Source organism: Neolamprologus brichardi, chromosome 18, assembly GCF_056152115.1.
Source record: "Neolamprologus brichardi isolate AB-2024 chromosome 18, ASM5615211v1, whole genome shotgun sequence".
NCBI lineage: Eukaryota > Metazoa > Chordata > Actinopteri > Cichliformes > Cichlidae > Neolamprologus > Neolamprologus brichardi.
In genome coordinates, this window is record NC_142121.1 from 6,993,196 (window position 1) to 7,064,939 (window position 71,744).

A 71,744-nucleotide genomic window follows, 5' to 3' on the forward strand; every position below is an offset into this window, starting at 1 on the left:
GCTTTATGTCTCTAGCTGACCTTTCCTCAGTGTGTTTCAAGGCATGAAATGATGTTACAGGATTGCATGCAACTTCCGCTTCTTGTGCAACAAAATCAGCAAATTGTTTGAAGCTTGGATATTCTTCTTTTTGCCGTAACTGCACTGTGACACGACGATTCCAACGAGAAGTCACCCAGTCAGGAAGTTTTTGGAGCAATTTTTGATTCTCTTCACAGTCATTTAACACCTGCAGTTCTTTGATGTATGGCATAGCATTGCTGCAGGCTGTCAGAAAATCACTGAATTGTCTCAGTTTAAGCGACTCTCTTGAACCAATCTTTGGCCAGTTGTTCAGTTTTTCCCTAAATGCACGCTGAATTGCAAAGGGGTGGCCATACCGAGCATTCAAAGCTTCCCAAGCTTGGTCATATGCTTCGTCATCTTTTCTGTAAAAGCTTCCCTCCAATACAGACCGTGCTTCTCCACTGATGTATTTGCGTAGGTAGAACAACCTGTCAGCTGGATTTGTGCATCGCCGTTCTATCAAAGCTTTGAAACTAGTGCTCCACTCTAAGAACTTAAGTGGGTCCCCTGAGAAGACTGGGGGCTCAGGTGCAGGAAGTCGGGTGAGGACCATTGTGTCATGCAAGGCTTGGATTAACAATGACTCATTGTTATTATTGTTTGGTTGTTCATTGTTATCATTCTTGTAGGTTTGCTCTGGTATGATTTCTTCAGGAGCTAATGGAGGACAACTGACTACCACACTGTGTGCGCCTTTCTCTTCTCCACAGGCTTCACTTGAATCTGCTTGAGAATAAGCCTTTAGCTTTGCAGTTATTACCTGAAGATCTCGCTGATTTTCTAGTCTTTTAAGCTCTTGCCTTTGTGTAGCAATAGCCTCCTCCATCTCTATCTCGGCCTGCTTCGCGGCAAGCTGTGCAGCACACTCTGCCTTTTTTACATTGATGCTTTGCTGCTCCGATAAACAGCTTGAGCGGCAGCTACGTACAGAAGGTCGGGAGATTGTAGTCCCAAATATTGACTGAGCATATTCTCTGTCTAGCACCATGTGAAGTCTCGCATTTTCTGCCTTAGCATCAAACTCTTCTTGCCCCACTTCACTCATACGTACTTTAAGTATTCTCATCAAATCTGCTGTTACTGCTGTGCAGGAATCAATTTTTCTTCTAGTCTCAGTAGAAGGGGCTGACTGCGATCTCATATCTTCATATGTATTTTTCACTTGTGACTCCAGCCCTTTGACAGTATCCATCATGTCAGCTAATTCTTGGTCAGAGCACTCATCTTTAAGTTTGGAACGTGTAGCTTTAACTTGTTCTTTCCAGCTTTCATATAGTTTGATAAATTTACTCTCCTTCTGAGAGATCTCTTGTTGCTTAAGTTCTAGCATTTTGGGCGTTAACTTTCACTCCCTTGAGGATTTCCTAGGCTCTAGTCTTGAAGTGTTAGAGGCAGGCTTCTTCAACATTATCTGCTTGATTTCTATTTTAGCATGAATATCACCTATGAGTAACTCCAATTTCTCCCTTTCAACATCATCAGTCTGTAATTTCAATTGTTCATTCAATCTACTTAGCTCTTCCTTAAGGGAATCAATTTGTTCTCTGCATTCTTCAATATGTGAATTTTCTGTGTTTACTGACATTGTACATGTTTCAGCAAACCTGCTGCATAAACAAGTTGTTGCTATATGTACATGCGATCCTGGCAAATATATAATTCTCAATACAATCTGATTCTTGCAACAATTTGCTTAACTACACCCCTTGTTATTCTTCTTTTAAGTTGAACTCTTAAACATTATTAGAACACTTTAAACAACACCACTTGTAAAATAAAAGGGAACACTTTGGCTATAATGACAGGTTGGTTACCTTTAACTCAGTACGTTTCTCATACAAAATTAATTATTATTTTAATAGACTGACTGACTGAAGAGCCGTTATCTTTTCCTTGAAGACCGCCAGGGATTTTACAGTCCTTGCTGTGTGCAGCGGCAGAGATTTGCAGAGCTGTAGTTTATGGTGGTCAATGTCGCCCTCTATTGGTGAAATTGTGGTCGTTGCCGTCCAAAGCGCCAATAATGGTGTTTCCTCTTTTTAAGTTTCCAAGCCTCTTTTCCGCTGTGTTCTCGAACCACACACTCTGCGCTGTCAAGAACGTTTCTTCTTCTCTTATTCTGGAACATGCATTGCTTCTAACGTCGAACTTCCAGCCACGTTGGCGGTACGTTTTCACTGTAACTACAGGGGTCCAACAAAGAATGGCCACGAATCATACTGATGTCTTCGGAAATTTATTTCTCTCTCTCTCTCTCTCTTATTGTCTTCAGACACCGTGAAAACTGAAGAAACACAAAGTTTACAACATAAATGTTTGAGCTTATCAGTCTCTCATATCAGTGTCCATAAACAGTCTTGTGCAAGCAGAACAGAAAAAATGCACAATAATGGATATAACAAAAATGTCCTCTCATTACCAGTGTAGAACACGTATGCAACATTATACAAACAATATACATTAAACCATACCGTGTGCACCTCTTGGACCACATGCAGAATGACATTAACGCTGAGGCTGTAGATGCATATGTAGCCATGTATCCATGCTAGCTCCACGATACCATGGTTGCGCTCTCAACCAAACTCTGGTCATTAAGCATGAATCTATCACAGAAACATGAAATAACCAACTTTATTTTAACTGTCTCAGGGACAGTTACAATAGGATTAACACTTTGAGCCTAGATACAGTTAACACTGAATTTAAAACTAAATATATTACATGTTAAGTGTTAAATACGTACACACACACACACACACACACACACATATATATATATATATATATATATATATATATATATATATATGTATATATATATATATACATACATATATATGTGTGTATATATATATATGTATGTATGTATATATACATACATACATATATATGTATGTATATATGTATGTGATGATATCTCCCCCCTGAGATATCATCACATACATATATACATACATATATATGGGATATCATCACCCCCACCCGAGATTGGGTACATGGCCAAGCTTGAAACCTGGATCCCCCGAAGCCGGTTACCAAGATTACGTGAAGTACCCTCAGAAGGTCTGCTAGAGGATGTTAATGCAGCACTACAGACGATACCTACAGCCACGATTACCGACACTAACAATCTGATCTACAATACGGCAGCAGTGATCAGTGAGATGCTTGGCTACAAGTTGAACAGCCACAAGGGGCAGAGAGGGGAGAAGGAGGCTAGAGGGCAAGATCAAAGTAGCACGGAGGGAGGTTAGCCAACTAACGGAGTTGCAGAAAGGTGCGACAAAGAAGGTGCATAAGATACCATACCATACCTGAGGCCTTGGAAACTGCCAAGCAAAGACTCACAGCCTTGGCCAGCCGCTTGAGGAGGTACACCAGAGAGATAGAAGGCAGGAGAATAAACAAGCTGTTCTCCACAGAACCAGCAAAGGTGTACTCTCAGTGGCAAGGGAACAATAATAAGATGTAATAATAATGCTGTTCTCACCAGCCTTGCTGCTCGGACGGAGCAATACTGGAAGAGCATATGGGAGAAGGACGCAACCCATAACGGCAATGCTCAGTGGCTAGTGGATCTGAGGGCAGACCATAGCGACCTCCCTGAACAGGGTCCAGTAACCATCACAGTGGCAGATATCCGAGAAAGGGTCTCCAGTATGAAGAGTTGGACAGCACCAGGGCCCGACATGGTTCACGCCTACTGGCTAAAGAAGCTGACTGCACTCCATGAGCGTCTGGCAGCACAAATGAACCAGCTGCTAGTTAACGAGGGACACCCGGAATGGCTAACCGAAGGTCGGACGGTCCTGATCCCCAAGGACCCCAAGAAGGGACCAGTCCCCTCCAACTACCGACCAATAACCTGTCTCAGTACTACATGGAAGCTCCTGTCAGGCATCATATCGGCTAAGATGAACAGGCACATGGGTCAATACATGAGCGGGACACAGAAAGGAATTGGCAAGAATACCAGAGGCGCAAAACACCAGCTACTGGTAGACAGAACAGTCAGCCGAGACTGCAAGACCAGACTAACCAACCTGTGCACTGCCTGGATTGATTACAAGAAGGCCTATGACTCAATGCCCCACAGCTGGATACTGGAATGCCTAGAATTGTACAAGATCAATGGGACCCTAAGAGCCTTCATCAGGAACTCAATGGGGATGTGGTGTACAACACTAGAGGCCAACTCCAAGCCCATAGCACAAGTCACCATCAAGTGCGGGATCTACCAAGGAGATGCTCTGTCCCCACTGCTGTTCTGCATAGGCTTGAACCCCCTCAGTGAGATCATTAACAACACTGGCTACGGATACCGACTACGGAACGGAGCAGTTGTCAGCCACCTCCTGTACATGGATGACATCAAGCTGTATGCCAAGAGTGAACGAGACATCGATTCACTGATCCACACTACCAGGCTATACAGCAATGACATTGGAATGTCGTTCGGGCTGGAGAAGTGTAGTCGGATGGTAACAAAGAGAGGGAAGGTAGTCAGAACTGAGGGGATTGAACTACCAGAAGGCAACATTGCAGACATAGAGGACAGTTACAAGTACCTGGGGATCCCGCAGGCGAATGGGAACCATGAAGAGGCCGCTAGGAAAGCTGCAACCACCAAGTACCTGCAGAGGGTCAGGCAAGTCCTGAGGAGTCAGTTGAACGGTAACAACAAGATCCGGGCCATCAACACGTACGCCCTGCCCGTGATCAGGTACCCTGCTGGGGTAATAGGCTGGCCAAAGGAGGAGATAGAAGCCACTGACATAAAGACAAGAAAGCTCCTTACCATGCATGGAGGGTTTCACCCCAAGTCCAGCACCCTGAGGCTGTACGCTAAGCGGAAGGAAGGGGGTCGGGGACTGGTGAGTGTCAGCACCACAGTCCAGGATGAGACAACAAACATCCAAGGATACATCACGAAGATGGCCCCAACTGACAGCGTGCTCAGTGAATACCTCAGGCAGCAGAAACCCAAGAAAGAGGAGGGAGACGAGAAACCATCATGGAAGGACAGGCCCCTGCACGGTATGTACCACCGGCAGATAGAGGAGGTGGCTGATATCCAGAAATCCTACCAGTGGCTGGACAAAGCTGGACTGAAAGATAGCACAGAGGCACTAATCATGGCAGCAGAAGAACAAGCTCTAAGTACAAGATCCATAGAGGCTGGGGTCTATCACACCAGGCAAGACCCCAGGTGCAGGCTGTGTAAAGATGCCACAGAGACAATCCAGCACATAACAGCAGGGTGCAAGATGCTAGCAGGCAAGGCATACATGGAACGCCATAACCAAGTGGCCGGCATAGTGTACAGGAACATCTGTGCCGAGTATAACCTGGAAGTCCCGAGGTCAAAATGGGAAATGCCCCCAAGGGTGGTGGAGAATGACCGAGCTAAGATCCTGTGGGACTTCCAGATACAGACGGACAAAATGGTGGTGGCTAACCAACCGGACATAGTGGTAGTAGACAAACAGAAGAAGACGGCCGTAGTGATCGATGTAGCGGTTCCGAATGACAGCAATATCAGGAAGAAGGAACATGAGAAGCTGGAGAAATACCAAGGGCTCAGAGAAGAGCTCGAGAGGATGTGGAGGGTGAAGGTATCGGTGGTCCCCGTGGTAATCGGAGCACTAGGTGCGGTGACTCCCAAGCTAGGCGAGTGGCTCCAGCAGATCCCGGGAATAACATCGGAGATCTCTGTCCAGAAGAGCGCAGTCCTGGGAACAGCTAAGATACTGCGCAGGACCCTCAAGCTCCCAGGCCTCTGGTAGAGGACCCGAGCTTGAAGGATATATAACATACATATATATATATATATATATATATATATATATATATATATATATATATATATATATAAGACATGCTTTTTGCTATCATCACGTTTTGTTTTTTGTTTTTAAAGTATTTTCTAAGGACGGCACAAAAAAAAAAAAACACGTCTTTCCTATTGGTGGAAAAATGTACCATGTCAACCAATAAAAAAAAAGTTGCATTTGTGTTTTTTAGGGAGAGGGGAAAGTTTTGGGAGTGAGGTCAGAGAGACAGAGCGAGCGAGTGAGAGAAAGAGAGAGAGTTTTGAGATGTGGGAGATTTGTGACGTTCAGCGTGGAGTGTATAGTTAGTGTGTTGTGTTGTCTTATGTAGTTAGTCTGTTGTGTAGTCATTGTTTTGTTTTTTGTGTCAGTGAGGGCACTAATGAAAGTCACAAAGGCAGACTGCAATGTAAACGCTGTCTCCTTGGTGGAAGACAGAAGGCGTGATAAACCTCCTGGTTTCAGGCCTTCATTTTTAGAATAATAGTTGTATATGTTTAAAAAATTTGTACATAAATTTGCAAAATGTACCATTTATATTTTACGGAGCCCCGCAAAACAAACTCGGGGTCTCGCAAAAGTTTTGTGAGATCTTGCAAAAGTTTTAGCCGCATTCGGAGGCCGCCAGCTCGAAGCCGACCGGGAGGTCAAGGCACGATGTGCCGGAAGAGCGATGTTCCCCCCCGGCTATAGTAGGTCTCGACCTCCCGTGAGCTTCGAGATGGTGGGTGTCAGACGTCTCCGAAAACGTCGGAGCACTTTTGTAAATATGTGATGTCTTGTAAACCGAGCAGATATTTGACGTTTACACAGCTACATTCACACCTCAAAATATCTTAAAAGCTAATTTTGTGACCCAGAAAGAGTAATATTACAACTAAGTAGCTGCCACCATTGTTGGAATATAACTTTTGCGAGATACCGAGTTACCTTTGCGAGATCTCGCAAAAGATTTTCATTTCAAGTTATAAAATAATTTAATAAAAATGTCTAGGGATTTTACAGTAAATTACTACTAGGATTTTATATTTTTCTGTGATTTCAGATCAGTTAATCAATATGTCAATGAAAAAACAACCAAATTCAGACACATGAGGTTGTGCTGAAAAGAATGATACCAAACAAGGCCAGGAAAAAAAATTAAAGGAAACAATTTAAAGGTGAAATACAAATGTAAAATGAAAAGGAGTCCAAAGTGTCCAGTTATATTTTGGACCTCAGAGGGTAAACCCAACAAATTATGAAAAATTAGGTTTCAGTTTTCGTTCATGACAGTGCAGATTTCTGACATTTTGTGTAAATTTAAGTCACAATTTGATTATTTTTCTAACAAAAAACAGTGTGAAACTTAAGTTAGACTTGTGTTTGTCAATGAACCGCCCCATGTTGTGTAGCTTTCTGGATTGTATACTTATTGGGCTACATATTTATTTACTATACAGGCTATACAGCACATAAAATCAAAATTCACATGTTTTGTGTAACTGAAAATAATTAAGTTATAGACTATGTTTATATGAAACGTGTGTATACTTGATGCATTTGAATCATTTTAACCATATGTAACCGCCTGCATAGGTGTTTGAAAAAAAAGGCTTTGATTTTGCCACCCCATTTGATTTTCATGCCACCCTTATGCCATCCTAGGGAAATTTCTCTAGATCCGCCCCTGGCACCACTCCTCCATGTCTCAACTGGACACCCACTCAGCTATCCACTCCCTCCTCCCGAGCGTCTCTCCTCCACCTGTACGTAAGACCCATCAGTATTAGTTTTCCACCCATAATCGTCTTCCCCGCTCTACCTCACCTCTCCCTCTGTTACAGTGCCTTCGCCCTGTGACTCATCCTCCGAGTCTGTCTCCTTCTTGATTACCTGTTTGCGACAGACCAAGGGTATGGAGAGCCAGGAGTGACAAAATGACTTAATTAAAGACACCATTAAACAATTAATTAAGATTTCATTAACTATTTACAATTGTAATGAATTAATTAAATAAATATTGTAATAATTATTTAAATGCCCATTCATGTAATTTAAAACATTTAATAAATTATTTATTTATATATTTCTAATTTTGTTTAATTGATGCCACATGTAATTATTTAATTAGATATTTACACTGAAAGTACTGAGATCGTGTTTCCGGGTGAGCGTGCGCTGGCGTGTCTTTCTGCCGCTGCTCTCTGTGTATGTGTTCGTTTGCTTAGCTCTGTTTTAATTTTTAGCCTAGAAAACCTGGATTTTATCGTTTTTCCTGTGATCGACTCTCCTGGGGACCTGACTCACCAGGCTAACGCGAGCCCTCGCTGCCCTTCTCCGTGTACTACTGTCTGGCCGGTCACCGCATTCAAGTGTCTGCCTTCTCAAGTTGCTGACGTTATGCACAGTGCCAGGTGGGTAATCACAGCTACTTTTCTGGCACTGGGCTGTAAATCGTGGCCCTGTGGCATGCTGGGTAACGTGGTTTAAAGGCCGCATTTTAAGGCCGATTACGTCACAGCGACGCAACGAAGGCTGTCCCAATTCGAAGGCTGCTCGAAATGCGGCCCTCAAACGCGTCCTTCATTTCCCTGAATTTTAAGGATGTGGCGGTGTAGACTTCGTGGCCCAACATATCCCAGAATGCACAGCGCGGCGGTGGGTGTGGATAATTTTGCCAAAAAAAACAGCAGAAGCGGAGCGGCGAAGAGTAAACTTTTAAAAGCAAGTACTGAATATTATGTCACTTATTTATGTGTGAATGTTTAATAATGAAGAACATTAAAACATTACTGTTGGCCACATGTCGGTAAAGTTATGTGACATTAGTGACGTTTGTACTAACTTGGTTTTAAAGCCTTTACTGTAAAATATACGCCGTTCAATAGTCGGTTTGCAGTCCTGAATATGACGGCACAAGCAGGATTCACTGCACTGTTAATGTTAGCTATGTTATATTGCTGCCTCTGTTCGGTGGTGTCGAGCCAAACGGACTGTAACGTGTGTTTGTACGAGCTGACGGTTCACTCGTTAAGCTGAAAGAAAGATGCTTTAATCACAGGAGTCACACATGTGTCCACTGTACCATCTGTTTAGCACTCGTAATAACAAAAACACTAAATCCTCAGATCAGTTCGATCTAGACCAGCTGTAACAGGAAAATGCTGCTTACACTTTGATGCATCACTTTCAGTTTGTCATATAAGACAATATATCAGATTGAGGCATTATTTTCCTGCAGTGAGTAAATCTACTTTGTACTTTACTCTTTTCTTTTAGGTAAAGGGTCTAAACAGTACTTGTACACTGCGGACATCCCATAAGAACGTCTCCTGAACTCTGAAAAATAACAAAACAAAAATTAAAAGGAGGTCATGGGTGCTGCTGCTGCTGCTGCTGCTGCTGATGATGATGATGATGATGATGAGGAGGATTAGCATGCATTTAAAAAGTGACTGATATCCTAGAATACAAAAGAACAGTGTCTCTACAAACTTATGAAAACATGACAGTCTTGCATTAGTTTGTATTCTTATGATTTCAAAAAACGAGGGAAAAATCTCCTTGAAATCCACAATTCCTTTTTGTTATTTCTTAGTGTGTGACGTATTTTATTGCCTTTATGATTGGTGCAAACAGTTTCCTGATTCATAATGGAAATAGATTTTAGACACAGGAGGAACACGCAGTGATCAGCAGGAGCAGCTTGGAGTCCAGTCTTCTTCACACTGAGGAGGGACATATATGCAGGAACAGTTGTCATAACTGTTACAACCACCAGATGGCGAAAGAGTCCCACTGCAACTTTAAGCCATGAAGGATGTGTCTTGATGTTTGCTTGTGATAAATCTGCTTTATGTGAGTCTTTTTCAGAAAGTAACAGTAATATGTCTGATTATATGTCTTTAATCAGTAAAGTCTCGCTTTGCTAGAAATAAATCAATAATCAAATTGTAAACATGCAGCTGTATGTTAGAAGTCAAAGGGTCCTTAAGTCTTCTGTAAATTGACGGGGATCAAATGAAGGACACAAGTATCTGTTCTTACTCTAATAAATGCTGCTTTAATATCCAACAGACTATTTTCCTTCCTCATCAGCAGTAAACAGCTCGACTGCGTCTGTGCATTTGTGTCCTCCATACTTGTTTACACAGACATCTCAGGCTTGATGCCACGATGCAGTGTAGAAACCTGACAACCCTCTGACTCATGTTCAAATGTTCAAGGACATTTCTCAGGATCATGTATGACCCCTTTTTGACATTTGGACTTTCATTAATAATATTTGTGTTTCTGAGTCATTTTTGTGGAGACTTCTGTCCAACGTAGTGTCCAAATGAAGCCTGAAGCTTTTCTTCACCCTCTTGTCAGATGGTCAGCAACAAAACTCTGTTCCAACCAATGTCTGATAAGAGATGAGACACAGCAGCTGAGCAAATGATCATTTCATGCTGAAGACATCCTCAGACAGAATTAAATACATACATAAACACAGCCTGGTGCCAATAACACAGCTAATGACACTGCTGTATCACTGGCTTTACTGATTAAAGACCATATCTGAAGGAAATCTTTGAACACAACAGAAAGTGACCTTTTAAACCTGCGACACTGATGCTGCATTCAAGGACCATTAAAAACATTTTAAAGGACTTAAGAACATGAAGAAAATGTGACTTGTTTCTCTGTAATGAAGCTGTTTTAGTGAAGAAAGTTGAAAGGTCACAGAGCGACTGCTGAATCTTCTGCTCTAAACATGAACTCTGAACTTTGTGATGCTTCAGGAGGAAAACTGCTTCAGTTATTCTCTCAGATTAGTTTCATATTTTCTGCATCAGATTTGAGTGAGATCCTGGAATGAAGACAGAAGAAAAGACTTTGTTCAAAGTTTGATTTATAGTCAAACCTTCCAGTTTATTCACACAATAAAACATCAACACAAGATATGAATTCATTCATTAAAATCACAGTTTTTCCTCATTTGTTTGATGATTTTGACAAAAACAAACACAAACACACACACATGGTCTGCCATACTCATAAAGAGAAATGTGGACATTTTTCAATACAAATATTCCAGAAACATTTAGAGGATAGAGAAGTTTACATTTTCATGTGGAGAAATATTTTAGTAAATCAAAATGATGATGAGCAGTGATAGCCTCCATAAACAGTCACAGGAAAGATCTCCTTTAAAAACTCAGAAACATCAAGAGAACAACTAGAAGATGTGGAGGTACCACCCATAATGTTTGACTGACAGCTGATCTCTGTGCAGAAATGATGGAGAGAAAATAAAATGAAACTAAAATACAGATTTAAACCCACAATATGAAAGACTTCAGTCTATTTCACTTTAACAAACTCAGCTTTGGCTTCATAGTAAACATAAAGTCCAGCATAGAGCGGCTGAGTGAATGTGGTCTGGACTCTGTGGAGGAGAGTCATGGTTTCAGAGACGCTGTAGAAGGACAAAATACCTGCTCTGTGATCCAGGTACACTCCTACTCTGGAGGAACGAGGACCTGAGACATGAGTTTGGATGTTGTTGTACCAAAATGTATAACTGTTGTTGAAACAATTTAATGACCAAGATTTGTCATTACGTCCAAATCCACATTCTTTAGCCCCTCCTTTTCTGCTGATATTCTTGTATGCGACTGCTACATAACCTCCTTCCCCTCTCCACTCCACCTCCCAGTAACAACGTCCAGTCAGACTCTCTTTACTCAGGACCTGATGCCACCAAGTGAATCTGTCTGGATGATCAGAATAAGACTGTTGTTGATTCACTGCTGTTACTTTTCTGTTCCCCTCTGATAATAACAGCCATGTGTTTGCTGTGTTTGGATCCAGTGTGATTTCACATGAATATTTTAAGAATCCAGCTCTGGTCTTTGGCTCTGGTGGATCTGACAGTAAAACATCCACTTCAGTGACTGTCAGTGAGATGTTTGTCCATCCCTCTCTCAGAATGTCCTGTAGTTTATCTCTGACCTCTGACACAGCTGCTGTCACATCCTCAAAGTAGCTCAGAGGACGGATATTGATGCTGGATGAGTCTGTAGACTCACTGAGTGCTGACAGTGAGGGGTAGTTGTGTAGAAACTGGATGTGATCCTCTGTGTGTGAGAGCTGCTTCAGCTCAGCATCTTTCCTCTTCAGCTCAGTGATCTCCTGCTCCAGCTTCTCCTGAAGCTCTTTGACTCGACTCACTTCAGTTTCCTGCTGGGATCTGATCTGCTGCTTCACATCAGAGCTTCTTTTCTGGATGAGATGGATCAGCTCAGTGAAGATCTTCTCACTGTGCTCCACTGTTTGATCAGCAGACTGATTGATGGCCTCCACCTGCTGTTGAAGCAGCTTCACATCTTTCTCTCTGTCCTGGATTCTCTGCTGGATGTTTTGTCGACTCACCTCCAGCTCTCTCTGCCTCTCAGTCCTTTCTGCTGCAGCTGAGACTGTGTCGTGGCCTTTATGTTCATCCACAGGGCAGAGATAACAGATACTCTGCTGATCAGTACGGCAGAACATCTTCATCACCTCATCATGACGAGAGCAGATGTTCTCCTGGAGCTTCTTGGAGGGCTCCACCAGCTTGTGTTTCTTTAATGGAGCCACATCATAATGAGACTGAAGGTGTTTCTCACAATAAGACAAACTAAAACAAACTAAAACAAACAAACAAGTCAAACAGACTAAACAGGACTTGAAGGCTTTCATTTTTCTTCCAGTGCAGACATCACAGGCCACATCTTCAGGTCCAGCATAGCAGTGATCAGCAGGAGCAGCTTGGAGTCCAGTCTTCTTCAGCTCCTCCACTAAATCTGCTAACATGGTGTTTTTCTCCAGGACAGGCCTCGCTGTGAAAGTCTGTCTGCACTGAGGGCAGCTGTAGATTTTCTTCTTTTCCTCTTCATCCCAGAAGCTTTTAATACAGTTCATGCAGTAGCTGTGTCCACAGGGAATAGCCACCGGATCCTTCAGTAGATCCAAACAGACTGAACAGCAGATTTTTGTTTGATCCATTTGATTCATGTGCTGTGCCGTTTCACCGTCTCTCAGTGACTGTCAGACAGTTTCACTTCCTCTGAACAGAAACAACCTCTGTGCTCTGAAGGGAAACAGATCTCTGCTCTTTTTCACCTCCTACAGGAAATGAGGCTCACCAGCAACTGCATTTACACCATGTTGTTTAGACCCATCCTGATACAGACACATCTGTGAAGGGAGGCACTAAAGAAATATTCTTACAGAGCAAACAAGAGCCAATCACATGATGCAGGGTGTGGTATGTTTGGTTACAACATGCAGTAACAAGTCTGACCCAGTTAAAGTTTAATAGTTTATCTTTACTTGGTGCTTTGAAATGTGACAGTCAACACTCAGCGAGTTCATTTTATATTTCAAAAAGTTCAGCAAAGTTTAGGATGCTGTGATGAATAAAAATAAATCACACTTTATATTTTGACATTTTCTAATCTTAGTTCATTCTCACACTTACAGAATGATGCATGGGAACAACTGACTCCACTAAATCAAACCTATGTTCAAATGAAATTACTGTACAAGACAGGCAGCAAGCTTGATTTCTTGAGTATTTTTTTAAATAGTAAAATATATGTAAAACTATTTAAAAAACAAATACAGATAGTGTTCTAATTCTACATTCTTTAGTAATTTTTCCTTCAATAATACATTAATATGTGCTTTAAATGCAGACACTCAAATATAATTCAACATTCACACTGAAGATACACAGTTAGTGTTGCCAACCGTCCCTTAAAAAACGGAATCGTCCCGTATTGAGCTAATAAGGGACGCACTTTGTCCCGTAATACAGTGAGAATCAAAAGTAGTCTATAAGTTTTAATGTAATTAACGCTTTGTTTGAAAACATAATTCCTAGCCCCGCTCCTGTTTTGTGACCAATGAGCTGACAGCACACTTCTGACAATTCGAGTATGACATTCAGATTACCGCTCATCTCATTGGTTGAGGAAAGGTCGCTTGCGGAGAAAATACCGGAAGACAACAGATAACCACAACAAAAAGCATGGCCAACAGGGAAACAAACGCCGACACTGCGGTGCAAGTCTCAGACGACAGTACACCTGAAGCTGGGCAAACACTGTGCGATTGGCTCGCAGGGGTTATAAGTTCGTAGGTCACGATGCAGGTCTCACACTATACCGCCCGATGCTCTGATGCGACCTGAGTCACACTGTGCGTCCATAAAATGAAGGTTATAACAGAAAATCTGTCGCTCGCTCTCCCTCTCTGTCTTTCACTCACACAGACACACACCACCATCAACTTTGCTAAATTGCTAATGAAAAACATGATCAGGCAGCTGTGATTGAGCAGCAATGTAAATCCAACTATTTTCACGGTTGTTGTGGTCGTGATAATTTGGTGATGCCACATCGAAAAGGCTCGGATGAGCTTTCCAAAGTTCTACAAGTTGTGCCTCCGTCGCTTGTGTCCAGCTCACACGCTGCACAGCCGTGCTGCTCCGTCTTTTTCACCGACGTTTACGTGTTTGCGTGTGAGCGGCTGCGGTGACACCCTCACGAGCGATTGATGATCGGGAGCTGGTCGTGAGGTGTTAATCGCTTCTCGTTACCCCACGTATACTACACGATGCACGATGAAGGCCAAAATCGGGCCGATCACCAAATTGGTCGCACGACTCAAAAATCGGCTCAAAATGGGCCCAAAATCGCACAGTGTGAGCCCAGCATTAGACCAGCAATGTTTGTTCCTCTCAGAGAAAGAAAAAAGGCTGCAAAAGAACAGGGAAGAATGGGAAAAGGAAAACACCTGGCTGGAAAAGTGCACAATAACACCTATAAAGCGCACTGCACTGTGTGCCGACGCACTTTTTCCATAGGCATGCTTCTAATGGTGGGCACATGAAGAACACGAGGGGCGTGAAAGCTCGGGGAACCCTTAACCAATTTTTGTCCACCAGGCCACGGCAGAAGCAGATATGTATGTAAACACTGGTTTGTTTGTTTTTAAACCCTCTGGTTAAGGTTAAAATGGGCATGTGCAGTGAATATCAGCGCTATGTGGCCAGAAGTGTGATAATATAATTTATTTTGTGTGATAAACAACTGCAAGGATAGATGATTACAACAAATAGATGAGTAATACATAAAAGTAATACATAGATGAATAATGATGATGAGTTATGATGCGTAATCATGGGAACAAGTGGGTTTACAAACGGGAGCAAAAGCTGAAATTGTCACGGTCCTGAGTCTGTGACTCAGTGTTTTTCTGTTTGTATTAGTTATCTTTGATTTCATGATGTGTTTTGATTCTCTTGGGTTTGATTTCTGTCGCTAGTATTCCTAACTCCCTAGGTCCTTGGTATTTCTTGTGTTCTCCTTCTTAGGTCGTGGTTCTGTGTTACTTCTGTTAGTATACAGTCATTTCTGTCAGTGTCTCTTGTTCTGTCACTGTATCCCCTAGTTTAGTCCATGTCTGTTCAGTTTCCCATTTTACTTTGAAAGTCTGTGTACTATGTCAATGTGTTGAGTTTTGCCTCCCCTTGTCTTGTCATGTCTGATGAGTCCCAGCTGTGCTCTCCTCCTGTTTCACATTCCCTAATCACCTCAGTATGTATTTAAGCCCTGTGTTTTCCCCTGCCATTTGTTGCGTCCTCCACGTTTGTTGTGTGTGTGTGTTTGTTGTCGTCTACCTTCAGCATCTCCAGTCTGGTTAGTTTAGGTTGTTGTTTATGTATTGCCAAGGGTGACTCACCAGCAAATAAAGCTGTCGTTTAAGTTAATGTTTTGTCTCCGAGTCCTGCATGTGGGTCCAGCCACTGACAGCCACACAACTCATCGTGACAGAAATAATGCCTCTACTGAAGCCAATTGCACTAAATGCACTAAATGTGCACTGTTACAAGAATATTTTTCTTTCTATTGTTTTCTATTAATTTACATAATTTTAAGTTAAGCAGGACAGAGTTCTTTTAAAGAAAGATTTACTTTTATTCTCAAAAGTTAAGCATGACAGGCTTCCGTTTAAGAAAGACGTGTTTTATTGTGTTAATGTTGTCATTTTGAGCTAAAAATAAATGGCTAAATGATTTTTGTTTCCCATGTGTTGATATCACAAAGAATACGCATCTACTTAAATCAAATTCAAGTCAAATGGTTAAAGAAATAATTTCACACACAAAAAAAGAGCTAAAAAATTCACCACACTGGGAAGGGTGAAGACCCGGCCCTGGCCACGAGGTGTCCCTTATTTATTTCTCAGGGAGTTGGCGACCCTATATACGTATCTGGTGCTCCTCGCTGGCTCTGAGCTGTTCCCGCCCGGCCGCTCCCTGCCTCCCTGTCCACGGCAGCGCGGAGTGAATCTGCAAAACCTGCGTTATGTTGCGCGAGCTTCTAAGTCTGGTGACTATTCAACTCCGGCCAAATTTGGCCTGGTAAACGCCGGTATCGAATAAGACTTTTATCCTTAAGGAATATTTTTTGTCACAGTACTTGGACTTTCTCTGCCTGACTGAGACGTGGACTGTATCCCAATTCAGGTTCTGCAGCCTTAACGGTCCACAAGGGCCGCGTACTCAAAGACCGCTAAGGCCGGAAGTGCGAGGCTTGTGAAATGGGATAGTCTAGCCTCCGTCGCGCTGCCCAGGTTGCCTAGCAACCATGATACTAACAGCTGGAAACGTTTCATACAGCTTTGTTTGACAGAAATGAAGGAGAAAATCCTTTGTTCATTTGTTTCTACATGAGCTTTGATCATTCTCTGTAAGATTAAGCTCAGCTATTGAACGGCGTATATTTTAAAGTAAAGGCTTTAAAACCAAGTTAGTACAAACGTCACTAATGTCATCAACTTTATTTATTTATAAAGCACTTTAAAAAACATCCACAGCTGACACAAAGTGCTGTACATTGGAACTGTAAAATAAAATTACATGAGATATAAGTAAAAACCAAATAAAAGAAGAGTGAAATCATTAAATAACTACTTCAATTAAAAGAGAAACTAAGTCTCACTGAGATTAAAAGCCAAGGAATAAAAGTGATTTAAAAGTGGACAGTGAAGGGGCCTCTCTAACGTGCATGGGCAAATTATTCCATAATTTTGGAGCCACAATAGAGAAGGCCCTGTCCCCTCTGAGCTTCCTCCTGGATCTCGGTACCTCCAGGAGCAGCTGGTTAGCTGACCTGAGAGACCGACAGGGTATGTGGGGATGAAGAAGCTCAGAGAGGTAAGGCGGGGCAAGACTGTGAAGGCATTTAAAAACAAACATAAGAATTTTAAAATTAACTCTAAAAGACACAGGCAGCCAGTGCAGAGAGGCTAGCACGGGGGTTATATGCTCTCTTTTTCGAGTTCCTGTTAGGAGTCGTGCAGCCGCATTTTGAACCAGCTGCAGACGTGAGAGCAATGACTGACTGACCCCCATATAAAGTGAGTTACAGTAGTCCAGGCGGGAAGAAACAAAAGCATGGATCACTGTTTCAAGGTGCTGCCTCGAAAGAAAAGATTTTACTCTTGCCAGTCGCCTTAAATGATAAAAACTGGACTTCACCACTGCTCTGATTTGGTTGTCCAATTTAAAATCACTGTCCAACTTAAAACCAAGGTCAGTAACAACAGGTTTAAAATAGACTTCCAGGGATCCTAAAACAACAGAGGAGGACTCACAGGGACCACTGGGTTCAAACACCGACACTTCTGTTTTCTTTTCATTAAAATTTAAAAAGTTTAGAGCCAACCAAGCTTTAATTTCATCTAGACATGTCAAGAGAGGTTTTATGGAGATGCCATCCTTGTGCTTTAGTGGGAAATAAATTTGGCAGTCATCGGCATAACAATGAAATGAGATCCCATGCCTTCTAAGGATAGAACCCAGAGGCAATAGATACAGTAAAAAGAGCAGTGGCCCTAAAATTGAGCCCTGTGGGATGCCGCATGACAGAGGAGCAGAAGACGATTTGTAACCGAGAAGGCTGACAGAGAAAGTTCTAAACCAATTAAATACAGTGCCACCAATACCCACTACATCATGTAATTGAGAAATTAGAATATTGTGGTCTACGGTGTCAAAGGCAGCAGTTAGGTCAAGCAAGACAAGAACAACATGGTTACCAGAATCACATGCCAGAAGGATGTCATTAAAAACCCCTAATAATGCAGATTCTGTGCTGTAAAGGGTTTTAAAACCTGATTGAAGAACCTCAAAGAATTTTTATCGAACCTCTAGCAGCAGCATTTAGGCAGGCTACAACAATTAAGGGCATAAAATGTAAGAACGTAGAACATAAAATCAGTCTCTATGCGGATGATGTGTTGCTTTTTCTGCAAAACTCACAAATCAACCTCTCTGAGGTAATTACTCTAATAAACTGGTTTTCAAGAGTTTCAGATTATTCAATTAACTGGCCAAAATCTACAGTTCTTCCCATTAATTGCTCCTTCCATAATTCTTCTTCTGCCCCACTACAATCTGGAAATATTAAATATTTAGGTATTAATGTTTCTCCTAAGCTTTCAGACTTAATTAAATTAAACCACATCCCACTTCTAAAGAAAGTAGAAGGCGATCTGACTAGATGGAAATCTCTACCCATATCACTCATGGGAAGGGTCGCCACTATAAAAATGATGATCTTGCCAAAAATAAATTACTTATTTTTAATGATCCCTAACAAACCATCACAAGATTGGTTCAGATCTCTGGATTCACATATTTCTAAATTCCTTTGGAAAGATAAACCCCCACGTATCAGCTTAAAAACGCTACAAAGAACCAAGGATAGAGGAGGATTAGATCTGCCTAATTTTCACCAATACTTCTTAGCCAACAGGCTTCAGTTCATCTCAGAATGGTTAAAATGTACCCTCTTAGATGAGCCCTGGCTAGATGTTGAACAGGCACTATGCAATGATCTAGAGATTTCAGACCTACCATTTATTAGCTCAAACATCAAAAGACATGAATGCTTTAAAAGCATCAACATCAGCTTTTCCCTGACAGCATGGTGGGAGTTTCTAAAAATAATGGAGTCTTCATTAATCCCATGCAAACGTACACCTATCTGGAATAACCCTGACATATTACAAAACAATAATATGATTAATTTTCCAGAATGGAGTTGTAAAGGAATTAAATACTTAGAACATATATTAGAGGGAACAGAATTTATTCCATTTGACAGACTAGTTACACAATATGGGATCAACAAGAAAAGATTTTTAGAATATCAACAAATTAAATCCATAGTAAAAAAGAAATTTAACCTTCGTCAAGTTGAATTACAAACACCACCAAGTGTTAAATCTTAAATCCCCCAAATTATTATCTAAAATATACAGAACACTTTCTAAAATAGATGAATCAATATCCCTTCCTATTGCAAAGTGGGAAGCAGATTTATCAGTCAGCTTAGACCAAAACGTCTGGTCTCAGATTTGCTTAAAAACCTTTAAATTGATTAAAAATCCCAGTCTGCAATTAATACAATACAAAATACTACACAGAGTGCACTATACAGGTCATCGAATGTTCAAGATGGGCTTTATATCTGCCAACAACTGCTCACACTGTCAAGGCAATACACCAGACAATTACATCCACGCTCTTTGGTTCTGTCCACCAGTGCAGAAGTTTTGGCACGAGATATGTGAAGACTTATCAAAGTGTCTGAAATGTAAAATTCCAACCTCCCCTTTAGTATGCTTGTTGGGAAATTTGGATGATGTCACTACAGAAACTAATACAGTCCACATGGTTTTTACTGCCCTATGCATTGCCAAGAAAACGGTCCTCATGAACTGGAAAAATAATCTTAATTCTAGCCAATATAGAAACTATCTAATAGATCACATTAGTCTCGATATAGCCTCTGCCACCACATTAGATCAATCCCTCTGGGCTCCTTTGATCGGCTCCATCACCTAGTGGGGGTAGGGGGTCGTGGTTTGGTCCTGCCTTGGCTATTGTGGTTGATGTGGAGATTGGGATGGGCTTAGGGCACCTGGAGGACCCCTAGAGACGTTATCCCTGGAGGGCTTAACCCAGGAGTTGTGTTCATAACCTGGTTAGTGGCTCTGGTCGCTCTCAGAGGTTGTTCTCTTCATGGCTGCGTGCAGCGGGGCTGGAGGATGGTCTGTGCTGGCGGACGTAGGTAACTGGCCTGGTGGCCTGGCTGCCCCTGAGTGGATCCGGGGCGGGCGTGGGGGTTTGGGGTTCGGGGGTGCTTCGCCCCCGTGCTGGTGCTGCTGCCGTAGGCCCCGGTCTGGATGGGCCTGGGCTCCCTTGCCTTGGTGGATACCAGAGGATGGGGGTGCCTACTGGGGTCAGCGGGGGAGCTGGCCCTAGTAGGGAGCTGCCCCCCCCCCCCCCCCCCCCGTCCTCTTCTGGCCACCTGTGCCTCAATTTTATCTCACAACTTAGACATCCACATTACTTACACTCTCATAACACACACACACACACATATATATATATATATATATATAGGGCCTTGAGGGTGGGCACGTTAACGGCGTCCAGTAGACGGTCTGTGTATTCAAACCTACCTCTGGTGCCCACCTCTCAATTTTAAATCCATGTAGACATTGAGGGTTCTCGGGAGGGGCCGTGCTAACACCTGCTGCTCTCTGGCAGCAGCAGCACCATGCTCTCCCTTGTTTTAAATACACTTTAGAGCAACACGCAGCAACACTACACTTGAGCGGGAGGAGGGAGGTATGGGGTCTTAACACACCCCTGTTCTCTACTAGCCATCGGGGCGGGGGGGCTGGGAAGAGATGCTGGCTGTCCGATTGGCCTCCCTGCTGCTTCGGAGCCTGGGGCGGTCTGCTTGCCTCCACCCCGGAGCGAAGGGTAACATCTCTTGGGTCTGGGTGCCGTTTCCCCCTCTGTGGGCGAGGATACCTGGACCCGGGGTATAGAGTATGTTTGGGGAGTGTGATTGTGTGTACATGTCCATTTACGTTTATTCCTACATTGGGTGAGTGCTGAGTGTTTGTATATGTGTGCATGAGGGTGGGAATGCATGTCTGTGTCTGTGTGTGCCTGTTTGTCTGTGTCTATATGTCAGGTCGGTTCTTAGACTCCACCTCTCTGGGAACTCCCAGGCCCTCCAAGTGTGGAGGCCTATCTCCCCTCACCACACTCCCTGCCGGTGACTGATGCCCTCAGGGGTCGGTGCATTGTTGGTTCTTGGTGTCCGGGGCTGGGCGCTCAGGTATGTACCGGCTCACTCCTGGTGGCTACTAGGCGGGGCTTGGCGCCTGCTGCTCGGTCAGGCCTCTTCCGGGGCGCGGAGGGCCCTCGGGCCTCCGGCCTCTATGCCTGCGGCTCGGTTCACTCTGGCACAGCTGGCTGCCGGCAGAGCCGGCGGGCACGCCGGTGCAGCCTCCTCTAGCTTCTGCCCGGTGGCTACTGGGTGACCCCTCGTCTGGGGATCCTCAGCCCTTCCCATGAAGGTGGCACGGATGCCCCTCCGGTGGTCCTCCTTGGGCTCTTGCACTCTGGGGCCTCTGGATGTCTGGGGCCTGGATCTCTTCCATGCCTGCTTCATGCCCTGGGGGACAGGGCTATGGCTCTCTACATCCTCTTGCAGACCATTACATGGGGAAACCATTTGAATACAAGCGCGCCGATCCACACGGGTGTTCACTGATCGTAGACTTAAATCACACCTTTCTTGGCTGCTACTTCAAAGCACATTGTGCGCTGTCTGTCCTGCGTGCTGCACAACAACATTCAATATTTAGTATTTACTGCTGCTTACACTTAGCTAGATTAACGTGATGGTGTTGTGTTTAGTATGTTGCTTTGTTTTGTTTTTTTTTGCTTGTTTTCTATTCTTTTTCTCTCAACAGGTGATCCCGGAGATATTTTTTTTTCCCCCTTTCTCACTGTCCCTCTCCCCTTCTGTTTTTCTTTTCCTTCCTCTTTCTTTCTCCCTTTCCTATCCTTCACTCATGTCTGTCCCGTCTGTAACAAGTGAAAATAAAATAAAATAAATAATAAAAACAAAGGTCGATCAAATGGACCAATACGGCAATGCCATGATGATCCATTTGGCAAAATAAATCCATTGGGTATCCTTGTTGGTCTTCAGACAACAATTCTGATGGCTAAAGAACCAAATGGGACAGGAAAAAAAAAAAAAAAAGAAGAACCTCAAAGATGCCATTTTCATCTAGAAAATCTTTCAGTTGACTAAAAACAATTTTTTCTAAAACCTTGGAGACTAAAGGCAGCTTGGAAATAGGCCTATAGTTCGCTAAAACTGTGTGATCAAGGCCAGGTTTCTTAAGCAGTGGCTGCACTACTGCATGTTTGAAATTTGCAGGAACCACACCAGAAGACAGACTGTTATTAATAATGCCAAGGACATACTGTTGTATACTAGGAAAAATTTCTTTAAAGAATTGTGGAGGGACAGGATCCCGTGGGGAACCTGTGGGCTTAATTTGGCGAACCACATCCTCTAAAGTGGAGAGCGTCACAAGCTGTCGCATAACTTTGCCGACATGTGGCCAACAGTAATGTTTTAATGTTCTTCATTATTAAACATTTGCACATAAATAAGTGACATAATATTCAGTACTTACTTAAAGTTTACTCTTGTGCATTTTTTGGACAGAGGTTCACATTTAATGTATATGTATAATACAGGGGTTGGCAACCCTAGGAAGGGTTAACTGATGGAACGACCATAGCTGGACTGGCCATCGGTTTGGCCTTTTCTGGGCCATTGCTCGGTTTATTATTATTATTATTTTTTGTAACAGTATAAACAATGAAAGGTGGTGGATTGGCCAGATGCTGGCCGGTGTGTAAAAATAACTCAGTTGTTTGGTGGTGGCATCGCGGAGCCTCCACAGATTCAGTAAAATTAACAAGTGGTGGAGGCCAGCAGGTGGATGAGGGAGAGGGGAGGCAGGAGGAGCAGAGACCCCAGGCGGCCGCTGGTCCGAGTGTCAGGTGAACTGAACTTCAGGTAAGAAGTTATGACCTGCAGTCTATCTGGGTCAGATATAAACCAAGTTTAGGTGTAGTTTATTTTCGTTATGCTGACTTTTTCGTACTGTGTACTAGCTAGCATGACGGAGTGTCTATACAGCTGGGTGGATGCTATGATGTTACTGATAGTGAATGTTATTTTATTCATAAGGTTAGTTAGTAGAGCCGTAAAAAGACGGAATCATCTCGTATTCACAGAAATTATTACCCGTTTGGTGTTGAGCTGAGAAGGGACGCAGTTTGTCTAGGATGGAAAAAGACACAAAGGTGGATTTTTTCTGTCGTTACGCTGCACAGCTGTCTCTTCTTCTCCTGTCATTCTCTCCCCCTCCCTCTCCTGTTGCTACTTTAATCATGAAACTGATCAGTGATCAGCTGGTCGGCTTTTCTCTCTTGTTTGTTTATCGCCCACTTTGCACCAGAAAGAGGAAACCAGCGGATGTTGCGCTAAACAACAGCAGCACGTTTAAGCTTGATCAGCTGTTGTTAGAATTTATTTAATATTAATTTCTAGTATCAGCTGATGTTTGCTGGAGCCACAGCTGTAAAGCTGCTGGTCATGATATCTGTTTGGTTATCTGGTGAGAGGGAAACATGAAGATGAAACCAGGAGATGTCCTTACTGAATCATCAGAGCTGAACAGGTGATGGAGAAACAGGTTTACCTTTTAGGTTACAATAAATGAGTTGAAGGGAAGTTATGAACTGTTTCTGAGAGACAAATAACACCAGGATCCTTTTCTAAGTAGCTGACAGCTGGTAACTGTGCAGGGGCGGGTCTAGCAAAGTGTTGCCAGGGGAGCCAGGTAGGGCATTAACAGCGAAAGGGGGGCACAAAGAAATACTTTCTTATTCTCATTTAAAATGTCTCACTGTTATTAAATAATTATCTGAAGCTTCCAACCAAAGTTTTTATCTGATGTAAAATGTATAGAAATCATACATATACCAACAAGACTGTACATCACTGTCACAACAGCGTTCGTTTTCATTCAAAGACTTTATGGCTTTAATACCTGGTGGGTGTTAAGGGTTCAAATATTGAGGAGGGATACAGGAGGGATTCAAATCACAACACTGGTCCAGGAGGGTTAGGTCAAACGATGATTTTAATAAACGCACGCGTGGGGAGATGAACACTGTCACACACTCAGCGTCGATCTCCGCCCAATAATACACAAGCAGTTGTTTTTATAGCATTTATAGTATTATTTATGACGCCCCCTCATGCATCAGACAGATACAATACATGCATAACTTTCAAAACCACAAATGTTCTGGTAACGACTTTTGACACAGTTTGAAAAGAACATTTTCTTCGCCTCCAAGCCAGGTGCTTCCTGTAGCTCGTCTCGCTCTCGCCTCTTCTCCAAAACCTCAGATGCATGCTCTGCAACAAAACTGTCAATTCTGCAGGCACTCTGTTTCACCTCTCACCTCGCCTACTAAAACTCACAACCAGACAGAGGCCACTCTCATATGTGTACTAACCCAACTGAAAGTATATATGCAACACATTGAATGAATGCTTCAATTAAATGCCACTACTCAAAGCTTAATAAAAAAGAATATAAACGAATAAAAGATAATAATGAATAACCTGGTTATTCAAAACCTCATCCAGACAGCTCCTCAAAATAACAACAAAAAATGCACACTTTACACTTTACAGAGGAAACAAAGACATTTTAGAAGTACACTTCCTGACTTATTCTGAGTCATCTGTTACCAAGCAAACTCAAACGCAGCAGGTTGCTGAATACACTCAGGCCTTTGCTCAGCTACTATTGTTACTGTAAGATTAACCTTCTAAGCTCCACATCACTCATACTCTGCTTAGTTTCACTTTTGCAAGCACGCTCTGCAAAAGCATGCGGTTTCCTGTCTACTTTGACACAGAGTGTACTTCCTTTTATAACCCAATATAATCAGCATATAAGCATTTAAGATTATACATTTAAACTCAACAGTTTAAAGTGGTTATAACTGCACCTGTAATAAAGGTTAATATGATTATGATAACACCTGTAATACAAATTATAAATAAGTCAATTGAGACTATTTTAAGCCCTCCCTCTGCTCTTAGTTTTGAGCTTTCACATGAAATGTGTGACAAGTTTCTGCACTTCTTTATAAACAAGGTAGCCTCGGCTAGGGCGCGGATTATTTTGCCCACATCTGACCCCTCTGATCTTCCAGTTTGCTCAGCTGTCTTTCAACAGTTTGAGTCGGTTACTCTTGCTCAGCTACAGGAGGTGGTGGATCATTTAAAGCCTGTAGGCTCACCTTACGATGCTATCCCTCCCCGTTTTCTGAAAGAAGTTTTTCCTACCATAGGTCCAACTATTTTAACAATTTTAAATAGCAGCCTTACCTCAGGTGTGGTTCCAAAGGATTTCAAAGATGTCATTGTGCAACCACTTCTTAAGAAACCTGAGCTAGATACAAACGCTGTTGAAAACTTTAGACCAATATCTAAGCTGCCCTTTTTATCTAAAGTCTTGGAAAAAATTGTATATGACCAATTGATCCCATACTTGAATGCACAAAATGTTCAGATTTTTCAATCTGGTTTTAAAGCCATGCAAAGCACTGAATCAGCACTTTTAAGACTTTTTAATGATATATTTTGATCATGTGATTCTGGTGAAAGTGTCATTCTTATTTTACTCTATTTAACTGCTGCATTTGACACTGTAGACCATGAAATTTTAATCTCACGTTTGGAGCAGTGTGTCGGTGTAACAGGTGTGGCTCTGAAATGGTTCAGGTCTTACTTAACAAATCGAACCTTTTCAGTTCGCTTAGGAAACTGTGAGTCCTCCCGTGCTGCGTTGTCTCATGGAGTACCACAGGGTTCCATTCTGGGCCTTGTTTTCGCTTTATTTACTTCCATTGGGCTCAATTCTTAGGAAACACGGACTCTCTTTTCACTGTTATGCAGACGACTGCCAGATTTATGTTCCTCTTAAAAAGAAAGATGGGTCGTCTGTAAATCGTTTGCAAACATGTCTGGAGGACGTCAAGTCGTGGTTGGTGCTAAACTTTCTTTGTTTTAATGATTCTAAAACTGAAGTAATGGTGTTCAGACCTGCCTCTACTGCTGATCCGTGTGTTGATTTGCAATCCCTGAAATCATTCTGTAAACCAGAGATTGTTAATCTGGGTTTTAAAATGGATTCTGATCTTAAGCTTGAAAGCCAGATCGGGTTGGTTGTAACGTCTAGTTTCTTTCATCTGAGGCCAAAATTAAGCACTTTCTTGCGAGAGAACAATTTGAAACAGTAATCCATGCTTTTGTAACCGTTCGGCTGGATTACTGTAATTCTCTTTATTTTGGGGTGAGTCGATCTTCTGTTTTTCGACTGCAGCTAGTTCAGAATGCTGCTGCACGCCTTTTAACTGGCACTCGTAGATGCGAGCATATCACCCCAGTTTTATATTCACTTCCTTGGCTGCCCGTGCATTTTAGGATCCATTTTAAGCTGCTTTTATTTGTTTTTAAAAGTTTGTCCAATGCTGCCCATCTGTACCTCTCTGAGCTTCTTCATCCATACATACCTTCCCGGTCCCTCAGGTCGGCAGACCAGCTCCTCTTGAGTGTGCCCAGGACTAATCGTAAGCTCAGAGGGGATCGGGCGTTTGATGTGGCAGCACCAAAATTGTGGAATGAGTTGCCTTTACATGTTAGACACCTTCCTTATCTGTTTTTAAATCACGGTAGATTAGAAGGGCCAGCTCTGTCCTAGGATGCCCTCTGGACCCAGTGGAGGTGGTGAGTGACAGGAGAATGGTGGCTAAGCTGTCGTCCCTGATGGACAACATCTCCCACCCCATGCAGGAGACTGTGACAGCACTGAGCAGCTCCTTCAGTGGCTGCGGCACCCACGGTGTGGGACGGAGAGATTTCGCAGGTCTTTCCTCCCCACTGCTGTCAGACTCCACAACAAAGACTCCAACTGATCAAACACACACATCCACACATGTGCAATAACACTAAGTGCAATACTCTTTTCCTGACAAAGTTGTATTTTTACTCAGTTGTATAAAGCATTTGCATTCTACTTTTATCCTATTGTATATTTTATTCTATTTATTCTACTGTATATAGTATTTTATTTTATTCTATTCTGTACAGTTGTGTACAGTATTTAATTCTTATTGTATTCTAATTTTGCTATATAACTTTTGCACTGTCCACTTCCTGCTGTGACTAAACAAATTTCCCACGTGTGGGACTAATAAAGGTTATCTTATCTTATCTTATCTTATCTTATCTTATATTTATTTACCTTGGCTTTCAGCACAGCAGGACTTGTTGATGTCTCTTAATATGTTTCCTTATTAATTACATTATTTTTAATTTTAAGATATTTTATATGTAATTTAAACTGTTTTCTCTCTGTTTTATATTTGTAGCACTTTGTCAACATTGTTGGATGTAAAGTGCGTTATAAATAAAGATGTTATGTTCAAATGACATTACTGCCATCATGATCATTTAATAGACACAAATATTTAAATTTAGCAATAACAAATGCAGATCGCTCCACAATGTTTACAAAAACAAACAAACATTATTTTGTAGTTTTTCCTGTGTACACAGTCACTGTGGATTTTCAATGAAAACATCAAGATGTGCTTGAAATGCAAACTTTCAAGTTTAATTCAAGGTTTTAGTAAAATTTTGCCTGAACTGTTTAGTAATTTTTCACAAAGTGTCCATGTCAGTAATTCATTCAAATGTATTTTGGTCTTAAACTGATCCAGTAAATGTAACTTTTTCTCACCTACTTAATCGAGTATTTTAGTTGTTTAACTGTCATTATCACTAAACTGAACATCCAAAGCTTTTCTCACTGCAGTTTTGTAGCGCAGTTATAGCAGCACTTTGAATCATCCACAGTTTTATAGAACTGTCTGTTGAATTGTTGTTTTGTTTGTTGCAATGCTTGCTTTTATTTAAATATTGATGATAATTTGATGTATTTGATTGTTTATTACTGTCTGTCTGATTATATGTCTTTAATCAGTAAAGTCTCGCTTTGCTAGAAATAAATCAATAATAAAATTGTAAACATGCAGCTGTATGTTAGAAGTCAAAGGGTCCTTAAGTCTTCTGTAAATTGACGGGGATCAAATGAAGGACACAAGTATCTGTTCTTACTCTAATAAATGCTGCTTTAATATCCAACAGACTATTTTCCTTCCTCATCAGCAGTAAACAGCTCGACTGCGTCTGTGCATTTGTGTCCTCCATACTTGTTTACACAGACATCTCAGGCTTGATGCCACGATGCAGTGTAGAAACCTGACAACCCTCTGACTCATGTTCAAATGTTCAAGGACATTTCTCAGGATCATGTATGACCCCTTTTTGACATTTGGACTTTCATTAATAATATTTGTGTTTCTGAGTCATTTTTGTGGAGACTTCTGTCCAACGTAGTGTCCAAATGAAGCCTGAAGCTTTTCTTCACCCTCTTGTCAGATGGTCAGCAACAAAACTCTGTTCCAACCAATGTCTGATAAGAGATGAGACACAGCAGCTGAGCAAATGATCATTTCATGCTGAAGACATCCTCAGACAGAATTAAATACATACATAAACACAGCCTGGTGCCAATAACACAGCTAATGACACTGCTGTATCACTGGCTTTACTGATTAAAGACCATATCTGAAGGAAATCTTTGAACACAACAGAAAGTGACCTTTTAAACCTGCGACACTGATGCTGCATTCAAGGACCATTAAAAACATCTGAAAGGACTTGAGAACATGAAGAAAATGTGACTTGTTTCTCTGTAATGAAGCTGTTTTAGTGAAGAAAGTTGAAAGGTCACAGAGCGACTGCTGAATCTTCTGCTCTAAACATGAACTCTGAACTTTGTGATGCTTCAGGAGGAAAACTGCTTCAGTTATTCTCTCAGATTAGTTTCATATTTTCTGCATCAGATTTGAGTGAGATCCTGGAATGAAGACAGAAGAAAAGACTTTGTTCAAAGTTTGATTTATAGTCAAACCTTCCAGTTTATTCACACAATCAAACATCAACACAATATATGAATTCATTCATTAAAATCACAGTTTTTCCTCATTTGTTTGATGATTTTGACAAAAACAAACACAAACACACACACATGGTCTGCCATACTCATAAAGAGAAATGTGGACATTTTTCAATACAAATATTCCAGAAACATTTAGAGGATAGAGAAGTTTACATTTTCATGTGGAGAAATATTTTAGTAAATCAAAATGATGATGAGCAGTGATAGCCTCCATAAACAGTCACAGGAAAGATCTCCTTTAAAAACTCAGAAACATCAAGAGAACAACTAGAAGATGTGGAGGTACCACCCATAATGTTTGACTGACAGCTGATCTCTGTGCAGAAATGATGGAGAGAAAATAAAATGAAACTAAAATACAGATTTAAACCCACAATATGAAAGACTTCAGTCTATTTCACTTTAATCAACTCAGCGGTATCTCCATAATTATAAAACTTCAGTCCAGCATAGAGCGGCTGAGTGAATGTGGTCTGGACTCTGTGGAGGAGAGTCATGGTTTCAGAGACGCTGTAGAAGGACAAAATACCTGCTCTGTGATCCAGGTACACTCCTACTCTGGAGGAACGAGGACCTGAGACACAAGTTTGGATGTTGTTGTACCGAAATGTATAACTGTAGTTGTCACAATCTAATGACCAAGATTTGTCATTACGTCCAAATCCACATTCTTTACCCCGTCCTTTTCTGCTGATATTCTTGTATGCGACTGCTACATAAACTCCTTCCCCTCTCCACTCCACCTCCCAGTAACAACGTCCAGTCAGACTCTCTCTACTCAGGACCTGACGCCTGTTAGTGAATCTGTCTGGATGATCAGAATAAGACTGTCCAAATAAACTGAGTGTTGCTTTTCTGTTCCCCTCTGATAATAACAGATGTTTGTGTGCTGTGTTTGGATCCAGTGTGATTTCACGTGAATATTTCAAGAATCCAGCTCTGGTCTTTGGCTCTGGTGGATCTGACAGTGAAACATCCACTTCAGTGACTGTCAGTGAGATGTTTGTCCATTCCTCTCTCAGAATGTCCTGTAGTTTATCTCTGACCTCTGACACAGCTGCTGTCACATCCTCAAAGTAGCTCAGAGGACGGATATTGATGCTGGATGAGTCTGTAGACTCACTGAGTGCTGACAGTGAGGGGTAGTTGTGTAGAAACTGGATGTGATCCTCTGTGTGTGAGAGCTGCTTCAGCTCAGCATCTTTCCTCTTCAGCTCAGTGATCTCCTGCTCCAGCTTCTCCTGAAGCTCTTTGACTCGACTCACTTCAGTTTCCTGCTGGGATCTGATCTGCTGCTTCACATCAGAGCTTCTTTTCTGGATGAGATGGATCAGCTCAGTGAAGATCTTCTCACTGTGCTCCACTGTTTGATCAGCAGACTGATTGATGGCCTCCACCTCCTGTTGAAGCAGCTTCACATCTTTCTCTCTGTCCTGGATTCTCTGCTGGATGTTTTGTCGACTCACCTCCAACTCTCTCTGCCTCTCAGTCCTTTCTGCTGCAGCTGAGACTGTGTCGTGGCCTTTATGTTCATCCACAGGGCAGAGATAACAGATACTCTGCTGATCAGTACGGCAGAACATCTTCATCACCTCATCATGACGAGAGCAGATGTTCTCCTGGAGCTTCTTGGAGGGCTCCACCAGCTTGTGTTTCTTTAATGCAGCCACATCATAATGAGTCTGAAGGTGTTTCTCACAGTAAGATGCCAGACAGACTAAACAGGACTTGAAGGCTTTCATTTTTCTTCCAGTGCAGACATCACAGGCCACATCTTCAGGTCCAGCATAGCAGTGATCAGCAGGAGCAGCTTGGAGTCCAGTCTTCTTCAGCTCCTCCACTAAATCTGCTAACATGGTGTTTTTCACCAGGACAGGCCTCGCTGTGAAAGTCTGTCTGCACTGAGGGCAGCTGTAGATTTTCTTCTTTTCCTCTTCATCCCAAAAGCTTTTAATACAGTTCATGCAGTAGCTGTGTCCACAGGGAATAGTCACCGGATCCTTCAGTAGATCCAAACAGACTGAACAGCAGATTTTTGTTTGATCCATTTGATTCGTGTGCTGTGCCGTTTCACCGTCTCTCAGTGACTGTCAGACAGTTTCACTTCCTCTGAACAGAAACAACCTCTGTGCTCTGAAGGGAAACAGATCTCTGCTCTTTTTCACCTCCTACAGGAAATGAGGCTCACCATCAACTGCATTTACACCATGTTGTTTAGACCCATCCTGATACAGACACATCTGTGAAGGGAGGCACTAAACAAATATTCTTACAGAGCGACCAAGAGCCAATCACATGATGCAGGGTGTGGTATGTTTGGTTACAACATGCATTAACAAGTCTGACCCAGTTAAACTTTAATAGTTTATCTTTACTTGGTGCTTTGAAATGTGACAGTCAACACTCAGTGAGTTCATTTTATATTTCAAAAAGTTCAGCAAAGTTTAGGATGCTGTGATGAATAAAAATAAATCACACTTTATATTTTGACATTTTCTAATCTTAGTTCATTCTCACACTTACAGAATGATGCATGGGAACAACTGACTCCACTAAATCAAACCTATGTTCAAATGAAATTACTGTACAAGACAGGCAGCAAGCTTGATTTCTTGAGTATTTTTTTAAATAGTAAAATAAATGTAAAACTATTTAAAAAACAAATACAGATAGTGTTCTAATTCTACATTCTTTAGTAATTTTTCCTGTGTACCACCATGGATTTCAAAACAATACATTAATATGTGCTTTAAATGCAGACACTCAAATATAACTCAACATTCACACTGAAGATACACAGTAGACATAAGAATCAGTTTTCATGCCCTTTGTTTATTCTTTCATTTAAAATCTTTGTGGTAAAGATCATCATAATTACACATTAACTTTCATGTGCAGCTTAAATGTTTCACTACACTGTTGGCAGCAAAGATTACACAGCAAAGCCGATTAAACTAGAAGCTAAACGACTGTTCAGTCCAAGGGCGTAGATTTGGCATGGACGGAAGGGACCCACCAATATCCAGCGATTATTGAATTGTCCCCACCAATAATTTGAAAGAAAAACAAACCCGATAGAAAGAAAAAAACGATCTGTCAGCGTCTCATTCACCCAGCGGTGCAGAAAGAGTTAAATTACGTTCGCTACTGGAGTCCTACGTCACGTGACAAACATGGCCAATGTGATTGGAGCTCTGTTTAGTTTTAGCAGCGGCAAACCTGCGCTGCGAGGAGGAGAGGAGGACGGCAGCAACAAGGAAGAACCTGGATATAAGAAAGTATTTTTCAAAGAAACCTGTAAGTCACTTAAAGTCAAGCTCACTCATAACATGTAGTGATGGTGAGATGAAGCCTCGTGATGAAATGAAGCTTTCCATCCAACTGGTCGACTCATGGTTCGAAGCATTGTGATGATTCATTTGCTCTACTGCGCCATCAAGTGGACGATTCAAGTGAAACGGGCTCAATGATTATAATGATGTGATGTGTAAACCTCTAAACTGAATAAATAAATTGTTTTTATGGTTATTTATCCCGAATATTGTCTCAGTATGTCTGATACAAAAGAGAAAGTGGAAACTATCAGTACAGAGTTTTTGGGATGATTGTGTAACTGTGTAATCATGCTTATGTACATCTCAATAATGACACAAACTAGTGTGTGGCGCTTCAAGTTGAATGAATAAAGAAATTACTTTTGTTCATGACACCAATAAGTAAACTCTAAATATTAGTTATATTTAATATTATATTAATTTTATATTATATTAATTTAATTTAATTAATGTTTGTGTATAATAAATTGGCAGCTTAACACAGGAATGTACATGGAAACAAAAAGGGAGGGAGTTGTGATGTGAATGTGCTTGTGACTTTATAACAGTGCTCATGACACTAGGGAAAAGTTTTCATTTGTTTTTATTCAAAAATAGCAGCTTTTCCACAGTGCTGGGCTTAAGACGGTTCCTCTTTTTTGAGAGGATTTCTCCTGCTTTTGAAAATATCCTCTCACAGGGCACAGATGAAGCAGGGGTTGCAAGAAAAACCACAGCAAGTTGATACAAGTTTGGATAAAGAAATTTGTGTCCAGCCCAGTACTCCAGCGGATTCTCCAGTTTGCCCATATTTGGTTCATGGAGGTATTTCCGTACTTCAGCTGTTGCATCAGCAGTAGCATTTGGGGTCTTTGTCTCCAGAACAGTGGTGTCCAAACGATGCCACAGTTTGCTACCTAAAACAAACAGAATGTAAGTAACTAAATACAATATAATAATCGAAATGTGCTCATATACCTTGAGTCACAGGCTGAGAAGCTTTTGATGATGAGGCTGCTGATGAGAAGGCCACGTGCCGCAAAATAGCAGCACATTCAAAAATAAGTCTCTTCTCAGCATCCATTGCTTTATTTGGGCTAAAGAAGCCTATTTTTTTCAACCTTGGATCCAGCAATGTTGCCAGTGACATGATGCTCATTGACTGCAATGTGTAGAGCTTCTCCTTTAATTGTCTCCTTAGACACTCAACCATGGTGGAGCTCTCTGGAGTTAGGACAACTCCCATTTCCTCTTCATTTAGTGCATGGTGCAACATTGTTAGAAGTGGAATTACTTTGGATCCAGACACTCGCTTTTCCTCTGACAGCTCAGTGGTGGCATCATTAAATGGGGAGAGTATTTTAAGACATTCTGCCATAAGGTCATACTGTTCAGAGGATAGTGGGCAAATATCAGTGTGCAGGCCAGCTAACGATGCTCCAATAGGTTCCCTGAGTTCATGAACACGTTGAAGCATTTGGAATGTGCTGTTCCAACGTGTATCCACCTCTTGAATTAACTTCAGTGCAGGCCGGCCCATTTGCTCCTGCACCTCTGTCAGCCTCTCCTAGAAAAACAGCCAACACAAACTGATTAATTCAAGCTGTGTTACTGCAGCAGCACCTCAAAGCAGTAATGAAATAATGGAACAAACCTTAGCAGTTGTGCTGCTCTTGAAATATCCCACTATCCTCCTACAGGTAGTCCGGATGTCAGACAGCGTCGTGTGTTGATCAAGAGCTTTTTTGACCATTAGGTTTAATGTATGTGCCACAGAATTACTGTGACGCAAACGAAGCTCCTTAGCACAAGCACCCATGTTTGCTGCTCCATCAGTCACATAACATGTAACTTTGTCTGTAATGCCCCACTCTGACATGAGCGCTGCTGTTACTTGTGACAAATTGACAGCAGTATGTGCTTGAGGGAAGTGCTGAACACCTAACACTACAGAATGCAATGCAGTGTTAGAGTCAATGAAATGGCAGGTGACGGCTAGGTAAGCCTCTGTGTTAATGGAGGTCCACATATCAGATGTCAAACTAACTGCAGAAACCTTGGCCACAGTCAGTTTTTCTTTTTGTTTGGACTCTTTGTATCTTTGGTCCACCATAGCTTTCAAAGCCTAAACAAAAGAAGGTACAGTACTTAATATGTAAATAAAGGCAAAATGGAAACATGCTTCATATTTTAAGATACACACCTGCCTTGTGGGGAGAACATAGTTAGGGTTCAAAACGTTAACAAGCTTCCTAAACCCACTGTCCTCCACAATAGTGAAGGGCTGGGAATCCTCTATCACCATGTTGACCAAGGCCTCATCCACATCATTCCTCTCCCCTGATACAACAAAAAAACATTAAGAAATTACATATTTCAGTAAATAGAACCCAAATATTAATGAATTACATGGGGAATATAAATGTATCAAATGACTGTATCCTTAAAACCTACAAAAACTCACCTGAGCTTGGTCCACCTTGGTTAGTCTCCTTGTTCTCATGCAGGGCTCTGTAATGCCTCAGCATAGATGAGGTGTTGTTGCTGTATCCAAGTTCTTCAGAGCACAGCAAACACTTCACCTTTTAATAAACAAAAAGACAGAAATCTGATTATAGGATCTGTGGTATGGTTTATTTATTCTTTTCCCGAATCAGTCACGTGGTACGGACTGCCCGCGAGGCCTCGAACGTCACTGCATACGTAATCAAAGCAAGCCTCGATACGCGCTTCAGAAAAACGCCCCTGAGATTACCCGACGCACGATTCGGAGCTTCGTCACAATAACGTTACAGGCTATGCTAGGCTTTGGCCCACATCAGTCTAAAATTGTATGTAACCATGAATAACGTGTTTTGTAAACTAACTGCACAGCAGGCAGCACTATCAGTTCTCTCAGTCTCAGAGCAGCATTTCTCATTTTGATTGAAACTGTCAGAGAAAACGGAGCCTCGAGCGAGCCAGGATATTAGTTTACAGAGGCTGTTAAAATTATATGTCTAACGTTAAAATGTTGGTGACACAATAATTTTATCCTAATGGTACTGACATATTCATAGCGTTAATTTTTGAGACAAAATATCACGAGGTAGTCAGGATTTTGCAAATATTCCACCTTGTAGTGCAGTTTGCACAAATTGTTGTAAAAATGCACTCACACTACAAACATTACTGACGAGTCAAGATCTGCACAAATTGACAGAAACACTGAAGCAGCTCCACATTTTATTCTTATTGTCATGTATGTCCTATTTGTCAGGTGATAGAGAGTAATGGTGACACAAGATCACAGGTGAAATTGGATGATGACCTGATGGTTCATGACTGTATTTGAAGCACATGTGTGACTGCATGTACACTCTCAGAAATAGGGGTACCAAAGTGTACCAAAAAGGGTACAAATGCTTGTCGCTGGGGGTGTTCCTTTTTGTGGAACATTTCTGTACCCTTTAGGCTTGGTACATTTTTGTACCTTATGAAGTTGTACCATCTGAAGTACAATCATGTACTTTCCTAAGACATAAATGTACCTTCAAACTATAGTACAGAAATGTTCCCTTGAAAAGGGTACAATAGGGTACCTATGAGGGTACCCCCCCAGCGACAACCGATTTCGTACCTAAAGAGACAAAAATGTACCCCCAATAGTCCAAAATATTTGGTTATTTAACCATTTATTTTCGATAATAGAATCACAAAGCATTTAAACAACCACAGAAATACATCCTTGATTACATTCGTATATTGCCATAGAACATGTCAAGAAAAATACATTCATTTTAAAAACGTAAACAATCACATAAAGACATTAAACACCTGAACACAATGTTTTGATGGATCACAGAGATGGCATGTATTTAAAAAACTGTCCACACAAATGTTTTGCTCTACTTCATCAAGCCAGAATATATATATATGTCATATATAGAGACAAAGTGGAAAATGTGCTTGCAATCACGTCACACAGAATACCTCAAGGACACAAACAGCCTATCATCAACTAAATAGGTGTCTAGAGCTTGAAAGTCTAATTCATTTCCTGGATTGAACAGGATCCAGTCATTGTCAACTGCCACTTGGTAAGCATGGAAATGACATTCATAAGTGCAAGGAAGTACCAGTTTCCCACACAATACCCAACAAGTATCAACATTCAAAATATACTTGATGTTAAAGAATATAGGTATGGCTTCAGTGTGTACATGGCCAACTACAAAAACATCCTCAAGTTCATATTTGACACTGCTGACAGATATAGCAGACACACGCTGAAGCACTTTATCCTGAAAATGCACATCTGTAAAACTTTTGTTCATTTCCAGAGCATTCTGTAAGTCACCTGGCAGAGATGAAAATGGCACACTGACACTTGTGCTGAGTGAATGTTCAAAGTCAACAAGCAACCTATCTGAAGAAAACTCCCAGCACTGTTTCATTTGATGACGATTGCTAAGAGTTGCAGTGATGTTTACAAAGTTTTTGCATTTACTCGCTATATTTTTGAAATATTGATGCTTGCTTTCATATCTCATACACCACAAAGGGCGAAGAGGACCATACATCAAAATCAGCCTTGGGTAGTGAATAAGGTAGTGACACTTGGGTGTTAAAACATTTCCAAAGACTTCTGTAGTCATTTCAAGAAATTCTTGAATAAGAAGGTTTAAATGAGCAAGCTCATCTTTTCTCACATTTGTAGCCATTACAAGATCTACGATTTCTGAACATAATAAGAACACATGCCAATATGGAGTGCCAGGTGGAACATGGGGAGCCATTAAAAAAGGCAAGAGCCTGAAAAGGCACCATTTTTGACTGGCTGATCCAACTATGTTAGAATTTCGAAGCATCTTTTCCGTCAGTGGCACTGGTCTGTTCAGCTTGTCATTCCTCCCCAACTTCACATTTTTCAGCTCATCATTGATTTCATTTATGGTGATGTGCTTTTCCCTGTGAGCTTTACAAATAACCAAGTTCATTACCAAAGGAATAACCCCCTCCAGCAAGTCGTGCATTACATCTGGGGGAAGAGACTGGGTCACATCAAAATAAGGCAGTGCATCAAATGTACAGTTACCATACACACCGTACAAAGCAGCACTCTCTGGGTTGTTTTCCACACAGTTTATGTGGTACTCATGTACTTTGGTTGTTCTAATAACAAAATGGTCCTCACAAAAGTGCTGCTGTATCTCCGAGTGCGAGGCCATACAAAATCGGCATATTCTGCCTGTATTGAAAGACATTGAGAAACGCCCAATCATATGAGCAGAAAGGTTGTCGCATGAAATGGTAGCAAGAGCAGCATGAACTGTGTGCTCTACTTCATCGACACAGATAGTGAAACCCTCTGTGGACAGCATCTTCAAGTCAGTTATCAAGGGCTGAAGTATAGTTTCAAGCCCACACTCTTTTAAATGTGAATGGCGAACCAGTAAGGCTAAATGAATGTGACTCAACTTTGAGCGATGTTTTACACTTATGTTTCCTATAGTATAATAAAATGCACAGATTTTGTATTTATTTCGTTTTGCACCAAGTGGGTTCACAATTTCAAATTCATCTTCATAAAAATGAAGTCTTAGAGCTTGAGGATGGTCTTTGAAAAATGAGTGGTCTTTAAAATACATGCCATCTTTGTAATCAGTCAAAACATCATCATCTTGATTTCTGTGGTCATCCAGAACAATTTGTTCCCACACATCCTCCACCTGACAGTATTTGTTTAATACCTGTGGGATTGGAACATACGAATAACTACCAATTTTCACACCAGAATGGTCTCTTACTGTGTAATTGATAGGTTCTGTCATGTTCATTTTTGATTTGCAGTGTTCTTTTATCATAAATGGTGAACGAATTGAATCACATGCTTTCTGGAAAAAATCTGAAGTAGACAAAACCTGCTCAAGTTCTGGACAATCACTGAGGCGGAAACCATGTTTATCCAAATGATAACGAATAAACGAGTCGTAGTTTTCTTTAAAAAAAACACAAAAGAAAACTAAGATCATCAACGATGTCTTGCTGAACAGAGTGTGGAAGGTTATTTTTTTCAGTACATTTGAGAATAAAGCTAAATAAATGATCTCCTAAATTATCAAGCAAACGGTCCATACTAGGTGGTGTGGGCTGCTGAACTGTGTGCGTCTCGTCTGAACTGTGTGTGTGTGGGTCTTCAACCTCTTTGTGTGCATGGTTTTCAAATCCATCTTCAACTACCTCAAGGCTATTCAAAACAGAGGGTTTGTGTTTGCGATACACATGGCGTCGAAAAGAGTGATACTTGGAAAAAGCTGCCTGGCAGTCATTTATTCCACAAGTGATGCTGAAATGAGGCTCATGTGCGTGTACTAACCCAACATGTGTAATCAACTTCCTCAGAGTAAATGCCCTTTTTGAACATTTTGAACATTTGTGGAGTGGGGGCATATTTAATAGAGTTGGTTAAGTACCCTGGTGACACTTACTGGCAGGGGTTTGTCTCCCTGTTCTCCTATGTTGACAATGCAGTTCTGAAGAAAGACAAGTGTTTTCTTGAAGTATGCAGGGTAGGTCATGTTGAACACGAAGAAGGTGGCGAATGCTGAGATGTAGGCCTCATCCAGCGAGCGGCACGAGCAAACATCCACTCCTTCAACTGTCACAACACAGCGACACTGTCTTGAGAGGGCAGTTGTCCAACTCTTATCCTTCATTCGAATGGTTGGGTATGGACTCGTGGGAGTATTCTGCAGAAGAGGAAGAAAAACATTAGTATACAGTATGTTTAAGCAATATGTACCAAGTGGATTTTCAACAGATTCCTCAAATTACCTTCTTTTTTTGCTGCAAAACAAAACTGTCTATTCTGATAACCTGTAAACATGGCCCCTACTCCAAACAAAAAGCTTCTTGACCAATGACTGTTGTGGTAGTGTTTCATAAGCTGCTAAAGTTTGACATAATATTCAAGGGCAAAAGCAATCACCCCTGACAGTGACAGTTCCTGTGAAGAAGAATTTCCCTAACGGGACAATAAAGGTCTATCTATCTATATAAACACCAGACAAAACCCAAGAGCACAGCAGCACTGTGGATTAACAGCAGTGTTTCCCCTACATTAGCTTAGCTGTGATGCTGAACCGCAGCTGAATTCAGCTCCATGCCAACAAAACACCGAGAATGAAACTTGTGGCCAAAGACCATGCATTGCATCATGCATTTACCTCTCCAAGGATGATGAAATCTTCTATCTTCTCCTTAAAGATGGATGGCAAGAGGAGAAGTGCCCCCTTGAAGTCAATTCCTAGATCATACAGATGCAAATGCACTTCATTAGATTTTGATAGCATGCAAATTCCCATTAACATGCTCTTGACATGACACTATGGTACATCAATTATCTCTGGAAGAGAGAGCAAATGAATTGTCACAAAATTTACTATTTGTATGAGGTCAAATTAGCACCTGTAATGTCTTCAGCCAGTGCATTCTCTCTTGCCTCCATGTAGACCTTCTTCAGTGGCAAATCCTTGGTCATTTGAAGAACATTTTGAAGAACAGCAAGTTTTCGCTAAAGCGTCGATAGATGTTGTCTTGGCAGGGATGCATTAAATCAACCTCATCACACAACTGGAAATGAAAAGAGCAGAATGATGACATTTTACATTGAGGATTTAAACTGTTGACATGTTTAAAAACACAGACTGGAGATAAATGTAAAGTGCTTTAACCCTTGAACAAAAATTCTAAAGATAATGAACAGATTGATTAATCAGTTAGTACAGAAAATAATAATCAGATTTAGAGACAAAAAAAATCATTAGCTGTTTCCCCAATCATCTTAACAATTTTTACCCCTTCAGATGTCCCCAGTAATGGATATCTCTTTAATAGGTCCACAGTACACATTCCTTCAGCTACCTCTCGATGTCTCCATGCAAAGGTTTTTGTCATGCGGTCTTTCACCAGTGCTGTGTCAGGATGTAGCTTCTTGTGCTGATCATTTAGCACCTTGATATGAGCATCAACGGAGGCTGCATCTTCCCCCACAAAGCACGAATCCTTTGTCAAAGCAGATATCAGTATTATCATAAGTAAAATCTGATAAGTTAATGTTACTCGAAATGCGGTAATTTGTACACCAAATGCTTTGAAAAAAAATGCAAAAATGTTGAACAGGAATTGCAAGTTGAGCTGACTTTTGTTAAATCAACTGTGAAGTTCCTTTTTCTATGTTAATGTTATCTGTTAACATGTTTCTTTCAATTAATGTTTACTTTTAGCTTTACAGTGAACATAATAAGACTACATATGTTACCTTAGCTCTTACGGTGTGTTCACACCAAACGCGATGGACGCGAACAAAAACGCCCCAAACGCCCCTAATTTGACGCGTGCACATTCGCGCCTCAACGCGTGTCCAAGAAAAATCCATCGCGCGTCAAAATATGATATTTTGACGCGCGTGAACCGAAAATGTGGGAGGGATGTGGGAGGAAGTTGTGCCAGACCGGTATCTTTGCAAGATGGCAGCTGTCGAGTTAGCGCTTGAAGAGAGAGTCTCCCTTCTCTATGTACTGTGGAGAGCAGAGCAGCGGCGTAAAAGACGCCCTCGCCGTACCTGGGTCCATCAGGTCCTCCAGAGGCATGAGCAGTTTGGTGAGTTTCACCATTTGCTCCAGGAGCTGCGCCTGGATGACGGCCGATTCCAGCGACATCACCGTCTTTCACTCGGCCAGTTTGAGGACCTGCTTCCCCGGGTCGGTCCCAGAATCGCCCGCCTAGACACCAATTACAGGCGCTCAATCCCACCTGCAGAGCGCCTGTCCATCTGCCTGAGGTTAGTAAAAGTATTTAATACGGTAGTCCTTTATTGATACCTGTGCTAATACATGCTAAACCATCCATTTATACACTGCTAACATGGATGTGCTATGCTAACAGTGAATGCTCTCGGTGTTTACTGATAGCAAACTGTGGTACGGAGACGACTGTTTATAATATTTCTAGTGATACTCAGAAGGTCTCATCAAGTCCCGATTTAATTCGATTTATGCTGTTATCAGTGTTTGAATGATAGCATGGCTGTGGTGTCATATCAATGTATGTGCTCGGTGTTTGCTGATATCAAACTGTAGCATTAGGACCACTGAGTTAACCTTTGTAGTGATACTCACTCCTTTTTATTTAGACCTGGTTTAATTCTGGGATAGTTGAATATTTGTATATAATCACCGCAGACTGTTTTAGATTATATCTAATATATATCATGTAATTATCCTTATAATTACAAAAGGTTTTATGTAAGATTTATGTTTTGCAATTTGTAATTTTGTAATTTCAATAATGTATTTTGTAACTGCAGTACACATAATACTCATTTTAAACAATTTTGTCCAGGTTCCTTGCCAGCAAACAACTCCTCCAGAGAGGCTGTCCTGGTGAGGGAGAAATTTATGGCTCACTTCTCGGTGGAGGGAGCTGTGTCTTGGCAACCAAAGGAGTAGCCTGTTTGAAGTCTGAGTGACTTCCCCACCACGGCTCTTTTAAGAGCCACCCACAAACCTCTAAAGAGTGTTCCTGTCTTTTTAAATTTTTCTTAATAAATGGAGCTCTACTCCAAAATAAACTAACCTCTTTTTACTCTCTTAAATAACTTGTCTTCACTATGTTCCTATATACAGTGTGGTGCAAAAGTTTGGGCAACCTTATTAATAGTCATTATTTTCCTGTATGAATCACTGTTACAATGAAAAATGTCACTTACATATATCATATAGGAGACACACACATTGATATACACTAAATATTTATTTCATTTCTCTTTTTTTGTGTTGCCAATTTATGCACCTGCTTGATTTAAACAGTTATTGCACACTTTCTGTAAACTGCATTTCACTTCTCAAATATCACTGTGTGTGTCTCCTATATGATATATTTAACTGACTATTTTTATTGTGACAACCAATGATTTGTACAGGAAAATAATTACTTTTCACAATGTTGCCCAAACTTTTGCATCCCACTGTATTAGTATGTTTTGTCATTAGTATAATATGAAATAAACTCTACTTGTGTCAAGTCGGGTGCCAATATTTGCTGTGTAGTAGAACAGAGACATTTGTCATTATAAATGTTTATTTGAAAAAATATAAATTCATTAACAAAAACATTTATCATAAATATATGAAATGTAACTATTTACAGAGAGACAGGAATAAAAAGGACCCAGCTTGGAGTGGAAGAGCCTCAGGGAGAAGGAGGAGAAAAATAAGAACATTGTTTCTGCCCTGGAGAGCTGCTGCCTCATCAGAAAACTACTGATCATTAGGGTCCAATGTTTCCAAATTTAACACAGCTGTGCTGTTTTCAAAAGCTAATTTATAAATTTGAAATTTCACGAATTCTCGTGTCTGAGGCGGCATGCTCTCCAGAACAGGAACAAGGCCGAGGAGGAAATGTTCAGTTGGAGACGGGCGTGGCCTCTTTAGGGACTCCAGGATGGCCAGCTCCACCGCCGATGGACCGTCCTGGGACCCGTCCCTCGCCCGCCTTCGAGCTGTCCTCCTCTGTGGGCCTGTAAAACACAGCACAAAACAACACAAAGTAATGAGAAGGCTGCTACTAGATTTTCATTTTCAAAATTGAAAAAAACATGATATAAACAGATTGGTTGTAGATATTTAGTAAAGGTGATCACAAGGGAATTCAAGCAAGTAAAAAGCTGTCAGTGCTTGATGTTCATACCTGTGGGTGCAGCAGCAGGAGCTGAGGGACCAGGGCACACTTTCTGTAAACTGCATTTCACTTCTCAAATATCACTGTGTGTGTCTCCTATATGATATATTTAACTGACTATTTTTATTGTGACAACCAATGATTTGTACAGGAAAATAATTACTTTTCACAATGTTGCCCAAACTTTTGCATCCCACTGTATTAGTATGTTTTGTCATTAGTATAATATGAAATAAACTCTACTTGTGTCAAGTCGGGTGCCAATATTTGCTGTGTAGTAGAACAGAGACATTTGTCATTATAAATGTTTATTTGAAAAAATATAAATTCATTAACAAAAACATTTATCATAAATATATGAAATGTAACTATTTACAGAGAGACAGGAATAAAAAGGACCCAGCTTGGAGTGGAAGAGCCTCAGGGAGAAGGAGGAGAAAAATAAGAACATTGTTTCTGCCCTGGAGAGCTGCTGCCTCATCAGAAAACTACTGATCATTAGGGTCCAATGTTTCCAAATTTAACACAGCTGTGCTGTTTTCAAAAGCTAATTTATAAATTTGAAATTTCACGAATTCTCGTGTCTGAGGCGGCATGCTCTCCAGAACAGGAACAAGGCCGAGGAGGAAATGTTCAGTTGGAGACGGGCGTGGCCTCTTTAGGGACTCCAGGATGGCCAGCTCCACCGCCGATGGACCGTCCTGGGACCCGTCCCTCGCCCGCCTTCGAGCTGTCCTCCTCTGTGGGCCTGTAAAACACAGCACAAAACAACACAAAGTAATGAGAAGGCTGCTACTAGATTTTCATTTTCAAAATTGAAAAAAACATGATATAAACAGATTGGTTGTAGATATTTAGTAAAGGTGATCACAAGGGAATTCAAGCAAGTAAAAAGCTGTCAGTGCTTGATGTTCATACCTGTGGGTGCAGCAGCAGGAGCTGAGGGACCAGGGCACACTTTCTGTAAACTGCATTTCACTTCTCAAATATCACTGTGTGTGTCTCCTATATGATATATTTAACTGACTATTTTTATTGTGACAACCAATGATTTGTACAGGAAAATAATTACTTTTCACAATGTTGCCCAAACTTTTGCATCCCACTGTATTAGTATGTTTTGTCATTAGTATAATATGAAATAAATTCTACTTGTGTCAAGTCGGGTGCCAATATTTGCTGTGTAGTAGAACAGAGACATTTGTCATTATAAATGTTTATTTGAAAAAATATAAATTCATTAACAAAAACATTTATCATAAATATATGAAATGTAACTATTTACAGAGAGACAGGAATAAAAAGGACCCAGCTTGGAGTGGAAGAGCCTCAGGGAGAAGGAGGAGAAAAATAAGAACATTGTTTCTGCCCTGGAGAGCTGCTGCCTCATCAGAAAACTACTGATCATTAGGGTCCAATGTTTCCAAATTTAACACAGCTGTGCTGTTTTCAAAAGCTAATTTATAAATTTGAAATTTCACGAATTCTCGTGTCTGAGGCGGCATGCTCTCCAGAACAGGAACAAGGCCGAGGAGGAAATGTTCAGTTGGAGACGGGCGTGGCCTCTTTAGGGACTCCAGGATGGCCAGCTCCACCGCCGATGGACCGTCCTGGGACCCGTCCCTCGCCCGCCTTCGAGCTGTCCTCCTCTGTGGGCCTGTAAAACACAGCACAAAACAACACAAAGTAATGAGAAGGCTGCTACTAGATTTTCATTTTCAAAATTGAAAAAAACAGGATATAAACAGATTGGTTGTAGATATTTAGTAAAGGTGATCACAAGGGAATTCAAGCAAGTAAAAAGCTGTCAGTGCTTGATGTTCATACCTGTGGGTGCAGCAGCAGGAGCTGAGGGACCAGGGACTGGGGAGCCAGGAGAAGAGACAGGGGAGGACTCTGCTGCATGATTACTTGACTCTATGAAGACAATATTAAATGTTAACAGGTTGAAGACAATAGTCATAGAGAATATTATATTATTATATACTTATATACTTATTATTATATACAGTGGTCTCTCATTTATTGCAGCACATGAACAGTAGTCACAGTTCTCACAAGTTGATTCTCAAAGTGAAAACCTTTGTCGATTTTAAAACGTAAAAGTATTATGCCGCGCTTTTTCTCCGTCTGCGGCGCCACTTTTGTGCGCCTTTTTTGCTCCCGGTGCAGGTGTGTATTTCCGAATGAGGGTCATAGTTATGAGTGTTTTTGTGCTGTTTTTTTCTATTGGACGTGATGGTTATCAAAACCAAACATGATAAGTTTGGCAAGCGCAGGAGACACGACACGGAGGAGATTTGTCATTTGGGCTGCAGAATGCAATGCGCATTGTTGAAAGCTGTACGGTGCAATAAAAAAAATCAGCGAAAAGGCGAGGCAGTGACGGATGAACAGCGGGACTACTGTATACTGTTTATTAATAAACAAAATATATTCCTATATGACAACACGCATAAATTAACTGCCTACATTAATTCATTGTAAACATACCTTCTGACTGACACTCCCCTGCTGCCTCTTCGGGCTGTCCCTGGTCCTCGGGGGAGAAGTTCTCCACGGTCCGCACCATATTACCGCTTGTCTCCCGCGGGGTGAGGAAGGGGTCCAGAAACCCCATGACCGCAAAGAACTTCCATTTTCTCCCCGATCCTGCTGCAGACCCACTCCCCTTCTCCTTCTCTGTCTTCTTCTTCTTATTATAAGTGTCCCTGAGGCTCTTCCACTTTCTCCTGCAGATGTCCTCTGAATAAACGCATTATCTTGTTAGCGGAAAGGTATTTGTACATCAGTGGGAAAATAGCGGGACAGTAGGCGGGCTTGCTAGCTTTTGCGCGGGTTCATCGGGTCAGTCTGAAAATTAAAAAGAAGAAGGAATGAACTTACCAGGTTGCCCGATCTCCTCACTTATGTGTCTCCAAGCTAGGTCCTTTTTATTCCTGTCTCAGTAGAAGTAGTAGCTAGCATCATATAGCTCCGGGTGATTAGCCACGGCACTGATGAGCTTTTCCTCCATACTGAATGAAGAATGAAGGGCTTTGGCTGGATCTGCCCCTTTGACCTAGGTCAGAGCCACGTGACCAGGCTCCTGATTGGTTGTCGCGGCGCGATTTGACGCTGGAGTTCAGATTTTTCCAACTCGAGCGGTAGACGCGAAACGCGCGTATGCACAAAATGCAACACAAAAACTCACGCGCGTGGTTTTATTCGCGAGTCAAACGCGCCAGACGCGCTACACTGACGCGCGTTTCACGCGTTTTGGCGTTTTCGCGACGCAAATCTGCTTCCGAATTTTCGCGGCACCCACAATCGCGCGTCATCGCGCTTTTCCATTGACTTTACATGTAAACCTGACGCTCTATTCGCGTCCATCGCGTTCGGTGTGAACACACCGTTAGAGGCTGAGGGTGTGAGGACTTACGAAAGAGGGCTTCAGTCTCTTCAGACAGGAGCTGCTGGATTCCTCTGTGGTTCGATGTTTCTGCGTGCGTCCAAACTTTTCTTTAACCCGGTTCACTTCTTCGTTGCTGATTAGGGGAGCCCGTTCTGCTTTGAACTTTCTCTTGAGTTGGCTGTGCCAGGTGTCCTAGTTGTTTCAAATGTATATAAGTAGTTAATTATGCTTACTTTATATTAATATAATCTATAAAAGAAACAAAAAAGGAGAGGTACTCACATAACCATTTCCGTGTACATCTCTTAAGAAAGGATACTTCACAATCAGGGCTTTGATGACCTGGATGTAGTCTGAGTGGGCTGGGTACCTGTTTCAAACATAAGAAAAACAACCCACAGTACACTGATTACTCTTATCCTTTCCTGGGGGCTTTTCTGTTCTTCAATTCTTCTAATCATATTGTTATTACCGTAAATAGTATGTTATAGACCAATGTCAAACCAATGTAGCTAATGTTGATTTTAATTTTTAAAAAATGGGCGTGGACAAACAGCCACACCTCTCCCAAACTTCATTAATTAATTGACTGCAGTCCTGAATTATTAATTTACTCTTGAGCAAATTTGAAAATAAACACTTTGGATATCATAGTTCAGACAAGGTCTGGAGACACAGGATGTATGGTTTTACCACTATTGCCAGTTCATTGGAACCGTGTGTCACGCCAGACTCGAACGCTGGTCTCCAGATTGGGAGGCAGATAGGCTAACCATTTGTTCTCTGCCTCTCGTACAACAGCAATATTAATATTAAGAAATTAATGTAATTATTCAGAAAGGAACCCTTACATTGTGTACTGTGATAACATTTCATAAAGAGTCCCAATTATTTTGTTTCGGTACTTCTGTTCTTTCTGGACTGGTTCTTTGAGATCCAAGCGACTCTGGACATCTTGTGGGAATTTTGGAATGGAAATAACTGCAGGCAGTCTACGGCAAGAAGGTATAGAACTGCAATACAGTAGGAAAACAGCATTAACTAGCCATTTTGCAAGCACTTAAATGCATATGCAAATTTAGACATTTATCACAACCTACCTCTGGTTTGCTTGGGACACTGGACCTTCAACTGTACCTTCAAATGGGTCGACCGGTTGTAAAGTGATGATGACTTCCTTGTAGCGGTTTGTGAAGTCTCTGAACTTCAGCTGCTTTTTGAAAGACTTGTCAAAAAGATATGCAACCATGGTCTCAGTGAGTCCACAGTCTACCGTCTCGCCATCTACATCGTTATCTGAAATATAAAGTACAGTATGAAATAAAAATAAAACCATTTTCAAATTTAGTTTTAAAGTGACATTATGGTCAATACATAATAATAATAATAATAATAATAATAAGCTATCATTGTGAATCTGTCTATATTCCCCAAAAGGAAGTTACAATTAATTCTCTTGATTAATTGTTAATATAAATTAACTGGTAATATAAAATTGTAAGCAAGTGTAAGTGTCCCTGCGCAGAGCTTACAGCTCTCATATTCGAAAATCCCACTAAGTAGGTAGAATGGTACAAATGTGTACCTTCCATTGTTTAAAATCCCTTTGAGCGGGAAACAAGTTAGATGCGATAAATTTTGCTTAGAAAACGATTTTGTTAATATAAGTAGTTAATATATTTACATACTAGCATGTTTTGAGAAATTATTGATTTTTTTTACATTGTTGTACACGGTTAGTCATTATTTATTGATAAAACACTCGAATACGGCGGGCAGACAGACGGTGAACATTCCACCAACCGTCTAAATAGTCCACATTTGTACCTTTCTTTGTTTAAAACTTAGCTAACTGCTAGCTTTCACCCATGTTAAATCTAGCTCTTCGGACTTTTGCTAACTCTACTGTAAAATTACACGTTGCAATTTTTATAAAAACACAAAATCACACCCGACTTACCTCTAAACCTTTGCGCCTCGTCATCTGACACATCAATACCTTCTTCCATCAACTTTTTAAGTAGCTCCTCCGTGGATAACCCCCGGAGAGTCATTTTCTGCGTCAACGCTAGTCAGCGCGGAGGCGGAGCACTCGTCGCTGCTGGCTTTTAAGCCTTTGGGATTAATGCGCGTTGCGAACTTGACACATGAAAATACAACATTGTGGTATTAATGCGCAGTTGTTTAGAAACCGTTATGCTGTCTTGGCGAACTATATTTGTAACTTACAAAAAATGTAGTCATCGTAACATAAAAACCTGCTTGACGTTTTAACTTCCAAAGAACCTCGGTTTAACTTGATGTTGCAAATTCCATAAAAACCTCACAATTAATGAACAATTCTAGGATGTAGTAAAAGCGAAAAAGTAAATGGCCAAACATAACAGTAAAATGATTTCACGTTTTTGAAGGCTACAACCAAGATTTAAAACATTAAAAATTATATCTGGAACTTAATAAAATGGAAATGGACCAGTTTTTTTTAACATCATTTGGTTGTGCCTGCATGTCATTGTGTGTGTGTGTTTTTTTTAATATAATTTAACATAACTTACACAGAGGTAGGTTACAGATATTCTTTGCATCATAGGATAATTTACGTACAGAGGAGAGGACCAACAGATTTGATTATAACATGTAGCTTTTATGAGCACACTCACATCTCATATGAATTTTACAATTAACCAGGCCCATCCAGATTTTCCCATGCTGACCCATTACCACATTCTGCCACTGTCACTGCAGTACAGGTCAAAATGGTACAGATTTGTACTTTATTTCAAATTGAACCTTTAAAGGGGCATTTCTGGACTTTTAAAGACCAGTATTGTACTTTTAAGGGAACATTTTTAAAAAATGTACCTATAGGTACAAAAATGTTCTTCTCTCGTACCTCTATTTCTGAGAGTGTATGTTGAATGTCTCACTGTTATTGATCAGGTGACAGAGGCAGCTCTGCCATGTTGTAGCTCAGACAGAGGTGAAGAGGTGAGGTCACAGGTGACTGACTGATGATTTGGTGCTATAGATTAACTAGTATTTATTATCATGACAGTTGTTAGGCTGCTGATGTAAATTGATTCATTAGTGTATATTTGACAAAGAATCTGAATTGACACGTCTCACTTTTTATATGGCACGAATCCATGTGTTATTTTATCAGGTGGCAATATGTCCTAGTGCAGTCAGAGGGGAAGAGCCAAAGGTGAGGCACATCAAGCACAGAATAATAATTTTAATCTGAGGATAAAACTCATGTACTGAGGCTGAAAGAAGCTTCAGTGCTCTCAGAAGACTAAAAAGATGGCTAAGGTCAACAATGACTCAAATGAGATTAAACAATGCTGCTGTGTGTCCACCAGGAGAGACTGGACAGTATAGATGTAAAACAAACATGCCAGCAGTTTATCTCAGTTAACGAGAGGAGCAGGCATGTGTTTGGCTCCTTCACATAGTGGACATTGAGTTGTTGTGTGGGACACCAGTAGTCCATGTCTGTTGCTGTAACAGTAGTTCATGTTTAGAATAAAACATCCCAGCTCACTGATTTGATCGGGGCAATAGTGCCTAAAATGTTGCATAATTTTGCTGAGAGATCTTTTACTTTGTGGTAATCTTAGACGAGTAGTTTTATGGACAAAACCCACCAGGTCATTCAGTGTTCCCTTAGTGCTAATGTGTCAGAGATGTTGGTGTACTATAACTGAACTAATGTTGTTAATTTCTTAAAGTCATTTTCTTTTATTGTCATGACTGTATTTGAAGCTATTTTTATTTTTGTATGAAACCTGATTTATATGGAATATGACTGAAGTAAACTAAAGTCTAAAATACTTAGTCAGTCATTTGTTTAATAGTAATTTAACATTATCTAATTCACATATAAAACTATGAATTGTAATTTTAAGTGGTTTAAAAGCATGCAGAATAGGATATGTAGGCAAGTATATTTCTTTCTTCTTTTTTTTTTTATCAAGAAGCAAAGACAAAAAGGAAAAAAAAAATCAAGAAACAAGGCAGGGTTCGATGGTTGAATCATCCGTCCCCACCAATGCCAAAACCAAATCTACGCCCTTGGTTCAGTCCTCTTTTGTAAGCAGTCTTTAAATGGGGACAAGCATTAACTTTTGTCATAAACTGTATAACCACCAGATGGCGATATTAGTTTGTAAGTAATAAAACGGCATCAAAACAAACCTCTAGTCCGACCTGAGACACAGCTCCTGATCGAAGGATTATTTCATGGTGAGGAGATCCTCAGACAAAATGAACTTAAATACAGATTAATAACAGTTTGCTAAAGATGGAAACTCACTGCAAGGACAGAGAACTGCGTTTTTTTCACTTTGACATTTTTGTTTTCACATTGAACTTCAACATTTTTCTGTTATTTTGCAAATTCTCCTATTTTATATATTTCAATAGAAAACTCAGGAGAAATTCTTTGGTAAGTTAAACATTTTTTGGCAATAAAACTGTTTCTGAGGGCAAAGCCAAATATTCATCCAATTTCACCACCTGAGAAACATTCCCCACAGCAAACAGGTTTCACAAATTCTCATTTCTCAAAAATCTCCCAAAAGTCTTTACACGTCTCTTCTGTTAATCAGTGTCTAAAAGTGAATCGACACTTTTAAGGTGTATTGCTACTCTCAAGTGTCAGTGAAATATTTAATCTATTTTTACATGTTTTTGTTTTATGAAAGTATGTTTTGTGACCTTCAGTAACTCCATATTATGGACAAAACCTCCACCAACAGCAGGGAACAGTTTCAATAATTTAACCCTGTCTTGGTCATTATGTGCTGTGCAGCAGACAGAGGCATAAACCCAATATGCAGATACTCAGATGCAGAAGTGAACCTAAAAGGCAGCTTTATTGCTGGACTTGCAGGCAACCATAGTACAAAGAACTTCACTAGGAAGCTACAACACAGACAAGACACACAGCAAGGGTGAGCTCATGACAAGGGCTGTATCCCAATTCAGGGTCTGCAGCCTTAAAGTACGCAGCCTTAACGGTCCTCAAGGTCCGCGTACTCAAAGACCGCTAAGACCGGAAGTGCGAGGCTTGTAGGCTTGTGAAATGGGACGGTCTAGCCTCCATCGCGCTGCCCAGGTTGCCTAGCAACCATGATACAAACCGCTGGAAAGGTTTCATACAGCTTTGTTTGACAGAAATGAAGGAGAACATATTTTGTTCATTTCTTTCTACATGAGCTCTGTGTGATTTAATAAGTATCTGAGGCTGAGACCACAGGACTGTAAAACATGATTGTTGGGCTTCATTTCTGTACTGAACGGTCATTTTAAGATTAGCTAGTAAATAACAATTAGCTAATGTTGTTCATGAGACTGAAGTCATCTCACTTTGGTAATGTAAATATAATATGGCCAATATTATAGTTATCATATTAATCATTATTAGTTATTACAGCAGTGAGTTTGAACTCTGTGTCAAATACTGAGCTTCAGTAAAGATTCAAGTTGCATTTATTTATATTTCCTATCACCTTAAATCGTCACTCAAAGACAAGTATCTTTGACAGTGTATATATAGATGTATCATATATAAGAGACAAATATTGTTCGTTCAATATGTTGGCATTACTAAATGTGGCTCAGCTATAGGAGACAAAAAACGAACAAAATAAAGCAGCAAGTGATGCACACTGAGACTCAGACATGTAAGCTTGATACTGGGGAATAAACAGACCTGGAGACAAAAGGACAAAACACAGATGATAGAGAGACAGAGAGACGACAACAGGAGAGACTAAAGACAACACAAAGATGAGACAAATACAGACTAGACATGAAAAGGGGACAAACATGAACAGAAACAAGAACCAAAACCTAGAAACATAAGCAACAAAACTCAGAGGCTCTCAAAACCTGAACATAACTATTTCATAATTCTGAAGAATGAATAAAATGTCCAACAAACTCAAAAACCTGGGTCAAATTCCCAGGAGCATGACAGTCAGACATTAACCTTTTTCATTGAAAGGTATTCTGTAAAGTTCAGTTTTCAGATTCCACTTGAAGAGTCTCTTAAAAGCACCTGAAGGTAACTTCAGATTATCTTCCTGTTTCTAGGGCAGAATGATGGTCTTGTGTTATCAAACCTCAGGCTGGTGCCTCCAGTGTCCATGCATGCAGAAGCTTCTTCTTCATGTGTCAAACCATCCAAAACAGGAGTTTCCAAAGCTGCCGGGGTGCAGTCTGTTCAATGTTTCATGTCATCCCTGCAGAGCCAGAGCACCAGGCCTCCTATTTTCAGTCAAGGAAGGTGAGACAAAACCAGTAACCATAGTGCTCTGTGTCAAATATTTTCTATTCTGTTGTTTCTTTCCTATTCTGTCACTGTGTGTTAACTGTGAGATCAGTATTTTAAACTAGGTTATCTTATACCCATAGTCAAGGTAGATGAAGTATGTTAAACAGCTGTAGAACATAAATATATTCCTTAGTCTAGGTTGTGTGCAAAATATATAGCTTAGTTTTCCTTATATTTTTAGGGTAAAGAACATGACCCTCTTCGCAGTATATTTTTGTAGTATGTTAGACAAATGTTCAAGTATATCTCTGGGGATTAAAAGAATGTGACCATCCTCTGGGTTCTGTTAGACAGGTGGGCGCCACCATTTATCTGCTGTGAATGTTTTACACTGTTTTCTTGTCATGTCAGACTGCTTAAATCATTTTCTGAGAATGTTGTGTGCAAAAGACCTTGTGCTGATAATAAGAAGAAACAGACCACATTCTGTGCCCCCACCCTTGTAGGAGGTAGAAAGACAGGGAGCCCGAGGTCATAACTTAGGCGCCATGACAGATAAGAGAGTGTGAATGTTTAGGTTTACGACCAGGTGGGGGCCAGTGAAAAGTATAAAAAGCTGTGTAACACATCACCATTTTGAGACTTGCTGTGACCCTCTCATGCATCTCTCCCCATCCGGATGGTTTTTATGCTCATTGTGTGAAAATTGTATGGAAATAAAGGATTGTTGATTGAGCATTTATACACCGAGTATTGTCCTTCCTTCAGCCCAAAGATTCAAAGAATTGGGAGATTTCAACAACTTGGTGCCGGTGACCCGGATCTTTTGGTGTGCTGAGGAGGGGCAGATTTGGCCTGTGGTGAGATCGTGCGACAAAGCGAACGGAGGACCGGTCCAAACATCAAAAGGTAAGCACAGCCTGTTGTATTATGAATACCAAATGTGCATATTGGGCTTTCTAAATTAATCTGTTCGCTGAGTTACACGCATTTTCACATTAAATTGTCGGTGTCTGGTTTTCTAGCAAGATACTAAAACCACTCTACGTTGAGACTAGAATTCCAGTGTGTCATAGGAACTGCCTCTAGCAAGATACTAATAAAATACTACGTTGAGACTAGGGCGCAGCCCACTTTACCCTCCATAATTAATTTTGTCTATGACTGGCTTCTGTGCAAGAAATGTGGAAAAACTTTCAAAATGCCGCCAAAGTGTAGTATCTGAAATAGAGGTGAAATAGAGTCTGGCTTATGGTGCGCTTGCATTTTCAAAGGTGAGCTCAGAGGTTTCTGTGTGTGTTTCTGCTGATGAGACGCGCTTGCTGTGTTTCTGTGTGTGAAATATGAACATGGTGACAGTGACGGTTGATGTGTGAATGGGAGGAGATTAGAGCAAAGACACATTTTAGGATCAAAGGTTGATGCCTAGTGGACCTGTGGAAATTATTTTTGTTCATGGTGTGGCAACCCCCCTGCCTGTGGACGCGCAGTCAGGTCCAGCGGCGTCTGGTTAGCTGAGGTGGTGACTTGGGAACTGAGGACTCCCGCATAGCTACAGAATAACACTGAAACGTCTGTGTAATCACGGTTTACATTTATTCTGGACTAGAGCAAGACACATTTTGCGAACAAAGGTTGAGTTCTAGAGTAGTAAAAGAAAAAAGGTTGAAAAAGGTTGTATTCCTCGTTTCAGTGGTTGAAATTGTTGTTTGCCTGTCCCCTGACGAGTGGTAAATTAAATAAAGAGGGTATTTGGAGCCACATAGAGATAGACGGGCTGAATTGGGTGTATTACTCTGTGGTGTAAAAAAAAAAAAAAAAAAGGAGAGAGAGGAAGAGAGTTGGAGGTGTGTAGTTTGTGTGAAAGCGCCGTTAGAGTCGGCGTCTCGTCAGAAGTACGGGAGTCAATTAAAGTAACAGAATAATTTGTGTCTAAAAGTGTGTTTGTGTTGTGCAGAAATTGCGGCAGAAGGCCGTGTCGTGAATTGTTGCAAACGGTGAAGTCATTTGGAGGGTTTAAAGGTGTGTAGTGGTGTGAAAATGTTGGGTTTTAAGTCTAACATAGAAAAAGGGGGTGTGCAGGGTGAGTGGAAAACTTTTGAGAAGCAGAGAGAGGAGTTGCTGAGGGCGCTGCAGGTCATGCGACCTGGGAGTGCGCCAGAGAAAAACATTAGAGGTTGCAGCTGTGGCAAAGGAGATCACAGAGTTGTGTGATAAAGAAGGAGTGATTGGTGAGTTACGAGGTTCATTGGCTAAAGTGCTTCTGGGAGTAGCACAGAAGCGCCAGGAGAAAGAGCATAAACTTCGTGAACGAATTGAGGAGGCCTCCGTTTGGGAGAAATGGAGGCTAAAAAAACAGTTGCAAAAAGTGCAGGAGGAGAGAGCCCGTGTAACGGGGTGGGCAGTGACGTGCCAGGGGGTGGAGCATTGGATGAGGGACCAAAAGGAGGAGTCTGATAAGCTGATGCTGCCGGCTTCCCCGGTGAAGTCATCGCTTACTGCCTTCCCACCTCCCTATCAAACTCCCGCCCCCTCTATCCCGTGTTGAGAGTAGAGCAGGGCTGGCTGGTTAATTGGTTACAAAAAAGCTGGACTTTCTGCGGTTGGACCCGTTATCTTAAATTTGTCAAAGTTGTGTAGGCGCTAAAACTTTCAGGCCTGAGAGTGATTGTAAATATAAGACGTCTTTGTAAATATAATAGAGAGTTGAGTGTGAAACGAGGCTGTGTGTGACGACAGCGCGCTGCGAGCTAGTTTAGACGGTGTGTGAACATGCAAATGAGGTGGCTGCTGTGAAGCCCACAGAGGACTTCCTGTTTAGCGTGTAATTGAGTTTTATAAGTATGATTTGCAAACAATGATACATGCCTGTAATTAAAACGCTGATTTTGTTGATTATAATATTATAAATACAGTTTTTGAATGACTACGGTGAATGTTTGATGTTTGGCTGGGTTTTGATATAGGAGAGATGGCTTGGCGGCTGCTGGGGGTGAGTGTCGGTGACCGGAAATCTGCATGCCCATAAAAGGCAACTGCCTGACTGTGTGAACTATGCACCAAGAGAAAGAGAGAGTAAAATCTAGGCAGATGAACCAAATGGATGTTTTAAGAAAAATAGTAAATGAATGTTTTAGTCTCTTAATACAGGTGGATTTCTCTCAACCTGGAAACCTGAGTACAGCAGCAAAAGGATAGACTAACAAAATTGGGACGACAGACAGGCCAAGCTCTGGCTCAAAATTTTACAGCTTGACCTCTCACTTTGTCCCCACCCTGAAAAGAAGCTTAAAGGACATCTTCTCCTCCAGTTATCGGTTACCATTACTGGAAATTGTCAGGCAAGTTTTTCACTGAATTGTTTTTGGCACCTGAATCTCACAAGCAAGCTCTAATTCCTGGCTGAAGACATGGAATGCTGTTATTTAAGGTGGGAAATCAAAATTTGGGAAACAAAATTAAAAACACACACAATTAGAGAAATGCCTGGTTTGAGGAAAAAAAAAAGTTAAAATAACCCACCTACAAACGCACACACACGCAATGAAGAAACAGCTTACATTCATGAACACGTGAAGATTTTCCAGCAAGGTTAAAGCAGCAAAACTTAACATACACATGTTGTTAAATGATAAAGTTTATCCACTACTAACAAATAAACTCTCTGGGTTGCAGGACAACAACTTGACTTCAAAAAGACAGACACTGGTATGATAAACCAGTGATGAAATAATAAATTTAGTGGTTAAAAGAGTCGAATTGTGACATGTTTTCTTCTGATTGAGTAATATAAGTGATTATTGAATGAAATAAAATTCCTTTTTTGAATTATTAAAGAATTTTAACGTGTACCTGTGTTGTCCTGTCAACTTGGTGGGTTATGACTTGATTATATTGTGAGAAAAAACAAAAAAGGGGGGGAGAAGGCTGACACAGGGCCTGGTCCCTCTCTGAACAACACAGCCAAAACAACATCATTTTCCTGTTCGTCTGTTTTTGTTTTGTTTTTGTTTTTTCTCTTTATGCTTAATTACAGGCTGCTTTGTCGGCCCGGAAAGCCGAGGCTAACCTGGACTCCTGCTCTCCCCTCTACTACCTTTGCTCTCCCTTCTACCATCATTGATGTGACCCTGACCAAATGCTACAGCAGCTGGACCCACAACAACAGCCTGAGAATGTCAACAGTGCTGCAGGAAAGAGGTCTCATGCAGCGGAGACGGAGAACGTTAAATCCAAGGCCCGTTTCACTACACGGGGGAGATTTCCAGACAGCTTCAGCTGACAGAGCTGTGACGAGACGCCTATTAAGCCCGGATGAAAAGTGAGGCCGAGCAAAAGAATGCTGACCTTAACAACACTGCATTAAACCTGTGCAGGACAGTGACGGACCAACACGGATGATCGGGCAACAAAAAGGGCGTGCCAGAGACACGAGGAGTAACTGAGGTCAGGAGGCACCTCAGATTGGACAAAAGCAGCAGAAGAACATAAGCTGAAGGCACAGGTGTCGGGGCTCGGCCAGGAGCTGACCTCTGAGAAGAGCCGAACAGCAGAGCTGCAGAAGGCCGTGGAGCAAAGCAAGGAAAACATCAATAAACTTCAATCCGACGTGTACGGAAAAGACTGAGGTTTCTGCCCTCAGTGAGAGCTCAAGACATCAGAGCAGAAACTGAGCATGGCTCAGGAGGAGCTGGACAAGGAGAAGATGCAGGACACTGGAGAAAAGGACTGCCTCAATTGGGGCCAGAACCAGTATGGACAGAACTTTGGGCAGCAGCACCAAGGGATGCAAACGGACTGGAAAGGGGGAGGCAGGACCCCAGAGCACGCTTCAGGCCCTGGTTTACCCAGAACATCAGAACAGGAAAGTGATGAACACAAACACACACACACAAACACACACATCTACATACACTGACTCAGAATTAAGAGAAACACACATACGAACACATATGCACTCATTGATTGACTGAGAAATGACACACACACGCACACAAATCGAAATGCTGATTCAATTCACTGAGAAGTGATCCACACACACACACACACATACACATGTTTGTGCAATGAAGAGTGATACACACACGCTGATGTAATGAAGAATGCTTTACTAACAACTGCTATGCTGATACGCAAAATGCTGCACACAAACGTTCAAATACAGAATTTGTTACAACAACAAGAAGCCATTGATTGTTAATTGGTTAAATGCATTTCATGTCACCCAGAGGGCATTTGTGTAGATTTAGGGGACAGGGTCTAAAGCAGTTTGGCTATGAAAACAATGTCTGTGAGTGATGTCTGTTTATGGCTCAAGGCCTCGACTGAATTGTTTACTGTGCTTCACACAGCCTGATAAGGAGCAGTGGTACAGAGTGAAAATGATGAATTAACGGTGTGAGCCTTATTTCGGAGCACCACATTTTTGTGATTGAGATTTAATTGAAGGAGGAACACACTAAAAAAAAAAGAAAAAAAAAGAAAAAAGAAAAGGGGGCCAGCCCTTGGATTTACGCAAGTATCCCACGTGTATTTAACATAATTGTCTCAGGCTTTAAAGATCTGTACAAAATTCAACAGGAAATCATAGCTTCCCTGTATTTCCTACATTGTTGGCATGCTGGTGAGTGCTGTTGCTCCACAGTAAGGAGGTCCTGGGGGCAAATCCACAGTCTGGCTAGTTTGCAGTGGTTTCTCTCTGGGTATTCTGGTTTCCTGCCACAGTGAAAAGTCATGCAGCTGTTAGAGCTAGGTTGATTGATGATTCTAAATTATCTGTGAATGTAAGTGTAAATGATTGTTTGTTTCTAGGTGATAGACTGGTGACCTGTTCGGGGTGCACCCTGCCTCGTAACCTATCACTTTCTGGTGAAGTTTTGGTTGATTTTGGGTTTTGCTTAACACTAGGTTGATTTTATCAGTGAGGTTTGGATTGTTTTCTCTCTCTAAGAGAGAGAAAGGTGATTTTATGCTTGGACAGGTTTCTAATGGGCCCCAGTATTTGTTATTATATGAGTATTTTATTGGTTACGTTTGTTTTTGCTTTTGTTACAGTGCACTGAAATAAGAACATCTGAGAGGAGTGATCCACCGGTGGTGATATTTTGGTATTTTGTGAGTTCCTGATTTAACAAATCAGCTCTTTAATCCAGGCCTGAGAGATTGAACTTTAAAGCGCTATAAAACATTCTTACTGAAAACAGTCGCAAAGTATTTTTCTCCACATTAAAATGGGCTCTGGAAAAAGCCACTTATTTGGGACAATTAGAAAATGAGAGTCCCTGCCTAAAAAGGATTCAGCGAGGTAATCCGACCTAAAGTTCTTCTTTTTCTTTTTGAAATGACGTCATTTTGCTGAGGGTGGAAATCAAATGCGGCGATGGTTTCCACTATCAGCAAAGAAAGAAAGAATGAATGAATGAATGAATGAATGGAAATAAAAACAAACTGACTGACTGGTAAAAGCTGACAAGACTTGACCACGACTCAAAGTTTACCTCCACCTAGACAGGCCAAAAGGGTGGATGAATTTATGTGTTTCTTTTTACAGGAGCAGAAAGATGACAGCAACATCCGAGGTTGTGTGATGATTTAACCTTTTAAATGCCACTTTCTGTGTTTGTGAATCTACCAGGGGTGTGTTATTCATGGGCTTGTGTTGCTCACAGAGATTACTGTGAGAAAGTGTGTATACATCTGCGCAGCGCTAACATTTGCACTCTCTTTTCTACAGCATTACAGTTCTTCATGTGATTTGATGATGTGATTTATAACAGAACAATTGGTTGATGTTTGTTTCTTTACTACAGGATTGATGATGCTGTTACACTGTGTTGTTGGGAAAATGTTGAAGGTTACTTTGACGATGTGAATAACGTGAGAAATTTCCTGGGTTGAAACCAGTGTCATTCCTTTTACAGCAGGCTTAATTTTATGGCCTTTTACGGCACCTATGGAACATATCGACCTGCGCCTGACCAAGAGGATTGTCTATGTGTGCTCCTAATGTTTGTCTTTTCTAAGAGTGGATGTAGAGGATTCAGCAGAAAACAGACAAGTGACATGAGGAAACAAATAAGAGATGCAGTGTTTATGGAATAGTTGAATATGAGCTCATTAGCTGGCCACTACTGAGCTCATAGTGATAAAATGGGTGGAGTGACATTGCTTAAGGGAAGTCACAGATTAAATTGTGGAATAAATTGGGATGATTCATGATTTGGGACAAATTATGGTAATAATAGTGATTTAATGATTGGAGAAAACCTGCACATGATACTTGTCTTTTATGCTGAATACTTTATCACTCTTATGATCTACAGTTGGTTGCAAATGTGAAGTTTGATTTAACAGATTTGTCTTCCAGGATACAGGCTCCAGGTGGAGCTGGGAGTTGAATAAGCTGAACATGTAACTGCTGATTAATGTTTTTACACAGGGTTACAGGTTGGAGTATGGCTGCTCCAAGTGGGAAACCCTGGAGATTGTTTTAAAGAGAATGTGCAACATTCTTGTACATGTCTCATTGGGGAGTTGACACATGGTGGAAGCCATGTGGGGAGAGGAGTGTTATTTTTAATCTGTAGATGTCGTGAGGTGCCATGACGAGGAGTGGCTGAGAGGATCGTCCACAAGATGGGAGCTGAGGCCAGGAGAGAGGCTTCAGGAGGATCAGAGATCATCTTCAGCACAGCAGACATCCCACAGAGAACTGTGCTACTGAGCTTCCAGGAGATTGAGAGGAGACTTCCCACAGCAGGATTTTAAGTAAAATGAGAGATTCATCGTTGACATTGAGGAAGACAACTAAGGTGTACGACGTGCTCTGCCTTAAATCTTCAGCAGCGTTGGACGTGACAACTCGAGGGATGGAGAGAGCGTGCCAAGCTCTAAAAGTGACAGCGCAGAGGAAATCCAGCGATGGAATTGTGTTTTTGTGTGAAGCACAAATACTAGGAGACTGGGAAAGAGTTGACACCACTTTTCCACCCTAGAATGTATGTTGTAAGTGATCTCTCTAAAGAGAGATCAAAGGGGGAATTGTGAGATTAGGTTAAAGAACATGACCCCCTTCGCAGTATATTCTTATAGTATGTTAGACAAAATGTCTCAGTATATTTTGGTAGTAGGATAGACAAAAGTTCAAGTATATCTTTGGGGATTAAAAGAATGTGACCATCCTCTGGGTTCTGTTAGACAGGTGGGCGCCACCATTTATCTGCTGTGAATGTTTTACACTGTTTTCTTGTCATGTCAGACTGCTTAAATCATTTTCTGAGAATGTTGTGTGCAAAAGACCTTGTGCCGATAATAAGAAGAAACAGACCACATTCTGTGCCCCCACCCTTGTAGGAGGTAGAAAGACAGGGAGCCCGAGGTCATAACTTAGGCGCCACGACAGATAAGAGAGTGTGAATGTTTAGGTTTACGACCAGGTGGGGGCCAGTAGAAAAGTATAAGAAGCTGTGTAACACATCGCCATTTTGAGACTTGCTGTGACCCTCTCTGCATCTCTCCCCATCATGATGGTTATTTATGCTCAGTGTGTGAAAATTGTATGGAAATAAAGGATTGTTGATTGAGCATTTATACACCGAGTAAGTGTCCTTCCTTCAGCCCAAAGATTCAAAGAACTGGGAAAATTCAACATCTCTCAGATTAGTTTCATATTTTCTGCATCAGATTTGAGTGAGATCCTGGAATGAAGACAGAAGAAAAGACTTTGTTCAAAGTTTGATTTATAGTCAAACCTTCCAGTTTATTCACACAATAAAACATCAACACAATATATGAATTCATTCATTAAAATCACAGTTTTCCCTCATTTGTTTGATGATTTTGACAAAAACAAACACAAACACACACACATGGTCTGCCATACTCATAAAGAGAAATGTCGAGATTTTTCAATACAAATGTTCCAGAAACATTTAGAGGATAGAGAAGTTTACATAGTGTCGGGATGAGAAAATTATTTTACTGTCACTATTCATAATCATTATTATTACTGTTGCATCACTTATGGTTTATTATCACTTATGAGTTATCATCATTTGGTTAGAGCATTCATGGAAACTGTTGATGTTACATTAAAGTTTGTATTTCAGGCGTTAGCTGAACCACATAATAATCTTTTATCGCAGGTGCAGCTCTAATCATGTTATACACATATTGCATTTTTGTGCTAATTACAGAGTTGAAGCTCAGTTGATAATGGTCGGAAGCTTCGGTCAGCGTGAGTTTGATCGATCAATTGGAATAGCTACTGGGCTAATGAAGGATTGCCTACATGCTTACAATTCACCACATATTATGCAAGGGTATAATAAAGGCCTGTGTGCCCTCATGTTGCATTGAAGTCTGCCTGGTAACACATGACTCAAACGGAGTCAGGGAGTATGCTTTTGAAATGTCTTTTGTTTGTCGAGTAAGGTCATGCACTGAGGTCAGGACACACAGGGTGCCTGCACACACACATATAGTATTTAGATAGATACTGGTTTGCTCAAAACTACAAGGTGTACCTGCATACGTGACAGTTTAATTCCACAGATAAGTGAAATGAAATAACAGGACGCATCTGGCGATAGTGAAGGAACAAAGGAAGGAAATGCTCTTTTTTAGAATATGTCCTAGAATCTCTGGAAACTTACTGGAACTTATGCTTGTTGATTATCTGCTTGTGACGCACTAGTTTAGTATATATATGACACCCAATGTATTGTTCGAGGAAGATCGATGCCGTGAGGGATTGTGCTCGGTCTCCCATACATATATGTATGTGTTTTAATAAAATCATTGTTTGACCCACTATGGACCTCCAGTCGTATGTCTCCACCTCAAATTACGAATCAGGACAATTTTCATGTGGAGAAATATTTTAGTAAATCAAAATGATGATGAGCAGTGATAGCCTCCATAAACAGTCACAGGAAAGATCTCCTTTAAAAACTCAGAAACATCAAGAGAACAACTAGAAGATGTGGAGGTACCACCCATAATGTTTGACTGACAGCTGATCTCTGTGCAGAAATGATGGAGAGAAAATAAAATGAAACTTAAATACAGATTTAAACCCACAATATGAAAGACTTCAGTCTATTTCACTTTAATCAACTCAGCAGAGTCTCCATAACTATAACAAAGCCAAAGTCCAGCATAGAGCGGCTGAGTGAATGTGGTCTGGACTCTGTGGAGGAGAGTCATGGTTTCAGAGACGCTGTAGAAGGACAAAATACCTGCTCTGTGATCCAGGTACACTCCTACTCTGGAGGAACGAGGACCTGAGACACGAGTTTGGATGTTGTTGTACCAAAATGTATAACTGTTGTTGTTACAATATAATGCCCAAGATTTGTCATTACCTCCAAATCCACATTCAGTACCCACTCCTTTTCTGCTGATATTCTTGTAAGCGACTGCTACACAAACTCCTCCCCCTCTCCACTCCACCTCCCAGTAACAACGTCCAGTCAGACTCTCTCTAGTCAGGACCTGACACCAAGTGAATCTGTCTGGATGATCAGAATAAGACTGTTGTTGTTTCATTAATGTTACTTTTCTGTTCCCCTCTGATAATAACAGCTGTTTGTTTGCTGTGTTTGGATCCAGTGTGATTTCACATGAATATTTTAAGAATCCAGCTCTGGTCTTTGGCTCTGGTGGATCTGACAGTGAAACATCCACTTCAGTGACTGTCAGTGAGATGTTTGTCCATCCCTCTCTCAGAATGTCCTGTAGTTTATCTCTGACCTCTGACACAGCTGCTGTCACATCCTCAAAGTAGCTCAGAGGACGGATATTGATGCTGGATGAGTCTGTAGACTCACTGAGTGCTGACAGTGAGGGGTAGTTGTGTAGAAACTGGATGTGATCCTCTGTGTGTGAGAGCTGCTTCAGCTCAGCATCTTTCCTCTTCAGCTCAGTGATCTCCTGCTCCAGCTTCTCCTGAAGCTCTTTGACTCGACTCACTTCAGTTTCCTGCTGGGATCTGATCTGCTGCTTCACATCAGAGCTTCTTTTCTGGATGAGATGGATCAGCTCAGTGAAGATCTTCTCACTGTGCTCCACTGTTTGATCAGCAGACTGATTGATGGCCTCCACCTCCTGTTGAAGCAGCTTCACATCTTTCTCTCTGTCCTGGATTCTCTGCTGGATGTTTTGTCCACTCACCTCCAGCTCTCTCTGCCTCTCAGTCCTTTCTGCTGCAGCTGAGACTGTGTCGTGGCCTTTATGTTCATCCACAGAGCAGAGATAACAGATACTCTGCTGATCAGTACGGCAGAACATCTTCATCACCTCATCATGACGAGAGCAGATGTTCTCCTGGAGCTTCTTGGAGGGCTCCACCAGCTTGTGTTTCTTTAGTGGAGCCACATCATAATGAGGCTGAAGGTGTTTCTCACAATAAGATGCCAGACAGAATAAACAGGACTTGAAGGCTTTCATTTTTCTTCCAGTGCAGACATCACAGGCCACATCTTCAGGTCCAGCATAGCAGTGATCAGCAGGAGCAGCTTGGAGTCCATTCTTCTTCAGCTCCTCCACTAAATCTGCTAACATGGTGTTTTTCTCCAGGACAGGCCTCGCTGTGAAAGTCTGTCTGCACTGAGGGCAGCTGTAGATTTTCTTCTTTTCCTCTTCATCCCAGAAGCTTTTAATACAGTTCATGCAGTAGCTGTGTCCACAGGGAATAGTCACCGGATCCTTCAGTAGATCCAAACAGACTGAACAGCAGAATTTTGTTTGATCCATTTGATTCATGTGCTGTGCCGTTTCACCGTCTCTCAGTGACTGTCAGACAGTTTCACTTCCTCTGAACAGAAACAACCTCTGTGCTCTGAAGGGAAACAGATCTCTGCTCTTTTTCACCTCCTACAGGAAATGAGGCTCACCAGCAACTGCATTTACACCATGTTGTTTAGACCCATCCTGATACAGACACATCTGTGAAGGGAGGCACTAAAGAAATATTCTTACAGAGCAAACAAGAGCCATTCACATGATGCAGGGTGTGGTATGTTTGTTTACATCATGCAGTAACAAGTCTGACCCAGGTAAACTGGTTTAACTGGTTTAAACTGTTAAAATTAGTTTCAACTGGGTCAGCCCAGTTTAACTTTTCTTGAGTTATGACAGTCAACACTCAGTGAGTTCATTTTATATTTCAAAAAGTTCAGCAAAGTTTAGGATGCTGTGATGAATAAAAATAAATCACACTTTATATTTTGACATTTTCTAATCTTAGTTCATTCTCACACTTACAGAATGATGCATGGGAACAACTGACTCCACTAAATCAAACCTATGTTCAAATGAGATTATGATCATTAAATAGTAACAAATATTTAAATTTAGCAATAACAAATGCAGATCGGTCCACAGTGTTTACAAAAACAAACAAACAAACATTATTTTGTAGTTTTTCCTGTCTACACAGTCACAGTGGAGTTTCAATGAAAACATCAAGATGTGCTTGAAATGAAAACTTTCAAGTTTAATTCAAGGTTTTAGTAAAATTTTGCCTGAACTGTTTAGTAATTTTTCACAAAGTGTCCATGTCAGTAATTCATTCAAATGTATTTTGGTCTTAAACTGATCCAGTAACTTTTTCTCACCTACTTAATCGAGTATTTTAGTTGTTTAACTGTCATTATAACTAAACTGAACATCCAAAGCTTTTCTCACTGCAGTTTTGTTGTGCAGTTATAGCAGCACTTTGAATCATCCACAGTTTTATAGAACTGTCTGTTGAATTGTTGTTTTGTTTGGTGCGATGGTTCATTTATTTAAATATTGATGATAATTTGATATATTTGATTATTTATTATTGGTGCAAACAATTCATTTCTTCATGGTGCAAATATATAGTAGACTCAGGAGTTTAACTCAGTTTTCTTGGCCTTTGTTTATCGTTTCATTTAAAATCTTAATGGGTAAAGATCATCATAATTACATATGAAATTATATGTACAAATTATATGTTCCATTACACTATTAACAGCACAGATTATACAGCAAACATCAGATTCATGGATGGAGCCAGAGGCTAAATGACTGTTCAGTCCTCTTTAGGAAACGATCTTCAAATGACGACAAACACGACAACAATCAGCTGTCAAACTGTACAAGAAGTTCACAGTAATGTAAAAGAAGTTATATCACTTTATTTTTTAAGACACAGAGGCAGAGTTATTATTCATCACTTTAAAGATGATATTCGTTATATGTTCTTCACTTGTTGTCTAGTAAAGTCCAGAGAATGAGACACATCATTTGAAAACATACAGCTGCATGTTAGAGATCACAGAGTTCTTCAGTCTTATGAGAACTCATGGAGACTAAATGTCAGACACATCAACAGTAAATGTCGTTCCTCCCCCCGTGAGTTTGTGTCCTCCACACTTGTTTACACAAACATCTGAGGTTTGAACAGTGTGCAAAACCACATGTTACAAAGCTGCTGAGCTACTGAATACTGGAATATTTCATTCAATATCATCATCTGACCAAAGGAGAAACACAGAGAGGATTAGAGCGCCAAACTTTGTTTCAAACTGTTTCAGATTTTAGAGGCAAAAAGCAGAATTTCTACCTGGACAAAGAAATCAAAGCAGGAGAAAAACAAGCTTTTTACATTTATTCAAAGGCATTATGTGAATGTACTCTGAGCCACAGCCTCCTAAAGTAAAAACATTTTATCATCTAAACCAGACAGAGTCATGTTTTCAGCAGTGTCTGTATCCTCCATATAGACCATGCCATGGTCCACCTAGGGTGACCAGGTGTCTGACTTTATGTGGGACTACACAGCGCTCAGTCCTTGTTTCCCTGTGCCACACACACATTGAGCCAATGTCCAGTTTTTTTATTGACTCTAGTTTCTGTCGATCGGTAGGCCCACAAAAAAACCCTGTACAGGAAGTAGATTTCATCTCTCTGATAAAAGGAGTTCTAATCCCCGATCCTATGAGTCTGACCCAGTAGATAATATTTATATGATCATATTTATGCCTTTGTTGTTTCACAAAGGGTTAAAAACATTCACAGGTTGGACTGTGGTTCTCCTTTTAGCGTCTCTGCTGGAATTTGAACTGTGAACCTCTTAGATCCAAACTTCTGAACTGCTCATCTCACAGAGGACAAAAGGGAAGAACCCCGAATCTCTTCTTCACCTCACTTTTATACCTGCTCACCCTTTCTCCCCCCTTCCCTCAGTGGACGTCACATCTTCACGCTTGGGCCAATCAGGTTGTTGACATTTAATCATCTGATGTCCACCCACACCTCATCTCTCTCTTTCTATCTAAACTTAACACAGAATAAAACAGAGTAGCCAGTAGTGGGACATGGTTCCAGCAACTCTGATGGTGACGGCCCGTTTGAAGCTGAAGCTCCGGCACATGTGTCAAAAAAAATCAACACACTGCTTCAGAAATGCTGTGCTGAGGCTTGGTTTGTCTGAACAGAGTCACGTGATCAATGACATCTGAAGCTTCATTCAGCACGTCACTGCTTCAGTACCTGATTCAATGATTTATAAGGAATTGAACCATTGGTGGGATTTGTGCTGTGTTTTGGTGATTTTGTGAGAGCGAATCAGTGTGTGACATAATTATAGACATGGAGCCAGGAAGAGAGGACGCTCTGCCTGTTCCTGAATGAAAACCAGTTCATCAGCATTTCTGCTCCCAGGTCTAAAATATGATACACATACTTACAAATATAGAAGTTATAGTATATAATATATCTTCCTGATGATCGAGGAAAAATGAACCTTCCCATTGAATGTTTTTGGGGATTTCCTTCCTCTTTGGAGCTAAAAGACACGACCCAAACACATGAGCTATCAACGGAAAGACAGGATGTCCTCTATGTAGTACATCAGGACTTATTAGGATAGCTCAAATAAGTCAAAAGATAGAGACCAAAAATAAATGTTTATTACAGAGGACATAAATGAATAGGCTGGTTCTCAGGAGGATGTAAATGTCTGCTGGTTAATTACTTAATCAGGTGGAAGCAGGGACCTCACAGCACAAGCATACTCACAACCTATGAGATTGATTATAAGATTACAAGATTTTTTTTTTTTACTAGCAAAAAACATCAAGAAGCCACAGGACAACAACCCATGGCACGTGTTTAACATCAGACGGCCTCTGATGTCCAAATGAAGCTTTCTGAAGCTTGCATTGAAAAAACGGTTCATTACTCAAATCTTTTCAGCACAGTCCTCTTTGGTGACATCTGGTGGACAAAACTATGAAGAGCAGCTTAAATCTGCAGCTTATAATGAACTGCTTCATTATGATTGCCCACTCTGCAGACCTGAAAAAATAATGTCATGTTTATTTCAATAATAAATCATTTAGATGAAAAAACCGGGACAGGAAACTGAACAGGTGACGCAGCTGGTGGCAACACTACAGACCAAGCTGGAACACTGAAAGGCAGAGGAGCAGGCTCAACGAAAACAGTTTGTGTGAAACTGGTTCCATGCATTGAACCAGCAGGTCAGAAACAGTACTTAGAATTCAATGCGGCCCCGGAAAAGGTCTCTGTAATTTCAGTCACAGGTAAAGAAGAAGACTGCCGTTATTATTATCACCTGCCACACAAAACGGCCCCAGAATAAACAGTCCTAAAGTCTGAAACAGAATAATTGTGTCTTTCACTCACCACAGCTCTGAAATACAGGGGTCCAGCTGTAGTGAGAGGCGTCGGCGGCGTGAGTGCCGCTTCCTTCCCGAAGGTCGGACCGCAGGGCTAAGCAAAATATTCTCCGCCAGGCAGGGAAGGCAAGTAGCTGTGGCTGGGTGGAGATGTAATTCACAGCGAAGAAAGTCCTGTGCCAGAGGGGGCAGTAAACTTAGCAGCCAGGGGAGACAAGAGAAGAGTTGCTGTAGCTGGGCTTCAACAGTGCGACGAAGCTCCTCCGGGGGGTGATCCAGCCACAGGTTCACAAGAATCTCCACATTGTAAATAATGTCATCACAGAGCTCCTCCAAAGGATTAAGTGCCGCTGGGTCAATAGTAGCTGGTTCGTGCTGTCACGGCTGCGATGGCAGGCCGTGTGGAGTGTGGAAATTAGGACCCAAGATGCAGGCACGGCTTCTGATGTGAGTGAGTTTTATTTTGATGTTGACGGTACAAATAGCAGTGGTGAAGGCATGTGCAGAACATAAGGTGACCTAAACTGCAAAAACTAACAGAAACAGACCTGAAACTGAGACGCAGGGAGACTCGGGGAAACAACACAAACAAACCAGCAACAAGCACGAAAAAACACAGTTCTTATAGACACACAGGAACAATCAGGGAATGAGAGACAGGAGGGAGACACAGCTGGGGTAATTAGGCAGGACGAGACAAGGGAAGTGAAACTAGAAACACTGACAACAGACACGGTCCTTCATAGTAAAACAGGAAACACACCGAACTCTAGACATGTAAACTTAACACAGACTGGGGAGACAGAACACAGGAACCCGAAACGAGGGACAGGAGAGCACAGAGAACACTAAACACTGGGAATAACCACAAACAACCCAAAATAAAAAACAAAACAAAACACAGAATATTAATAAACATAAACACGGAGTCACAGACTCCGGACCACGACAAATACATCATGTGTAATTTTTTACGTCATGTGTCGTTTCCATTGCAAATATTAATCACAGTTAAAGAGGGGATGGCAGGAAAGAAAACTCCAGAGCTATGATGTCATCAAGTACACTTCCTTTCCAATTGTAGAACGATTGCGTTCTGTTCTCGGGAAGTCCGGATTCCCAGGTGAACTTATGAAATCCGCACTAGTGAGAACGCGAGTACGGACTCACGTACTTGAGCATTTAGAAACGGCCTAACAGTCTGCAGTTTATGAAGAAATCTCAGCTAACGTCAGCTAACAATGTTAGCTTGGTGGCAAGTAGCCTTCATAAATAGTAACAAAAATCACAGACACATCGAAGATACTGAAGTTTCGCCCATCCCATTCTTCTTATGACGTGGTGTCAGAAATGCATTCCTGCCTGTGCACTGCTGGCTCTGTTGTGCTGGCTCCGGGTCCATTGTGTAATTGACGCCACCAACATTAACAGGACGCTTACATTAGAGCTGTTATTGTGTGTTTTGTTTAGGTTTCTGGCAATCGAAGAATCGAAGAAACTGTATTAATTTCAGAGGGAAGTTGAGTTTTTTAAAAAAAGGGCCACTGGTTGGACATGAACCCACGACAGCCGCTCTCAGCCATACATCATATGATTGCATGGTCATCAATCCGAGCTAAAGCTGCACCCGACTGCATTTAATCACCAAAATTGGAGAAGGGATAGAGAGGACATAGCCTAACATATGAAACAGGAAATGACCACTGTGTGTTCCATTTATTTTAACAAAGTAACTGTATTCTGAATATCACCTATTTAAATGGGAACTGTAATGGAATACAGTTACTCATATTTTGCATTTTAAATACGTAACGCCAGTACATGTATTCCATTACTCCCCAACACTGCCCAATGAAACACATTTAGCACTATGGATAAAAATGATCCAATGTGAAAATGCAATTTGACGCCCAATCCCCATCATCCAACCCTTGAAAGAGAAAGAACATGACGAGAGAGGATGACATGAGAGCTTGTCACATTTCACTCACTTATTCTCAGCTCAGCACTTATTCTATCGCTGGGTGTGAGTGGTGTCCCCTGGTGGTCCACCACAAATACCACCCCCCTCCCAAACACCCAGCAGGGTCCCCCACTAGTCCAGGACGTTGGGCATAAGCAAACTGCCAGAACGGCTGAACCTGGGAGGCGGGGAAATGGTAGAGGGAGTCCTAGCCTGAGTATGAGTATGAGTATTAAGTCTGTCCACACATACAGTCTCCCTATGCCTGCCGAAACCCAAAACAAAGTGCTTCTGGCCTGATTTGAGGACCCCATATGGGCCGTCATAGAGTGGACGCAGCGGTGTCCTATGTGCATCGTGCCGGACAAAAATAAACTTTGAACTGTCTGAAGTCTTCGGAACAAAAGTGTCAGGCAGGCAATGGTGCACGGGACCTGGAACACCAAATGAGTCCACTTGCTAGCGAGGGGACAACACCAGGGAATGGGAGCACGGGTAAGAATTCCCCGGGGACATGGAGAGGCTTACCGAGGGCCAGTTCAGCTGGAGGGATGCCAAGAACCACTGCACAGAGCAGCCCCAGCAAAACCTGGGGTGGCCAACCCGGCTGCTAATAGTCAAAGAAGCGCGGAGCGCAACCTTAAGCGACCTGTGAAACCTCTCGCACATCCCATTAGCCTGCGGGTGGTATGCAGTGGTGCGGTGAATCTTGACTCCCAGGCTGTCAGCCCCGAAACATAATGAGGGCCCTGTCGGATGTAATGTCAGTAGGGGGACCACAACGTGAAACCCAAGTCAAGAAAACAACTGGTACCGGTCCATGGCCCGGGGGTTGGGGACCGCTGCTTTAGTGTGCTTATGGACCTTTGTGCGCATGGAACACATGCAGCCCATTCCCTAACTGACTTGCAAAGGCCTGGCCAAACAAATGTGGAGCTGACCAGTTTGACAGAGGCCCGGACCACCGGATGCGAAGGAGTCAAAAACACAAAGACGCCATGAAACGGGAACCACGGGCCATGAGCGACCAGTCGAAACGTTACAGACCAGAGGAGGAAAGGTCTGTGCTCCAGCATGAGGCCGGTGCAGACTGAAGTGCAAAGATGTCCGAGTCACCGCACTGCTTCAGGGCCAATCAGAATGTCCGGCCATCAGTTTGTGCCCTGAGGCTGGGCGATGCAGCAGGACAATGATCCGAAACACATCAACAAGTCTACAAAACAAACAACTACAAAATAAAAGCTTTGGAGTGTCCTAATGAAAGTTTGGACTTAAATGAGACTGAAATACTTTGGCGTGATCTTAAACATCCTGTTTATGTTTGAAAACCCTCCAGTGTTTCTAAAAGAAATAAAAAGGTTGTGGAATTGTGTAAACAAATTCTGGATTTAAATCAGATTGAGATGCTTTGCTGT

At 41.4% G+C, this 71,744-nt stretch overlaps 5 protein-coding genes and 1 long non-coding RNA gene across 6 annotated transcripts; 1 reads left to right on the top strand and 5 right to left on the bottom strand.

Annotated features, from left to right (window-relative positions):
* Window positions 1–29,007: 29,007 nt before the first annotated feature.
* On the bottom strand, window positions 29,008–31,048 carry LOC148097534 (tripartite motif-containing protein 16-like). Its single transcript, XM_087831239.1, has one exon. It carries the CDS (start codon window positions 31,028–31,030, stop codon window positions 29,375–29,377), a length of 1,656 nt encoding a protein of 551 aa, XP_087687365.1. The 5' UTR covers window positions 31,031–31,048; the 3' UTR covers window positions 29,008–29,374.
* Window positions 31,049–31,763: 715 nt separating this feature from the next.
* On the bottom strand, window positions 31,764–33,857 carry LOC148097535 (zinc finger BED domain-containing protein 4-like). Its single transcript, XM_087832421.1, has 3 exons — window positions 33,275–33,857; window positions 32,995–33,213; window positions 31,764–31,768 (listed from the first exon to the last, which is right to left on the bottom strand). The coding sequence occupies exons 1-3, from the start codon at window positions 33,834–33,836 to the stop codon at window positions 31,764–31,766; spliced, it is 786 nt and encodes a 261-aa protein (XP_087688547.1). The 5' UTR covers window positions 33,837–33,857.
* A 94-nt stretch (window positions 33,858–33,951) lies between these two features.
* LOC148097536 (uncharacterized) lies at window positions 33,952–39,785 on the bottom strand. Its single transcript, XM_087832422.1, has 7 exons — window positions 39,746–39,785; window positions 39,505–39,584; window positions 38,767–39,027; window positions 34,761–34,878; window positions 34,500–34,636; window positions 34,191–34,421; window positions 33,952–33,990 (listed from the first exon to the last, which is right to left on the bottom strand). Exons 1-7 carry the CDS (start codon window positions 39,783–39,785, stop codon window positions 33,952–33,954), a joined length of 906 nt encoding a protein of 301 aa, XP_087688548.1.
* LOC148097537 (sterile alpha motif domain-containing protein 3-like) lies at window positions 39,505–48,478 on the bottom strand. The gene is made up of 8 exons (XM_087831644.1): window positions 48,373–48,478; window positions 47,513–47,708; window positions 47,264–47,425; window positions 46,695–46,782; window positions 46,440–46,604; window positions 40,202–40,342; window positions 39,746–39,910; window positions 39,505–39,584 (listed from the first exon to the last, which is right to left on the bottom strand). Exons 1-7 carry the CDS (start codon window positions 48,464–48,466, stop codon window positions 39,815–39,817), a joined length of 942 nt encoding a protein of 313 aa, XP_087687770.1. The 5' UTR covers window positions 48,467–48,478; the 3' UTR covers window positions 39,505–39,584; window positions 39,746–39,814.
* LOC148097538 (uncharacterized) lies at window positions 40,640–41,936 on the top strand. The gene is made up of 2 exons (XR_015716766.1): window positions 40,640–41,120; window positions 41,681–41,936. It is a non-coding gene; the product is annotated as an uncharacterized LOC148097538 (long non-coding RNA).
* Window positions 48,479–60,522: 12,044 nt separating the features above from the next.
* LOC148097539 (tripartite motif-containing protein 16-like) lies at window positions 60,523–64,446 on the bottom strand. Its single transcript, XM_087832424.1, has 2 exons — window positions 63,057–64,446; window positions 60,523–60,581 (listed from the first exon to the last, which is right to left on the bottom strand). The coding sequence occupies exons 1-2, from the start codon at window positions 64,444–64,446 to the stop codon at window positions 60,523–60,525; spliced, it is 1,449 nt and encodes a 482-aa protein (XP_087688550.1).
* Between the last annotated feature and the right edge of the window lie 7,298 nt (window positions 64,447–71,744).

Coding starts and splice junctions, on each gene's coding strand:
- LOC148097539 (XM_087832424.1), bottom strand. CDS start 64,446: ATGGATCAAACAAAATTCTGCTGTTCAGTCTGTTTGGATCTACTGAAG. Junction 60,582..63,056: donor TACTGAATGTGGATTTGGAG/GTAATGACAAAT, acceptor TGTCACTTTTAG/AGCTTGGCACGCTCTCTCCA.
- LOC148097534 (XM_087831239.1), bottom strand. CDS start 31,030: ATGGATCAAACAAAAATCTGCTGTTCAGTCTGTTTGGATCTACTGAAG.
- LOC148097536 (XM_087832422.1), bottom strand. CDS start 39,785: ATGGAGGCAAGAGAGAATGCACTGGCTGAAGACATTACAG. Junction 39,585..39,745: donor ACTGGCTGAAGACATTACAG/GTGCTAATTTGA, acceptor TGTATGATCTAG/GAATTGACTTCAAGGGGGCA. Junction 34,879..38,766: donor AGGGAGACAAACCCCTGCCA/GTAAGTGTCACC, acceptor GTTTATTAAAAG/GTGAAGTGTTTGCTGTGCTC.
- LOC148097537 (XM_087831644.1), bottom strand. CDS start 48,466: ATGACTCTCCGGGGGTTATCCACGGAGGAGCTACTTAAAAAGTTGATG. Junction 47,709..48,372: donor CGAGGCGCAAAGGTTTAGAG/GTAAGTCGGGTG, acceptor TTTATATTTCAG/ATAACGATGTAGATGGCGAG. Junction 46,605..46,694: donor ATGTACACGGAAATGGTTAT/GTGAGTACCTCT, acceptor TGAAACAACTAG/GACACCTGGCACAGCCAACT.
- LOC148097535 (XM_087832421.1), bottom strand. CDS start 33,836: ATGGGCCGGCCTGCACTGAAGTTAATTCAAGAGGTGGATACACGTTGG. Junction 33,214..33,274: donor TTCTCAGCCTGTGACTCAAG/GTATATGAGCAC, acceptor TGTTTGTTTTAG/GTAGCAAACTGTGGCATCGT.